Here is a 63,052-nt window from a genome sequence, read left to right as displayed (position 1 = left end):
CACACATGATAATGTTTGTCACTATGTGTTTATTGAGAAATTGTGCAAAACCTCTTCTCACAGTCAGCCATTCTGTTTTGCAGGACTACTCCCAGTGTCGTTTTGATGCCTACTTCAAGCAAAAAAAGCTCTTCTCCTGATTTCCCACCATCTTAATCAGAATGTAGTGTCTCATTTATCTGTCCTCATCATTCTTCAGGCTCAACTCCAGTCCTATGCAGCTCCGCTTATGACGAGCAATGTAGGGTGGAAGGTAGACATTTACGTTTGAACACAGTGCACAAGCACAATCTAAGCCTGCTGGCAGTCCATTTTATTGAAGCACCTATCCTCATAGTGTGTGTGTTGTTAGAGCAGGTGCAGCTCTATAGTACTTAATGTTGTTTAAGGCTCTCTGGCAACCATCATTTGTTATACCCTGTGCTGGTTGCCAGAGAATTACAGGCTTTTCATTTCAGACAGTAAATCTTACTGTAATAATCATTTTGGTTACTAAACCAATAGTATTATTAGTTAATGGAAGACTTTTAAGAAACCTCTTTGTTTTAGTGTTTTTGGTCATTCTACCTCACTTCTTTCCTCTGATGTTCATTCTGCATCATGGTGTATAGATTCCATAAGGTCTGATTGTGACAGCATGTGAAAATATTCCCCCCTGGTTGTTCTTTAAAGGTCCAAAAAAGTTACGTTTAAAACGTACCTACATTCAGCAAACTACACGAGGGCTATTTTATACAGGATTTCTGTAGTTAACAAATGTGTTCATTTAACACAGTTCCAAAGCATGAGGCGTGTAAGTTGGTAATGTTGGATTTTGTGACCGCTTTTGATATCAGTTACTAACTGTACATTTCTGCTGCACCTTGAACTGCCTGCCTTTATTTAAGTCATCTTATACTACCTTTTGTCATCCACATGTCAGTCAGATTTTTCAGTTTTTTCTTTTTTCGTTTTGTCCAAGAATCTTTCCAAGTTGGGAAGCTTGGAATATCTTAACGTCTGTCATTCTTCATTCATAGCTAAAATGTCCATTTGGCACGTACTTTATGCAACCACATCAACTTGAAATGCCTAGATTAGATCCAAAAATAATTGAAATCTGCGTTAGAATAAAGTCACATGTTGTCTTTCCCTTAAGCTTTTGTGAATATCAAGTTGACTTTTGACATTTTCTGGAAGCTTTTTTATTGCCTTTCTTTAAATTCCTTCTTTTATTTATTTGGATTGACTCCTTGATTGGACACAATGCACTGCCATCAGTTAACATTTAATGCATCAGTTTACTCATATGAAGAAACTAGACACTTAACTGTGCCTCATTCACTACCTATAGCTGTTTTTTAGAGCATCGTTGTCCCAGCACAGTTTTTTATGGTAAAACTTCCCCATATCATGTTGGTCCTATTTGCACTGAATATATAATTCAAAAGCTAATAAACATATGTGCTTACAACACGTGTCAGTGAGCCTGATTTTCTGATCTGTCTAAAGGATATTATAACAAATACGTGGATACATTTTGTGAAACAAAAGCTACTCTCATGTAACTGCTAAGTAACTTGAGTGTGCCATGATGACGTCTAGAGAGGGTGGAAGGAGACCCATATTTCATTGCAGAGGGTTGACTGCTGTCCCACCTCCATGTGCCAAGAATAGACCAACCAGAAACAAGTACCCTGCCAAAGATCAAGGGACGCTTCTGAACTGAACTGGATCTGCTGTAGAACAAAGAGGAATTCTGAAGTTGAAGATGAAGCCGAAGCCTTGTAGTGAACTGCACTGTTTTCTTTAACATGCCGCTTCTGCTGGTGTGTGGTCTTAAGTCTCTGTTTTCAGCTGTTTGGCTGTTTGTTCTGTCAAAGGGCACGTGACTGTGAGAGCTGCAGCAGGGAAAAGGAGACGAGCCGGTGGTACGTGGACTAAACTGACTGTTCTGTCTTCTGTTTTTCCATTGCAGTGGCTGCTTGGAATTCTTTAGGGGGCTTGTCTTCCCATTTTGGAGGACTTACAGTGCAATTCTGAACTTGTGATTGGAGCATTGGTTGTGTGAGAGGTGCATATCATCTTTAGACCTTTAGAGTTGTAACAATAGTTTATGGCACAGACAGTTTTAATGTTATAGTGGGCTCAAGAAACAACAATGTCAGTGAGATGAATCCCCTCAGGCAGTGTTTTATGACCCTCGTTGAGTGGATGAGCCTCTGGTTGAAATATGGTCTGAGAAGACTTTGTGGAGCTCTTCCAATAGTCAACTGGATAGCATCCCCAGGTGTCACAGATAGAGGATCATGCAAAGCAGACTCACAGGAGTGGAAAACCAATGAGGCACTGCGCACATATCACCTTGGAGATGGAGATGAAACCATGGTTACGGTCCAAACCGGCACACATGCATTCCATGTAAGTAAAAAACAAAACGCAGCTCTCCCAACCAATTCTCCCGAAACTAGGGGCCGCAGAAGTTTTGGTTTAATAATTAATTTTTAAGGTGGACCTCAGGAGGCTCTCCGAGTGCAGCGAGTACTTCCGAGCCTTGTCCCAGTCCAGAATGAGAGAGACTTCAGAGAGCCTCATCCATCTGGACCACGTGCCCTCCACCATCTTCTACAATCTTCTTGAGTTCTCCTTCTATAATACGTTTAAAGTACCTTGGGAGGAGTTGGACACACATATCCAGGTATGCAGGCTTCGTGTAACCATGTTGCAAACCCAACGCTGCCATTTACCCCAAAAACAACCTACCATCTCTTCCTTCCTCTCTCTCTGACTCGGAGGTCAGTAGCTATCTCCTGACTGAGGCCTTCCTCGTAAAGTGCCTGTCAGTCCTGGCAGATAAACTCAGCCCAGGTAACTGTTTGTCCTACCTGAGACTGGCTCAGGAGATCTGCTGTGTGGAGCTAAGGATGACAGTGTTCACCTACCTGAGCAGAAACCTGCTGGAAATGTCTCATCTCATCAAGTACGTAACGGTATAATTATATGACATGCAGGATTTGCCACAAGGACTGAGTTTGCTACATGAGTCTTTCCTGTCCCCAAAACTGATTCATGCCTCAGGCGTCTGAATGATGAAGAGAGGGACGAAGTTGTCCACCTGAGGACACAAGGAGAACGACGTCTCTGCAGCCTCAGGAAAGAGAACCTGACTTCTTGGAAAGACCCAGAAACAGAACGAGCACGACATGTCTTCACTCTGAAAGGTTCAGAGGACAGCGGAGATTGGTATCCAGTGACAGAGCTTCCTTTCATGGCTGATAAGTGGTGTTTCACGACAGTGGTCCTGTATAACTACCTGTACATTATAGGAGGTTACCGACAGCGTGTGAAGAGAGGCTGGGAGTTCAAGATGGCTTCCTTTAGGTATAATCCCTTCACTCATACATGGGTCGCCACGGCTCCTCTGATTAAGGTGAGACTAGCTTGTGAATTAAGCTCATGACCACTCTGTCATTCATATAACATTATTATGAAAACTGTCACCATCTGCTGTGTCCACAGCACAGACGGCACTTCAGTGCTGTGGCCTGCGGAGGCTGCATTTACGCCGTGGGAGGCTGGTACTTGGACTCGCTGGTGACTCCGGACTCCAGCACGGCTCTCTATACAGCTGTGGAATGCTATGACCCCTGGGAAGACGCATGGAGGTTCGTGTCCTCTTTGTCTTTCAGCTGGTAGGTTTTGGGAATGATGCTGAGAAATTGTGCTGTTCTCTTCTAATTGTTTCCCTTCAGAAAATCACCCTTCAGTTATTTGTTGGTGTATTAGTAACTGAATATAATCTCTGCTTTAGGTTTGTCTCCCCGCTGCCGCTCACTGACTTCCAGTTCACCATGTCCTTGTCCCATGACGTGCCCCTTGTCACTAGTCTTGGATACTCACTGTATGTGTTGGGGAGCATCCAGAGGACCGGAGAGAAACTGCTGCTACACTACGACACAAGACAAGGTAAGATATAGCTCTGTTTGGCAAGAGGAATGTGTTTCTTTTACAGCCCAGAAAGTATGTACTAACACGCTAATCTGAACGTATGAAAAACGGTGCTTGTCTTCTCTCTGTCTGTTAGACTCCTGGTCTGAGCTGCTTCCCACTCTTACCAGAGCAGATGCAGACCTCCCTGCGCTTTACTTCCTGGGTGCCACTGACAGGCTGCTTGTGATTGGTGGGAACAACTCAGAGAATGTGGTGACATCATTCTGCTTGCAGTCCCAAAGATGGGGACTGGTACGTATCCAACTAGAATCTGAGGCTGAGAAACATTGTGTATCCATACAACAGTTTCCCTACGTTCAAATCTAACGTTCCTATTTTTTATTTGTATGTCGTGACAGTGTTGTGGTTAAAGTCTGCTTAGGTACAAATTCCACTTGCTTTGAGTTAGGAAAAGATGGGGCAGGGTTAGGCATAGCGTCTCATTTTGGTTTTGTTGGCACAATACGACTGGAAAATGTCCTGAAGTTTTGTTGCAAGAAACATGGCGCGAACAGTGGTGAGCTGCTTGCCAGTCATATTTGCCGTTGTCTTGCCACCACCACCACCCCTCCTCCTCCTTGTCCTGATGAGAAATTTAGCTCACATGCATGTACCAGTAACGTCACTTTGATAACTATTGTAGAAACATTGATATATGTATGAAACTTAGGAATTTAACATATCCGTGGTTTGCAGAACTGTATAATGCCAACACTTTATTCTAGTGATTGGGCTGATTTGAAGCACAAAGAAATCTTTCACGTCTAATATTTAAAAAAAAAGTCAAAATCTGTCCATCATTTTTTCTTTTTAGGTGCACAGGGCTGAGAAAGTGGCATTTGCAGGACAGGGGACAGTTATTGGTGACCAGGTCCTGATGCCAAGTATAGAGCACAACACTGTTGCAAGGATGGATCTGCAAACTCTATCCCTCAGTGCTCTTCCTCCTCTGCCCATCTCCACCCGCTATGAAGCTATCTTTTATCTTCACTTTTAATGTCGTAGTCAGCTTCTTTGCCTTTCTGTTCATGTTTTGAGTTTGTTTCTGCAGCTGAATGTAATAGTGCTAAAGTCTTTCTCAAACATAAGGAGATAAACTCCCCAGGTGGATTAGCAATGGTGGATTATCACTGTCTCTGTTTACAATCCTCAGTCCTTCATTTTGAAGTTTGTTTTGAAGGGCAGACTACAATTAGACTTAAACCTAAAGCACTGAGTAACTCTGGGAGAAAAAGAAGAAGAATTTGGAGAACTTCAGAACTTGACTTAACTATAAATTATAACTGTGGTTCTGTTCAGACTTTGGTACTTACAGTATTGTATATTACAGTATTGCATATAGTTACTGCTGCTCACCTTTGGATGTGAGATTTAACTTCTCAGTGGGATTTTTCTTGGTTATTTACCAATAAAGGTTATATCTAAAAAAGTTGGGATGGTGTGTGAATTGAAAATAAAATAGAATTCAGTCATTTGCAAAATGGTTTTATGAAGTGTTCCTGAGTCCATGTAGTAACATCCTTTATACAATCATGTGTTCACAAAGTGATAAACCTCGCTCCATCCTCGCTTGTGAGCGATTGAGCCTTTCAAGGCTGCTCCTTTCATACCCAATCATGATCACCTGTTACCAATCAACCTGTTTACCTGTGGAATGTTCCAAACAGGTGTTTTTGGAGCGTTCCACAACTTTCCCAGCCCAGCTTTTCTGGAAAATGGGTTGTACATAGGATAAGTATGATGCAGACTCCTAGCTGGAGTATTATGTCCCCCTTTGTTAATTTTCTTGCTTGTTGTTTTTTTAAATGTCTGACAATATGACCTAAACTCTCTGAGTCCAAAAATGTCACACAATTAAGACGACATATTTGTTTTCTACCCTCTCTTGATAAACACCCATTTTCTAACCCTGTAGTCGAGACAAAGTCACGATGCTTGAATCTGCTGATAATGATTTGAGAGTTGCATGCTGTTATCCTTATTGCACTGTTATTTTCTTATGATCGCAGTTAAACACTGCTTGCACTCTCAGCACTGCAGCAGATTCAGTTACAGAGCAGAGCCCTCAAGGCTCACGAGGTTAGGCTCTGTCTATGTTTGGTGTCTTGTTACAAAATGAAGCATGTCATGGGAGAGAGAGGGAGAGAGAAGGAGGGAGGGAGGGTTAGAAAGCACAGGAGAGGGCAGCTCTGATCTCACTACCTGAGGAAAGCCACATCAAGGGCACTGGAGTCACACAGAGCATACAAGCCTGACTACTCAGGAATTTCACTGCTGCACTGACACAAACCAAAGTCACAGCTTTGCTCTGCCTGAGTGGATTATCCTAATTCTGGTCTGACAAAAGGTAAAGTGTGGGTCTGCCTTCTTTTTGTTTATTCAGCTCTGCAGGCTGTTGTGTTAGCTGCAGAGGTTGGTAGTTGTAGAGTAAACTCCATGTTTAATTACACAGGCGTATATAGTAACAGGGTAGAATGGAAATGCTGAATGATTGAACCCTTTAAGTGTGCTGTTTTCTTTGTGTTAAGCCACTAATGTGCAAAATCAGGCTAAAATCCTGATGGGGAAGTTCAATGTCACGGAGGAGTGCTAATTAATCTTTACTTGTTGTTTATTTGTTCAGTAAAAAGGAATTCTAACCTTTGTCTTGTCTGCTGGGTTCTCACAGTGCTCTGTAACACCAAAGGATTTTGGCTTTCATCCGTTGGTTGTACTCTGTGTTTATATTTTCATGCCCATCTGAGGTCTGTGCACATGCTCAGCCGGTGCACCGCTATATCTGGCCATTGAACTTTGTCCCACTTGGTGACTGTTCAGTCATATGACATGGAAAAAGAAATCCTAGACCTGTCACCCTGCCCATTACATGGAGTGGCTTGTGAACTCTGCATATTTGTGTGTAGGATTTCACAAATGCAAACTGCCATTAAGAGACAATGACTGAACCCTTTAAATTTACCATACTGTGTAAATACATACATTTTGATGCCGACATCTGTAAATCCCATATCAGTGGCCTTCCCTATCACATTATGAAAAAAACGCCACACACAAACAGTGCAACTTTCCACCAAATAATATCCCAACTGTGAGTCAGATCTGTGAGAGTCGACCTGTTTTTTGTTATTCTTTCTGAAAATTATATAATTAGTAAAATGAAAAGAAAGAAAGAAAAAATAGACTTCAGGTCGTTGGTATAATAATAGTGAATAAAATACCAAATGATTCTAAAACTGTGCATCACTCAGTGGAAACACACTCTTTCCCATGGGGACTTGATGGGAATAAGAGTGTGCTGTCTGATCTTTTAATACTACAAAATATGGCATATGCACATTACGAACTAGCATTCAAAGCTAACACAAAAGCAAGATTATTTTTGTATTATGATATTAATAGCACAGAAGACCTTAAAATGACCTTATAGTTGATGGAGCTGAAAAATTTGGAAATACTTATCGATGATGCAAACTTTACATTGAAACATATGGAGAAGGTAAACAGTCAGTAACAGTCTATAGTATGCTTTGAGCAAGACTTACATCTTCCACTGAACTCTGCTCTTTCTCATAGCCATTAATTCCAGCCACAAACCTGAAAATGCTTCCCTTTGATTTCCATGTCAGTGCTCCTCAGAGATGGCTGAGGCGCATCAGGCGGTGGGCTTCCAGTTCACCGTGCGCCCGGATGGTGTGGACCTTAAACTGAGTGAAGAGGTCATCAAAAACATCTACCTGTCAGGAGTGACGGCATGGAAGAAGCGAGCCATTCAATTCAAGGTACAGCGGTACAAGTACACGTTGGATCTATCTCAGGTTATCATTCAAAAATGTGGAGCCACTCAGTAAGATTGCAAACAAGCTTTCTGATTGAGCATTTAAGATCTATAAAGGTATTTTCAGTAGCTGTGCATTTTCCTTCACATTGTCTCAACAGAACATTGACAATGAATATTCATCTTGTGTTAATTTTGAATCTTGTTGCTTCTCACTCACAGAATGGCGTGTTGGCCGGTGTCTATCCCGCCAGTCCGTCCAGTTGGCTGATAGTTGTGATTGCCATGATGAGTTCCTTGTATACCCGCATTGACCCCTCTCTGGGAATGATTGACGCAATCAAGGAAAACCTACCACACAGGTCAGAAACCTGCTGCCGCCAGTGTTTTCTCCTTTGTTGTGGTTCAGTTTCAGGTAGCCTGCTGGACATTTAGGTTTGTTTAGACGAGCCATGCAGTAAGTCACCTATCTACAAATAAAGTTGTCCTGCCTTTTTCTCATTTCATGTGTTACCCTGTTGTTGACGAAAGCAGTGTTGTGCCTTTTCTGAGCAGAGACTATGTGTCAGTGCAGACCCGAGCTGTGCTGAGCGCCGTCCTGTTTGCCACTGGACTTTGGCTGTTCCTCATCTACCTCTTGAGATATACTCTTAAAGCTCTGCTCTCCTACCATGGATGGATTTTCGAATCCCACGGAAAAATGAGCACATCAACCAAAGTGTGGCTGGTAGGACTGTCCTTCTGTCTGCCATTGCAACCGTCTGTTTAACCTTTGTGTCCCTCACTCAGTGCAGAGGATGAGGTTGTTAAGGGTCATGTAGTATAATGCACGATGTCCTGGGTGTTGTGTGTTTGTTACCAGAGCCTGGTGAAGATGTTCTCTGGCCGCAGGCCACTGCTCTACAGTTTCCAGGCCTCCTTACCCAGGCTCCCTGTGCCCAGTGTGGATGATACAATTCACAGGGTGAGTACAATGACTACATAGTGGTAGTTTCTTGAAATTAATGAGATGGAAATACACCAGATACATCCTTTTGAAACTATATGTGGGATTTTAAGAAATTGTTTTGCTCTTTTGCTTAAGTTTGTTTATTGCAATGAAATCCATCAATCATTTGAAGCTGGACTTTGACAAGCCAGACTGGTAGATGATAATCAAGCATTGTCTAACTATGTCTAACACTGCTAGGTACCAACTGTGATCAAAAACCAAAACTATAATAGTGTAACCTGATGTCTAAACATTAATGTTTGTCACACTAACCCATGATCATTTCAAAGCTAAAACCAAATTTCTAAATTTTACACCTACATTTAAACCTATCCAGCACATTAACTAAACCAACACCATGAATGTAGCTTGTTAGACCACACAGACATAGTTTAGCTGTACCACCATCTACTGTTCCAGCTGCCTTCCTGCACCTTGTGAAGTACAGCCATCATGTAATCATGTCCTGTTAGCTGCACGTGTGCTCCATGCTGTCCAGGTTTTCTGTTTTTGTGCATCTCGGCTTCTCCGTTGCCCGGACGACACATGCCGTGTTTTTTATTTTCCCACAGTACCTTGAGTCAGTCCGTCCTCTGCTGGACAGCGAACAGTACAACCAAATGGAGATTTTGGCCAATGACTTTAAAGATTCCAAAGCAGCCCAGTTGCAGAGATACCTCATCCTAAAATCCTGGTGGGCAACAAATTATGTGAGTAGTGTTTGCGAGTGATACGACAACTCAAACTCAAATAAAAAATACATTCATGCAATGATAATAATATGTTGTCTTCTCTAGGTAAGTGACTGGTGGGAGGAGTACATCTACCTCAGGGGCAGGAGTCCTATCATGGTGAACAGTAACTTCTATACAATGGTAAGATGGCTTGTTGTACCTTGTTGGAGTGCATTAGAAATTTTGTTATTTAAATGATAGCAATACTGGAATTTTACAGTAAAAGGTGGGAAGGGGGTATATAAAAAGACATTTTTTTTACCAAATACATTCAGGCAACATTCTTTTAAAAACCAAAAAACAAAATAATATTTGGAATAACTGTTTTTTTTTTTTTTTTGGTCTGCTTTCTGTGTGTTTGTGCTGACTTGTCTGCGTGGTGAACGTATGTATGCGAAGGACCTCTTGTACGTGATCCCGACACACCGACAGGCTGCGCGGGCAGGGAACGTGGTCCACGCCATGCTGCAGTACAGGCGCAAACTGGAACGTGGTGAACATGCACCGGTAATGCTTGCCATGACTTAACCCACTCTTCTCAACCCTACCCACTGTGAAACCACACATCCTTTATTCCCCACTTCATCTCCCTCTCTCTTCTCATTTTCTAACATCTATCTTCTATCCTGAATAAATAAATCGATTCATTTTCTTTCCCAGCTAGATTAAACTTTCTGATGATTTCTTTTTCTTTCTTCATCTTAGCTGAGGGCTTTGGGGACCGTTCCTATGTGTTCCACTCAGATGGAGAGAATGTTTAACACCACCCGCATCCCTGGGATTGAAACAGGTAAGCAGCTGCATAGGTCTGTGCAGCTTAAAGGGTAAATCAACACTCAAACGCACTGGGCAAACAGCACCTGCTGTCCTGGACTGAAACTATATGTCATAGCACATCTTTTCCATCAGCTGTCAAAAGAAAATTCCTGCTTTGACATCACTAACTAAGGTATGCCCAGAAGTGCAACTAGCTTGAAGGTTTTAGCACGCGGTCCACTGTGTTCCAGTGCTGATTAGCCCTCTAACAGCTGCACTGCAGGCACTCAGGAGTAGTTATGTGGGCTAAAAAGGAGCGTTCATTGTACAAAAGGGCTCTACTGGTCCCTAATCATACTTTTAACAATATTGTAATATTATCTCTGAAATTAGCTGCCTGCACCTTTCCTCTTGTCCTTTGTCCACACATCCTTCCTTTTCTTGTCGGCCCCTGCAGATATTGTGCAGCACCTGACTGATCGTAAGCACCTGCTTGTCTACCACAAGGGCCGTTTCTTCCAAGTGTGGCTGTACACTGGAGGGCGTCACCTCCTACCCAGTGAACTTGAGACACAGTTTCAAAGGATCCTCAATGACACATCAGAACCCCAGCCAGGGGAACTCAAATTAGCTGCCCTGACTGCAGGAAACAGGTATACAACCACACACACATGCACAGGACACATATGCACATGCACATAAAAAGGAAGATGCAAAATTGTCTCACTCTGACGTCCTCCCTTGTAGAGTTCCATGGGCTCGGGCTCGGATTAAATATTTCGGCCAGGGAGTGAACAAAGTGTCCCTGGATGCCATTGAGTCAGCTGCCTTCTTCCTGACACTAGATGATGAGGCGCAGGGTTATGACCCTGCAAAGACCGGCTCACTTGACAGTTATGCCAAGTCTTTGCTTCATGGAAAATGTTATGACAGGTGGGCGGAGAAGTCAAGTAAAGGTCTCTGCTAATGGCTGCAGCATCGGTTTGACTTTTTCTGGTTTTCTTCCCTGAAAAAAGTTTCCTTTCTTTTTTTCACAGGTGGTTTGACAAGTCTTTCACCTTGATCTCTTATCCAAATGGAAAAATGGGTATAAATGCTGAACATTCTTGGGCTGATGCACCAATCATAGGACATATGTGGGAGGTATGAAATGTGTTCTGCTACTGTACGTCAAAACAATGCGAGTTTGTGGATACCGTCACCTGTCATGTTCAGAGTTTGTGGATATCTTCAGCTGTCGTGTTTTCTGTGTAGTATGTCCTTGCAACAGACTGCTTCCATCTTGGCTACACGGAGGAGGGGCACTGTAAAGGGGATGTGAACAAAGGCTTGCCTTATCCCACTCGACTGCAGTGGCAGATTCCAAAGGAGGTGCAGTTGAGCCTCACATCATTTGCTGCCATTGACCTAAAGGTATTTTAGCTGTGTTTCCATCACAAAATGAATCAGGATATCTTTCTGTTTTCCCCTCTCTTAGTGCCAAGACGTCATTGAGACCTCATACCTATCAGCCAAGCAGATCGCTGATGACGTGGACTTCCATGGCTGTCTGTTCACTGAGTTTGGCAAAGGTCTGATCAAGAAGTGCAGGACCAGCCCCGATGCCTTTATTCAGCTCGCCCTGCAGCTGGCCCAGTTCAGGGTATGCCTGCCTCCATTCACCATCCTGTCTCTGAAATGACATTACTTGCATTATTGCTCACTGTTGTCTTTTAAATGTTTAATTGCGCCATCTACCATCACTAAATGACTTCAGTCCATCTGCTTTTTAGGACCAGGGAGTGTTCTGTCTGACTTACGAGTCATCGATGACTCGTATGTTCAGAGACGGTCGGACAGAGACGGTACGCTCCTGCACGTCTGAGGCTGTTGCATTCGTCAGAGCCATGGAGGATGCAGGTGCAACAGTAAGTAGACCACACAAGCACACATACGCTTCACATAAATCAGGAAACGGTGAAACCACAGAGGTCTGTTAATTTAAGCATGGGTGGGTTTGAACTATGGTTAACTGCTAACTTTGCATTTGTAGCTGTGTTGAAGACTTTAAAACTCTTTCCTGGAGTAAAATATATATTTTTTGCAGAATAATTAGACTTTAAACATATCTGGTGTCAGATTTGTGTGTTGCCAGGCTCACAAATTCACAACCAGTGGACATGGTGTGTATGCACACACTTGCTGTATGTATAAAAGGTCACATTTGCAGTGGTCACATTGTGCCGCTTAGGTCTTGGTCACCAAGACCCAGAGGCAATGTGTCTCTGTGTGCCACTGCCCTGGACTCTGGACTGATGTTCTGACAGGGTTATATTGACACTGACATTACCAGAAATAATGTCATTTTGATATGACATTGATGTCATATGTACGTGCCTGGAAGCTATTCTACTTTGCTGTTTGTTTTTGTCCTCAGAATGCCCAGAGACTTGCGCTTTTTCGGAAGGCAGCGGATAAGCATCAAAACATGTATCGTCTGGCCATGACTGGTTCTGGTATCGACCGTCACCTATTCTGTCTCTACATTGTGTCTAAATACCTTGGTGTCGACTCGCCATTTCTTAAGAAGGTTGGAACTATAATCTCCTATCACGTTGCTATTGTTTGATTAGTTTCTGATCCACAATTTTTTCTCTTCACCAACTGCACAAGCCTTCTCCTCTCTTATCTGCCTCTTTCCATTCAATATGCAATGTGTTTGCTTCTAGGTGCTTTCCGAGCCCTGGAAGTTGTCTACCAGCCAGACTCCGCAGCAGCAGCTCAATTTAGTTGACATCAACAAGTTCCCTAAATATGTGGGCGCTGGTGGTGGATTTGGCCCAGTGAGTTAAATTTAGTTATAGAGAGGTGCAGAAGTTTTAAGTCTCAACGTGTCACCCTGTTGTCCTGATGTGGGAGGGTTTGAATAGTAATAGAGCACCATGTGTTGTCTCCTGCCAGGTTGCTGATGATGGTTATGGTGTGTCTTATATAATTGTTGGAGAAAACCTCATCACATTCCACATCTCCAGCAAGTTCTCCAGCCCTGACACAGTAAGAATACAAAATGAGAGCTGTGCATATTGTGGATCCATCTGTATTCATGTGTGTCTTTGAAAAGCCAACACTCTCTCCGTTTCTGTCTCTGTTATTGCCTCTCTGTGTGACCTGCAGGACTCGTATCGGTTTGGTCAGCACATATGGAAGGCCATGCTCGATATCCAAACACTTTTCAAATCAGAAAATGATAAGAAGACGAAGGAGAATGCAAAGCATGTACAGCTGGAAAATGGGAAAAAGCACATATAACAGACATTGTTGAATGGCATGCTGCATGTGACTCACATACAACCTCCTGTGAGTCTCTCATGCTTCATTCATAAAAACCAAATAATGTTCTGGTGATCGGTTGCACTTATGATCTTTTTGCTTTTCTGGTGGGTCACATTATAGGAGCTGGTCATTCCACTTTAGCTAACAAAAGGAATAGTTGTTACTCCTCTAATTTATTTCTATTTATATTATACTTTTCAGAGCTGTGTTGTTTGGTGCTGAGGGAAAAATGTAATCTGCAGTAATGGGAAAATTTGTTTTTGCAATGGTTGTTTCTCATATGTTGAAACTTACTGTCAGTTTATAGCATAGACTGTATATAAATCTGTTGTAATGTAGTAAATCTAAATATAAACTTTATATATGGTCTATGGTTTGTGCAGATGAAACTTGTAAATATATCTACTTAAAGAATGCTATGTTTGAAAATATAAATCCTTTGTTACTTGCCATTATTTATGAATGTGTTATTCATTTTAAGGTGCTTGTCAATTTTTATTGAAACATTAAAGGTCATTATAGGCCAATGGTATACAGCACATCGACAGCAGCTTTTCTGCAATTAGTAAAATGCAGACATACGAATGATTAGAAATGAATTAATCATACTGGTAACATTTAAACAATTGTACAAACACCTTAAACACATCAAAAACAGACACAGAAAAACAATCTATTATTAAGAGCAGTTTATTTTAAGAGGTGGGGTGGAGGTCTTGTTCCTGATATCCGTTTGCAGGGCTCGTATAGCTTTTTAAGGGTAAACTTCAAGCACTTTTAAGGTACCTAAGCAAAACATTTCCAGACTCTCAAAGCCTTTATCATCACATCTAAGTCGTTACTATGAATGCGTTTGTAAAAAATTAATTTTCCAGAATTCCTTTGTCACCACAGCAATCAGTGTATATTATCATTTTTTACCAGCTGTAATAATAAGCTTTGTGTGTTTTGGTCATGATTATTCAATGACGGCAAATTACAACAGTAGAAGACAGCAAATATGATGACAGAATTGTTTCATTTCAAATATTAAAAATGTTTTGGTTTCACATGAGTGATCATGTAGATGAAACACCACACGGTGCTGAAAAGGAGTATATTCAAATTCAAACATATGCTTAACCTTCAAAACATAATGGTCACAATGAAGCATTTTCCAAATGTTCAAGACTTTCATTCAGGATATTAGGATAAACGATGATCTGGACTCAGTTCAGCTGTAAACTTTATAACTGAGTCAGGCTGCTCTCGGCACATCTTCTGGCAACATTAAGACAGCAAAAATAAATGCACCAGATCAAGGCAACCAGCTCGCTGATTAGAGTGCTTGCTGTTAGCAACCCAGACTGCTTTTTATTGATGGACAATTCCAGGATCATACAGTGCAAACTCTATACACTGAATTTCCCTAAACATGATCACATGTGGGGAATGCAGAAGGTAGAAGGTTCATCTCCGGAGGGGTATGCAGATTTCTTTACATCTATGACTTAATCCACAATGGAGTGGCATCAGTTGATATTGTAAATGTCTACCTGCAAGTAGATCACATTTGATTTAGTCCATTCACATGTGTGCAACTCCCAGATAGCGGGCAAAAACAATCCATCTTCTATTTGAATATTTATTAGTTTGGGTGGGGACGATACAAAAAGTCAAAGTAATAAAAAACAAACCTTTCTGGTCACACTCTTTCAAGGCATCAGTTACAGCAATGAACTAAAACTAGGCTTTATAACTGTACAAAGTGAACGGACAAACAAAAGCACCATCACGCGGTCCACTTGCTTGATGAGAGCAACTTTAAAAGACCCAAGTAGGCAACAGACACCAGACTTTCAAAGATTCAAAATGAATCAACAGTATCTGATTATTGTCATCATCACCACCATCATCCTCTTATCAGAAGCTGCCTGCCAATCATGCACATTTAACATAAAGGAATACAACAGACACGAAAGGCAAATGGATTTTAAGTATGCTCTATTTCTTTACCATTTTTATCATGGGGATACTGCAGGTTGAGTCCACTGGGTGATGACATGCCCCCTTGGGCCACTGAGTGGGGCTGTTTTTCATGTAGATACACGCCAACCCAGTCTTTTCTGTGTACATACTATTTTGTGTATATATTTCAACACTCTAGGATGGTTTTGTAGTTTATGTGTCTAAAATCACTCAGCAGAGCTCTTGGGTTCCGGTCGATGATGCAGCAAAGGAGGATTAAGAAGTTGCACCAGGAGTTGGGTTGACATTCTGCGTGGCCGCTTGTGGCGCCACCTCTATGATCCGCGGTTTGTCAATGATGCGAGCCGTGCGGTTTCCTTTCTCTACAATCCCGATGATCCACGCTTGGTGGCCCTCGCCGTATTTTGGGGATTTGATCTCGGCACAGAAGCGGGCGGCCTGCTCCCGGGGCAGACAGATAAGCAGGCCTCCTGTAAAGAAGAGGGGATTTGGTCAGTCTCAGATGATGTTTTCAGTGTTGCTGGTGAGTGCTCAGCTCTCTTACTGCTCACCAGCACTGATTTAAGTGTTTGTTCTGATTCTGATGCTGATCACAGTATAGTTGTCCTAAGGGCTCGGGTGGCATTAGATGGGGCTGCATGCATTGGGTCTCATCCTGTCTTTCTGACTGGATAAATCAATACAGAATTAAAGGACCAGTGTGTAAGATCTAGGGGGTCTACTGGCAGAAATTGGCAGAAACTGAATATGATATACATAAGCATGTTTTCATAAGTGCACAATAATTAGAATGAGCTCTTTATATCTACAGAGGGAGCGAGTGCTCTTCCATGGAGTCTGCCATGGTGCACTGCCATGTTTCTACAGTAGCCCAGAATGAACAAACCAAACACTGGCTCTAGAGAGTACCTTTGGTCTTTTTCTCAACTTTCACAACCACCGTATGTTTGCCTACATGCTTGGAAAGAGAGGGGTGAGGCGAGAGGCATTCAGTGGGCTGCAATCTGCAACCTCACCGCTAGATGCCACTATATCCTGCACACTTGGCCTTAAATAACACCAGGCTTTTTCCACTTTCTCTTGTTCCACTTATATGTATCACTAGTAGCTTAAATTTTTTTTCTTGGCAATGTTACACAGACGACACAACAGGGCCATGTATACACACACACACACACACACACACACACACACACACACACACACACACACACACACACACACACACACACACACACACACACCTGATGTTTCAGGGCAGGTGCCATGCATGAGCCCAAACATGTTCCCACAGGCCTTGGACACCGAGGCCATCTTGCCGAGCACTGGGAGGTTGTGGATGACAAATGACACCTCGCTTCGCTGTTGCCGTGCCAACGTCTGAGCGTGGCCGAGGATGCCGAACCCTGTGATGTCGGTGGCTGCGTGAGCATTGAAGGTGTGCATGAGACCAGCCGCTACAAAACAAGACAGAGAAAGAAAGACTTAGAAGGACATCTGAATGACTAACTGGTTCATTACAGATGTGCATGATTCTGTTTTAATAGAGTGGGACAAACAGTGATTTACAAAGACTGTGATGGTGAACCATTATGTGCAATCTTGAATGTAGGATTGCGCACACATTTGTCAGCAAACGTTGTTACCCTCGCCAGTCGGCACCACAAACACTAGTCAGTTAAACTTATTAACATAGACATTTAGATAACAGGATGGTGTGGACACATTTAAGTAGCAAGCAGCCGACTGGTCTAAATTCAAGCATCTGTTTAAACGTCGGTGAAATTAGCCATTAGGAACATTCCTGCTCTGAAGCAACAAGTAACTATTATAATGACAGATACTGTAATTCAAGAATTAATCCTCATTACGTTCTTTATCAATGAATCAAGAGAGAAATCTAATGCAAGAAGTGGAGACAAAAGCACTTACTCGAATCATGTGTACCCTGTGAAATACTTGAAATCTATTACTGGGCATCTGTGTCCCAGTTTTCTATTTGAGAAGACCGGGTGTGTTGTAAACATGAAGCTATACTATGCAACTTCTAACTCGGTAGGAAACATTATCTTTGAGTATTTAAAAATTATCCCAGCCTGTTTTTTTACATTATTATCAGAAGCTACTAAACCATAGGAGGCCAAGTTGCTGCAGAGGCTTCTCCCATTCAGTGTTTCTCTGGCCAAGAGCTGATGTAGTTATACTCAACCTAACATGCTTATTTATTTGAAAAATGTAGTGTAAGCCAGTTATGTCTGCAAATCAATTATATAGACACATTCATAGTCTTACCTGTCCTGTTGAGCCGAGCCATGTTCATCATGGCTTCATGGTATGCCAGCTCTACATCTTCCCGGGTAACCACCAACTTGATCTTGTTCCACTTCTCAGGCTGACAGGTAAAAGAACAAAACATATAAAACCAATGGCACAACACATCCCAAAAAACAATGTGTCCACACAAAATTATTCACGAGTGAGTAGGCGGACTTACAATATCTAGCCACTGGTGTACTGCAACGGCCACTTGTGTTCCAAGTGGCTTGGTCAGCACCAACACATCTCCTGGCACTGCATTATCTGGCCTGGGAAATGTCAAACATGGCATCATCATGATTTTTTGCATTACAATAAAATTATGCATTTTTGAAGGCGTGAGTAGCAGAAACAGCAGAAACAAAGAAATATGTAGTAGGAAGTGATTCCCACATGATAAATTCGTTGGGCTGGCAGACTGTTGTAGCAACTCCTCCCATCACCACCCAGGGGTTGAGTACCGTCTGTCCGCCTGTTACAGATGTGCCTGCCTCCTCCGATGCATCCTTGAATCCCTGGATGATCAGTGGCATGACTTTGTCTCTCTCCTGTTAAGACCCAGGGAATTCAGAGCAGACACAGGAAGCACAGCATAATAATAAGTAAAACAACTGGTTCCTCGCAATTATTTTCCAGACACAAGATCCAAAAGTGAACGCATCAACAGACATGCCTCTTACCTTCTCTGACATTTTGTTGCTGACTCCCAGAAGCATCAACATATTGTCACACTCTGTCACTCCCATGGCGTACAGGTCACTTAGAACATTGGCACAAGCAATTCTTCCCTACAAAACAGAAATACTGAAAATTAAGCATATAAAGGGTTTGTGTGTAAAGTAGGCCTATGTCACACCCAACAGTGACATCCTTCCATTTGTTACATGGATGTACAATTATTAGAACCATAATGGGGCAAAAAGTAGTCCCCATAAAACAGGAGATCCATACCATCATGTAGGGGTCATCCACGATGGGGTAGATGTAATCTGTCGTCTGGACCAGAGAAAGGCCTCCATGTCTGAGAGGGATCACACAGGTGTCCATGCCTATGCCTTCAACAATAAAAGAGCTCTGTATGTGATGGTTTGAAGAGGCTAATGTTCTGTTGATGTATATGTGATAAGGTAGTGTACACAAAAAACCTTTAAGGACCAGTGTGAATGATTTAGTTGCATCTAGGGGTGATGCTTCTCACTTCACCACTCCCTTTCTGAGTATGTAGGAGAACCTACGGTGGCCATGAAACTGGCAAAAAATGTGAAAGGTGCTCTGTAGAGCCAGTGTTTGGTTTGTCCATTCTGGGCTGACATAGAAACATGGCGGACTTCGTGGAAGAGGACCTGCTCCCTCTGTAGATAAAAAGAGCTCAATCTAAGATAACGAAAACTCAATGATTCTTATTTTCTGGTGATTTCACATGAATGAAAACGTAATACTAAATATCAGATTCAAATAGATCCTCCTAAATCTTACACACTGGTCCTTAAATCAAAAAGAAGTCAGAGGGCTTCAGGGCAAGCAGAATGTGACTGCCGGGCTTTTATGGAGAAACAAAAACAACAACATAAAAGTAGTCTTGTTGTCGTGTGTCTGCACTGGTAGTCTGTTCACTTCAGAACTGAGGCTCAAGTGTCATTTAATACTTTTAAAGTAAATACATTTATAGCTTGTCATCTGGGGTTTACATGCAATACAGCAGGTAACTAGTGTAGGAGGGGCCACAGAGTTCAAGGTGTCCAACCACAGAGGAGATTTATTGTCACACCTTGGTGAGTGTCACTCATCTTCAATCACTTCATTTACTATATATCTAGCATTTTATCAGTTCTTCCTGTTGTGGTTAGAAAAGCTTCTGCAGACTGTTTTGGCCTTATTACTGTTTAGCAACTTGTTTGTTATTTTACTGCTACATGAAGATCATAATTACCTAATCGAGGCATAACTGCCCCCAGGAACTGCTCATCTTCTTGATAGTGGTTCTCCTGTAGGGTTTCTAGCAGCTTCTGTAACACATCTTGGGGCACCTGTGATTGAAGACAGCAGCCACCATTTTCAAGCATTATTTTTATATCATATCATATATCATATTGTGTCTTATCTGGTGGAACTCAAATTTGCGTAGCTATACAAAGACAATGATACATCCAAGGCAGCTTTTGACAGGGAGAGCCAACCTTGCAGCCTGTGCCCTTGAGCTCAGCGAAGCGTGTGAGCCGGAAGTTCTTGTCCAGCTCATAGCTTTCAGGGTTAAAGGACTCCCTCACGGACATGTCTGAAAAAAGTCTGGGTCTTCACCACTAGAATCATGTTGATGACCAGGACAGAGCAATGAAATTGGTGATTAGAAACATTGTTTGGGTGTCACAAAAGGCAAGAAGAAAATCTTGATAACTGCATAGACTTTAAATGATAAAGCATCTGTACAACCTAAAGCAACAGCACTGCAGTGAATCTGCCTTCATGCAGCTTATAATGTTAATTCTGTAAGACTGTGTCAGAGAGCTGCAACTAACAATTATTTTAATTGTCAATAATCTGTCAGTTCAATCTTGATTAATTGTTTAGTTTATAAAATATGAGGAAATAGTGAAAAATACCAGTTAATTTTCATTAAAAGTGCCTGTTAATGCATTCAAATGTTTGTTTTGTCTCACCAACAATCCAAAACCTAGAAGATATTCAGTTTATCACTCAGTGTACAATTATGTTAACAGAAAAAAAGCAGCAAATCATCACAACTGAGAAACTGGAAACAGGAAAATTACAATTAATTAAATAGCTGCAGATCAATTTTCTATGGATAAAATAATTAATTGACTAACCGTTTCAGCTCTTGTCATCTTTTGTCCCTGTGACAGAAATAACTACAGAGTTGAATCAACATTTATTAATAGTAAGTATCAATGATTTGCAAACAAAATATTACAGGTAATTACAGGTACCAAAGCCAGCTAACATTAAAAGTTAGCTGACTTTGGTACAAACATTTACATCACTTACATCAGCACCCCTCTGACACTGCCTCAACATTAAATTAACAATTCACAGGTGTAGTGTTTTTGTAGCTCTATTGGATTGGACTGTGTTACATTATCCAGATGTATGGCCGAGTTAAAATTACATTGATATTGCATAAATAAATTGAGAACAAAACAATAAACCCAGGTGTGATTTCGTTGTCATGCATAAAATTTAATACATTGTCAATTTCATTAAGAATTGCATCGCATCAAGGACTCAAAAACATCTGTCTGTGCCACTCACATCCCCGCTGGCAACATTACATTTTAAAATATGCTGGTAGACTCTTATATTTGTAATTTCAACAAAAGTAACAAATGAATGACCCACGATAACATGAACTTCTGGCCACCTGTTACAGAAGTCAGCCCAGTTATTGGCTGCGTATGACCCCAATCTGTTGTTTGAACTACTGCAACTTGCTAAAGGGGCCTCGGTCAGTGCGCTGTGGGAGTGTTCAAGACACAAAACGCTGCTAAGTTCATTCAACCCTCAGGCACTGGCTAACAATATTAGTGCTTACTAAGGGGAAACTCGTCTACTCGGTGTAATACACACCCCATTATGAACAACTGGGCGCTCAACTCTTACACAAATGTGGTGCTAGTGATAGCTACAACTTTCACGATAGGATTTATTTTTCTGGAAATGCAGTTTTTGTTCCCGTGCTAACGTTAGCCCCTGCTTGCAAACGCTGATCCATGCATGGAGTGATGAGCATGAGCACCTCTGTGCAACAAAGAGTGTCCGAGTTTGCAAGCTGTGATACATTTAGAAACACGGGCCATGCAGGACACAGCCTAAATGTGATACATAGTTATTAAAGTTAGCGCCAGCTCGTTGCACATGTAAGTTGAAAAGTTGCCGTAGAGCGCCGAACAAAAATGTCGGCGGCGGAAAAAATTAACCCTTTCCTGTCCCACGCCATGCGATGTGTGCAACATCAGACTTCGTATCAATAAAACAGCACTAAACACGCTACTTGTGTAAAGTTTATGATGATATGGTACAAAAGAAGTGTTTACAATTGCCAAAGATGCGATTTTAGGACCAAAGCGGAGTTATATTCTTGCAACATTTCCCCTTTAATTGCTCTGACCAGTTTATCCTTACCAGCTTCACGTTAGCGGTGGATCCCAACAGAAGAGCGGGGACGGCACCAGAATGCATTGGGGCCAGAATTGGGCGCCCTCCGACAAAGCCTGACGAAAAGTGGGACATGTCTGTCTTCTAACTCGGACTTGAAGACAAAAAAAAATCGAACGACTGCGTATAATTAAATATATTTAAATTAGTATATGTATCCGACCAGGCTTAATCTTCATAAAATACTATACGGTTTACAATACAAAGAGGAAAGCCACGAGATCTCAAAGGGTCCTCTGACTGCACAGTGGCGGCTTCAACATCCCCTTTAATGAGCTGTGAAGTCTGGCAACAAAATCTCTACAATGGAGTGTACCTTTAATTTACTGTTTTCCCTCCAATTGCACCTACAACAACATAATATGGCCTAAATAGTACTTAACAAAGGCTGAGGTTAATAAACTTGCATTCGTGAACTTATCTTTTGATAGAATTATATTAATTTTGCAGCAAATATGTTATTGCAGTGCTGTGTTACATTAGAACATTTATATGTTCATAATTATTAAGGCGTTTGTTTCAGGAATAAATTCAGCAACGTGAAGCCTGTTACTCATTTCCTCTGTCGTTAATTTTAATGTCTAGCATATGAAAATAAATACAAAAGCAAAAATGTCAAGAAACCATATTTAATGGTGGAAACAACTATTCATTTCATATGCACACAGAGCAGAAATGAAAGAAAAATGCTTTAATTCCATCACAGTATTAACAACAATAGCACTGATATGCATAGCCTAGAGATTCTAATGATGATAAGAAACAACTATTCATAGAATACTGTATATTTTTTATATTTTCAACCTATTTTTAGATAGCAAAATTGGCCAAAAATATTTCATTTATTTACTTTTGGATGTAATGTTTGTAATTGAGGCGGATGCTGCACTGCACATTACACCCATTGAAGTACTGGTCACTTAAAGGCACAATCCACAATGGACAACTTCTGGTAAAAAGTAACTTGTGCAAAATATATGAATGTTATACTGTTACAGTACTTCGTCTCATTATAGACTTGGGACTCTTCCTGCATGAGAACTAGGCAAGTATGCTTTTAAAGCCGGAACCTATAATGTAAACAATATGTCACCTCTAAACATGAAAATGGCCTGACATTGTTTAACAACTGTATAGTTCAATGTCTGTTAGCACAAAATCCCAGATGTGTCCAATGAAAAGTCTTAAGAATCACAAAAGGTTGAGTGAGTGTGTGTGAGAAAGAGAGCGAGAGAGAGAAAGCGAGTGTATCAGTATCATTAAGCAGGCTTCTCCTTCATTTGGTCCTATTGTTTTTTTTCCCTTTACATCCATAACACAGAGCTAAAGTGGCAAAATGCATCAAGTAAGAGAAGTAATGACGACAATCAACGAATGTGCAGTAAGGCCATTGTGGCAGCCCTTGAATCAACCACTCATGTTCACCTCTGCCCCTTTCACATTTGCAGGCTTGTTAGAGTCACAGCCTAAAAAGGAAGGAAGAAACGAAATGTTCAAATTCAAACTATCATGACCAGAAAAGCCAAAAACACAACTGTGTTCACACATTTGGTGGCTTTTTTTCCAGGTCTTGTAGCCTTCCTTGAAAAACAAAGTTAGAGTGCAGAAAGAGAATTACTATTGAGACAGTGTGAATGAAATAGGTGAAAGAGGGGGTATGGTGCATGGTGTGAAGATAATTAGCTGACATTTTGGGAAGCTGCGTGAGAATGTCAAATGTCACAGCAACAGCGTGACAAAGACATATGAGCCAATCAGCAACACCAGCTTGTGTGTGTGTTGTGACAGTGGTGAGAGGCAGAGACAATGTGGGTTCAGGGGGGTGGTTGACGGAAAGATGTTGTAAGATGGAGTTCTGATATAAAGGGAAGGGGGCAGACACAAAGATAAATGCAGACAGCTGAATAAATTGGTAGGATAGTGTGTGTGTGTGTGTGAGAGAGAGAGAGAGAGCTGCTTATGTGTGTGAACATTTGAATATGAGGTTCTTACTTGTGGAAGGTCCATTTAAGGCTTCTTCTGCTTCTGCAGCATCTGAGGAGCCAAAGGTAGAACAGGGTTTACCACAGAGCATCTTGTCTTTGCTAGACTTTGTAGCTGACTTATACTAGTAAACTTACTACTAAATAATAAATTAAATATAATAAAATAAATTCTTTTGAGCATGCACACGAAACCTTTTGCGTAATAAAACAGTATTGAATGGTCAAAGAATAATATTAGATAAAACATAAGTATACGTGTAAGCTACTTCAATAAAACAAGGCAAATAGGGTAAACACTTGGTAGCAGACTATATATCAGTACCTCTTTTCAGCCTCCTTCTGGCAAGTTTGATCTGATCTTGAAGGATCTGAACCCAATCACGTGGCCCCGGCAACTTATCTATTCTGTGTTCAGTGCAGTATTTCTCTGTAAACACTGGACAGAGTTCACACGACTATGTTAGTGTTTCCTCTGTGTCATTATTGTTGTACCTGGCACAAAGAGAGTGATTAAGTATTTTGTATCTGTCTCTTGCATACCTTTAATGGCACCCACAATGTTCTGGTCCAAGCCCTTACGGTTATCATTGAGCCCTCTCTTCCTTTTACCATTTGGCAGGGAGTTAGCCAGGGTAGCATCGTCGAAGAAGGCACACACCTTGCAACATATGCTTAGCCTTTAGTGAATGTAGCTTATTATTGATGTAAATTATTACATGTATGTGTTTTTAATAAAATGCAAATAACCAGTGATGCCACATGAGTGCACATTCAGAGGAGCGATGAATTGGCTCTTATAAATGTATAGATGCTCACCAGTTTCCTGAACAGCAGGCTGCCAGAGCGTGTATAGTTGACCAGAATGGAGTCTAGCTGAGCCTTTGAGATAAACACATCATAATCCTCTGCAAGACGCACCTCCGACTGAAAAAGAATCAAATAACACAATGTGTGAACCGGGACATATTACAGGAAAATGGCGCATTGAGAAATAAAAAGATAAAGTCAGTTTTTAGAAGGAAAAAGAGAAAACACTAACTCTAACCCTCAACAGAGTGCATCGTCGTGAGTTTAGTTTTGACTCACAATGTTTTTTAGATGTCATTGTAAAATGAAGCATGAGGATGACTGCAGAACTTAACATCTCATACTTTCTAAAAAAACACGATTTGAGACCCCAAGAGTTCAAGGGACATGATGGTCTTGCTGCAACAAAGCGCGTCACTTGGCAACAGCTTTTAATATATGTGCATCAAACCTGTTAAAGAGGGTTGGTAAAGGTTCATAATATCAATGGACACTATTTCCTTACTTCTGTTCTATATAAAGAAATCTGCAATGGAATAAAGACAGCATTACTTATTTGCATAAATTCAACACATGTATTTCCACCTGCAAGTTCTAGGATTTTTCAGATTAGGTGGATAATCTGAATTTTAAGTACTTTAGCTACTAATAATAATGTAATTACAGCAACAAATTAAGCATAGAAAAAAGACATATGGGAGCATGTATATTACCTCTAACAACTGAGGTTCCCTTAGTTGGCTCAGGAGAGGCTTGTGTGTGTTGTTGACAGTTGCTGGATTGTTCTGCGGTGGCAGTACTGAAACCCCAGAGGAGGCTGGATGGCTGTTGGGTGGAGATGAGTCTTGCTCTTTCTCACATTCTTCCCTCTTTCCAGATTCTGCAGGTGCGGGTTTGAGTGGCGATGCCTCGAGAGGGGCAAGAGCAGCTCTTCTACTACTGGTCACAGCAAGTGGTGCCACCTTATAGATTGGCCTCCTCTTGCGGGGCCTACAGCGAGGAGCGGGGCCTGGAACAAAACGAGGTTGGCATGGTGATGCTGCCTGTTCCTGTCTTTCCAAGGATGCTAGAAAAAGACAGTAACACATTATACTAGAAAATTCCCTATGGGAAATTTTGAAAGGGACACGGGGGGCTACTGCTGGGGGAACCATCTCTGTCAACATAGGAATTAAAACCATGACCAGAGTTAGTTTTGACAACTTGAGGTGGTTGTCAATGACGACAGAGCCACCCTGGGCAGAAACAGGCAGTATGGGCTATCAAAGTGTACTATATAGATCATCGGACTCAAAAGACCTTCCTAAGTAGCCATGTGTGAGAAATTTTTTCCTCGGGAAACAACTTTTCTTTTCATCGGGATGTAAAGACAGGTGGCATTTCTGCTTTCCCATTCATTCCGATGGAAAATTTTTCGCAGTTTTTTGCGTCTTACATCGCGAAAAATGAGTATTTTGTAGAGAAAAGTAATAGCACACCGATCCCAATCACACCGCACGTTTTGATATATAATTTGTCCTACAACTCTTCAAGCTGTAGGAGAAGTTAGGGGACAAAATTTTGGAGGATGATGAAAAATAAGAAGAAGTAACGCGCAGTATAACAATACTGGCCCCTGCAGCTATATCATAGCTGTAGGGGCAAGTGTCTCAGTGCGTTGCCCTGTGTCCCTAATTATCTCTCTCTTTCTCACTTTCTCTCAGTGTGTGAATGTTTGTGCCCATCCACTGACCTTTTTGAGTCTGCATCAGCCTCCTCATGGCACGCATTTCCTGCAAAATAGCCTGCAAGGTGCCCTTACAGTTACACATACAGCAGGGGGGGTCTGGCACAGCAGGAGGGACTACATCTGCTGGAAAGTCAGTGGTGCATTGGTTAGCGACTGTCTACCAAAACATGCAAACACAGACAGGTCCAATATGCTGTCTTGCCATGTCTGACAACCAAGTGTGTCTACTGTATGTGTGCATGAGTGTTTGACTGTCTTGTGTGGATAAACTTGCCAATCTCTGTGTAGTGTTTGTCCCTCAACAACAGAGCACTTGTCTGGTGTTCAGTTGTGCACACTATCTCCTCTCTATCCTATCAGCATCACTCTTCTTTAGGAAAACAAAGCTGTGTCTGTTGCTTTTCTCCCCTTCTAACATGCTTTGGTACCCTACCGTTGGCTTCGTTCACTTTGATCAGATCCTTGCTGTTGGTGAGGATCCTCACGGCTTTAGAGCGGGTGCTGTACTGGCCACAGACTGGACCGTTTGGGATGCTGGCGGATATGGACGAAGGTGAAGGCCCTGGGTCCCCTGCACAGTTCCAGCTGTTGCTGTGGTGGTCATCTGACACAAGAGATAAAGGTGCAGGCTGATGTGCCCAGGTCAGATGCCCATCCTGGGGCTCCTTTGTTAAGCTGTCCTGCTCTGTTCCCACACGCTGATATACCCTGCCAGTCTTATCGCTCAGAAGCCTCATCATTCCTGTGATTTGCCTCTTGATCTTGATGCCCTCCTCCTCCACCCAAACTACATTAAGAAAGAAGGGTGTTGGCGTAATTAGTGAGATCTGCTGTGATATATCATAGAAATTAAGCCTTACTATGGCACATACCATCAGGCACAGCAGGGCCCTTCGGCTCTCCGTTGGCATCTTTGCAGCTGGGATTCATCATATATGAAGGGTCAGAATCTGCAGGGAAAGCAGCAGGGCTTTGTTATGAAGTACTTTCAATACTGCTGTAATGAAATGAATTATTATTCACAATAAGACCTGTGTGACAGATAGTTGCAGAATGCTGCTGAGGCCTTTTGCATTGTAACGATGAAGCTTGTGTAGTCTGATAGGGACTGTGATGTCAACCGAAGCAGACCCCCCCTCCCATCCCATGCAGAAACCACCACCTGTAGGTGGTATGAAGTAGTGTAGTCAGCAGAGGTGGCCTAGAGCGCATAGCTTCAGCAAAAAGTGAACAATTCAAGCTGCGTGTTGTATGTTCAGAATGCGCATCATGATTTTGGACAACTGGTTTACTTGATTCTTGAATCTATGTGACCAGGAGGGTTTTTTTTCACATGTAGGACTTGAACCATCAGAGAGTTAGCTGCTGGTTAAAACCGAGGCGCAGACTGTGGGCATTGTGGTGGCCACCGCTTTTGTTTACAGAGTCGTCTCTGCTGGCACACAGCGCCAGACAAACACCCAGACACAGACGCGCGTCTTGCAAGGTCTTGCATTCATTCAGCAGCCTACCTTCATCCGTGACCAGTTTAAAGCTCTGTGACTTCCTTCGCCTCTTCCGTTCCCCAAACTCCATCTTCGGGGGGGAATGTAGTCTACAGTAAGTCGTGCAGTCGAAAATCGCTCCTCAGAAAGACGAAATCAGTGACCAGGATACACTCAGCGGAATCACTGTCCGCCTGCCTTATTAATCAGTTAAATTTCTCCTCAGGCTGCGCTACAGATCCTGTCATCGGCAGATTTCTACCGCGTTAATTGACTTGATTAATTCTATGCAGGCTGTGGTCTGTTCTCGTCCCCAGCATGATGCCGTTCTTCCCTCCCGCCATGTAAATAAATTAATGACTTTAATATTAAAAATTCGTCACATATCCCTTTGCGCCACCTGATGGTAAGTTCTCATCTAAGAGGTCGAGTCACACATTTACCACTGTAGCGTCCTGACAATGGACTTGGATTTGAACAAAATCAGTAAACGAGACCAGACTGCAAACATTCTGCAACTTTTTTATTCTGGATTCTTAGAAATATTTATCTCTTACTATTAATGCTTTCATTATTGTTGGAGGGGCTCATTTTCTTGATTAGAAAAACTTAAATGACCACCTCTAATGTTTGACCGGAGCCAGTATCCTGCTGAAACTCTCAGTTTAAATATTACAGAGAACAAAATATAATCTCTTATGACAAGCAGGACTCAGATTGTATTCTGAATATATTTTCTTAGATAGTGGATATTCATATCTGCTGTATCTGAAGCTGATGTAGTGCACCAGGGGGTGAATTCTTCCTCTCTCCACTCAAGACCTTGCTTCAGACAACTGTATAGGGAGCACTGAGTCATTTGTGACAGGAGCAGGTCATTTAAGTTGGTGGCACTTTTCCCATCATTTCCTTCATTTCCATTTTCCGCTCTTGGTAAAATAGGCTGATACCCACATTGTGAATAGTCATCTGCCAAACCTAAAACCTCCCAGCTCGTAAATAGCTTTGCTATTGAAAGAAATGAAGCATTGGCTGTCTGCTTTGAATTTCATTTAGTTATTTATATTTTTGGAAATGCAGCGAAATATAGCAACATAAAGAGGTCAGATCAGACAGAATAAACTTAAAAATATTAATAGTATACAGATATTCAAACAGTGCTTTGGAGGAAACTGTATGGGCATGCCAATAAAGCCATACTGATTTTAATAAATCAAGGCTGTTTGTTCGAAAATTCTTGGCAGACATTGGCAGAGAAATAGATGGCTTCAGCTGAGAGAGAATGGAGCTTGGATCAACAGCCAACACTGACATATATGACTTTTTCCACATATCCTTAAACAGCAGTAGTAAAAGTTGCAACTACACACCCATATCCACACAACAACACATACAGCAATATCCTTGTTGTTTTATTGTGCCCAAAGGAGAGTTCTTGGTCTTGGAATTGCAAGCTTTGATGTTGGTATCGATGCAAAACACTCTAAGAAACTAAGTCTTAAATAGTCTGCTAAACCAAGTTACATTTAATTTTATATTTTATTTTGAAGCAAAATCATCAAAAAAGGACTAAGGACTCTTATACTGAAAGACTGTAATCGGGCTTTTAGGCTAACTTCCGGTTTGAACTTCCAGCAGTGAAATTCGTCCTGCTAAATGTGTGGTTATTTGTTTATATAAACGACTAAAACGGCCACAATTACCTTATTGAAATGGATATACTGAAAGCTGAGATCGCAAGGAAAAGGAAACTCCTCGAAGAAAAGCAGCTTGTCAACGTGAGTAGTCGATGACGCCGCTTGTTTTTGTTAGCACTGTAACTTAACGTTAGCCCTTTTGCTAAAATGTTGACTAGCATTTGCGGTCAACGCTGTCTTTTCTGTCCAGAAACTTCGATGTTTTTACATGTACTGATCGATTGTTCATACAGTATTGTAGTCCACACACAGTGCAACATATAGCTAACGTTAGTGTCTTGAACATTGTGGGACTGACAGTAACAGTTAAGGTAATAGTAATTGTGCCATGTCAAGGTAATCAAAATAGCCAGGTAGCTAGCAAATAACGTAACGTAGGCGTAACGTTAGATTATCATCATCATGTAGACTGATACTCACTCTGATATTCGGCTTAAAATAGTAAATTAGCTGGGCTTGCCCTCGGCTGCAGGAAACCATTTAAACTCAAAACTGTAACTATTGACTTAAAACGTTGTTCCACACCAAGAAGAAAACCCATTCAGTTAACTACTAATGATACTAATGATATTAATAATAATGTGTTGGAAAGAATGGAATAAGCTCATGGATAGATGAACAGCACAGCAGGAGTCTTGACAGCCTCATATTGTGGCTATACAGTGTCTCTCTTGAAATTAGACTGGTACCTGAAAAATGTCATAATACCATGTTAACTTTCTTTAATATGACACCTCCAAATCGTGCCCACATTCAGCAAAACTTCAAGCCTACGAATTTGGAGACATTGCTTGGTTGCTTTGTTGGCCTTATTGTGTGAAATTACTAACGAGACGCTTACATACAGCAGCACGATATCTTGTCACATTTAGTCCAGCATAGAGGGGAAAAAAAAATAGTTGTGTTGCATGAATTGTGAGCTATTTTGTATTATAATGTACTCACTACAGTGTCATAGGGAAAGAGAGTAAAATAAATTAGCACATGGCATTTTTGCTGTGAGAGCACTGCCATATCATCCCACACTTGTCATTGCGTTGCACATGGAGTGTATTTAAAAATGTTAAACAAGTTGGTTATCTTTCTTTTCAGGACTCCAAAAAATTCTTCAAAAGGGCTGATCTTGCACGCAAGGAACAAGAAGATTACTTCAGAAGATGTGGATATAAGGTTAATGTCAAGATCTCTCTCTCTCTCACACACACACACACACATCTAAACCATTGCCTTTCTTCAGTTCAGTTTTAGCTTATGATTAGTGTGACACTGAAATAGTGTAATTAAACAATGTGCCAGGAAAGAAAATAAAGGTAGGCTTTGGTGCTCAGGTGTATATTAGTGTTTGTATGTGTGTTTACTGTGCTGTTTCTCCCCAACCTGCCTCTGCTGCCTGAATCTGTAGGTTCAGAGAGAGACTCCTGACAGCCAGGTATGGGACTGCACAGTGAAAGTAGCTGACAGGATGCATGATAAAAGGACAATACACGCTGTGTCCCAAAGGCTTCGACTTCCTTGGCTCCCTTTCTGAAAGTTCAGTCTTTAAAGCCAGTGAGGATAAAAGCAGAAATAACATGGTGGAGATGTCTTTACTTTCAAGTGTGGGTTGATAGAAATAACCCCTCGAGGGCTGAGTGTTTTCGTGCAAGAAAATTAGATAAATTCAACATCAGACAACTCAGTTAATCAGTAAATGTATACTAATGTGAAATCAGACCTGTAGAAAGTGAATTTTTCACCAGCTCTCCAGCTAATTTTGATTCATGAATTTAGCATTTGACAATCAGGGCTGTACTGAATGTCATTTTGTTACATTCAAGCCTCTATTGCGGTTTTCGAATGAAGGTTCCAATGTCTCTCTTCAAATTTTGAGATATCATCACCCTAAAAAATTAAACAAATAAAAAGTTGTTGAACAAAATCCTCAATTTGAACCCAATCCAACCGAACATTAGCCAAGCTGAGATAATTCAGAGAAAGTACACTTTTCAAATGATATGATTTCGACTGTCTTATTAATACAGATGTGTGGTTCCTTTGTGTGTGGCAAGCAGGGGAGAAAACAGTTTTTTGACCACAGTGAAATTGTTGTTTTTGAAAGGCTGAACACCAACAAACAAGAACTGAAGCAGAATATTTCATTAGATAAAAACATGTTCTGGAATTGTTAAAAATTAGACCTCATGTGTCAGAAACAATCCTACCAAGCCACTGCTGGAATCTAATTATACAAACGGTGTAGTACTAATCATATTAGATTTGCATAATCTTTTTTCTGTGACTGTGCAGAAATACAAGGTTTAAACAGAATGAATAGACAGACAAAAACAAACCCCCAAAAAAAAACTATCTGGGCAGAATTCAAATGTCAATGTTATTAATGAAGCTTGGAACTATTCAGTACAGCCCCATTGAAAATTCATTCAAATTCACCCGCATTATATGAATTTGCTGCTACTTGTGACTATCTTGTACTTCTAATACTCCACCATTGCTGATATTTATGCTTTTAGCAATTCATTTATATGTGCAGCAACCACAATGACAACTGGACTATATGCTGGACTAGTTATGTGTTACAAACTATTTACAAACTCAGCAACAATCACGTCACAGAGCAAGGGAACAAGGAAAGGAGTCTCCGAAGCCAAAGTGGGACACAGATATGGTTTGGATTTCAGCATGGGATACTGAACTGAACAAAAAATAAATAAAGAAAAATTCTGTTATCCGGCTGCATTTCTTATTTTGCACATAATCATTGACAGCATCTTTAATATTTAGGCCAACTTTACGTTTTCCCTGATTTTGTGTCACTAGTTTGCTAGTTGCTCTATGGAAAACATTTATGTTCTACTTTGTGCAAGGCTTAAAATGCCAATCTTACAGAGCTAAGCTCTTTGCATACATGTAGTACACTGTGTTTATTTGGGCTAGGGCTTTTGTTTGTTTGACAGCTTTGCATAATTAGTTTATGTTTGTTCTTTTAGATTGTGCTCCTTAAACCACAATCTAAGAGTGCCGGCAAGCATGTGCCCATGAAAGCATGATCTGATAGCACACTTTAAGTTTCCGTGTTGCAAAGAATATGTTTTGCCTGTGATTAGGCTTTCAGTGATGCAGCCAGCATTCAAGTTCCACTAAAGGAAAGTTATTGGATTAATTTGATATTCAATATGCTTGCTTTATTTGTTAAGTTATTAGGTGACTTGTCTTAATCAAAGCACTACAGGTAAGATAAGGGTGCGAATGTGTGCAATCCCATTTATCACAGTGACACACACTCTGCAATCTGGAGGTCTTGCAGACATTGCAGATGCTTTGCACATATCCCAGTTATGAATTCTGGACCTTCATGTTACCTCTACAGTCCTCCAATAACCTCAGCGTATTTCCTTTCCCTCCACATCTTCTTGAAGATTGATAAGAAGGAAGACGATGAGCCATCCACCTCAGCTAATCCAGTGTTAGAACTGGAACTAACAGAAGAGAAGCTGCCAATGACACTGTCACGACAGGAAGTGAGTCAATATAAAATATTAACACATCCCTCACAGTAATTTTTCTGTCCATATTACAAGTTAAATGTGTCTGTTGCATTGCTGTGTTTGTGTAGGTAATTCGAAGGCTGAGAGAACGAGGGGAACCAATCCGGCTGTTTGGAGAGTCTGACTACGATGCCTTCCAGAGACTCAGAAAGATTGAGATTTTGACCCCAGAAGTAAACAAGGTAGGGCTGAGTGGGTCTTGGAGTGAGACACACCATGCACTGAAGATATGCTGATTCAAGTCTGTCCTATGCAGAGAGAAAAAAATTCATAGAAACCTCTTCAATGAAGAAAATGTCAGTACCGTCTTGATGCCCGGCCTTCTGTACACTTGTAGTGTACCAGTTATTCACATATTCTTGAGTGAATAAAGATGGATGTGCTTTTTCTTATGTGATAGTTTTAAGCACACTACGCTAATTGACATTGTTTAATGCTGCCTCTGTGTTTAGGGCTTGAGGAATGACCTGAAAGCAGCCATGGACAAGATTGACCAGCAGTATCTGAATGAAATAGTTGGAGGAACAGAGTCAGGAGAAGTGGACACACAGCACGACCTGAAAGTGCATGAAGAAAACACCACTATTGAAGAACTGGAGGTACGTGGCCTACGAACAGGGTCAAGATTTTGTTTCAGTTAGATTAAATTATGGGCAATCTTTTGATAACTTTTCAGTGATTTTGTAGTGCTGGAACATTGTTTTAAGGTTCACTGGAATCATGAACATTTCTGTCAGTTATACATGTCCTTGTCATCTTTAGTAAGTTATGACTGTGATTTTGTTGGTTCTGATGACTAAAATGCTCTTGTAGGCTCTTGGTAAAACCCTGGGCACTGGAGATGATGATGGAGACCAGGATGTAATCCACAAGTTTTTGAGGGTAAGGCAAGACAATAATGCTCTGCCTCTGTTCTAGAGGGAGCTGTTGGATAATAAATGTTTACACCACTACTGTGGCTGCTGCTCATGCTGCTGGTCTTCATTCATTTACAGAATTGCTTTGCAGTGTTGTTAAGTAGATGAAGAGAAGCTATTTTGATGGTGGGATGTTTTTTTGTGATCTATTCTAACGCTACCAGTCAAGAATGAATAATCATGATTCAACTGGTGTTCGTCACTATTTCAGTTCTTTGTAATATTTTGTTAACATTTTACTTTGTTGATTTCCAGTTTCTTCTCGGTGTTTGGGCCAAAGATCTCAACAGTCGAGAGGACCACGTGAAGCGAGGTGTTCAGGGCAAGCTGGCCAGTGCAACCCACTCACAGACTGAGTCTTATCTCAAACCTCTCTTCAGGAAGCTCAGGAAGAAGGTACCATGTGTGGAGACAGTCAAACAAGCTGCAGAAATGTTGTATATAGGGTGTTGATATAAGTGTTTCTAATCATTCGAATGTATTTTTGTTATCTCTTTCAGAATTTACCAGCTGATATCAAAGAGTCAATCACAGACATCATTAAGTTCATGCTGGAGAGAGAATATGTCAAGGTATGTTATCTGTATAACACTGCTTTTTAACCATGTTAGTCCCTTTATTAATTTACAGCTTTATTATCTTCGTTCACATGTGTCCAGGCAAATGATGCTTATCTGCAGATGGCCATTGGTAATGCTCCCTGGCCTATCGGTGTGACAATGGTAGGTATCCACGCCCGTACAGGGCGAGAGAAGATCTTCTCCAAGCATGTGGCCCACGTTCTCAATGATGAGACCCAGAGAAAATACATCCAGGTGAGAATGTGAGATTATCCCTGCAGATACTCACCAAAGCTCTGTTGGTTTAGGTTTTGTTTCCCACACAGTGACCCTCAAGATCAAACACAGGCTAATAATGATTACTGGGTCATTAGCCTGACAGAGGAGGAATTTAACACTTTCACCTTTGCTGTATCCTCTATATTAAACCCATGACAGCTTAGACACCATGTGCCCACTTTTCAAAGTTAAATGTTGACATTGTGAACGGAAAGCATTGGAATTACAAAATATTTCTAAAAAATGCCTGATGCCCAGTAACAAAGCATCAGGCATATATTTTTTTTCAACGTATGAAATGCCATTTTCAGGCTATTGTGAAATTTGCACTTCAAATTAGAATGATTTTTATTCCCATTGTTACTTTGATTGCCTAAGTAGAGGTGCAATGTTTATTATCTTGATAACATTTTTGTGTAGAAATGTTCTATTTCTAAAATCAGAAAGACACATATTGACATATTCTTACACTGTAGCCACATACACGAACATAACTGTATGACTGGTATTCATAAGGGACCATTCCTGTGCTGAAACCTGCAAACACAGTAGATATTTTGCAGGATTTGCAAATTTTGCTGCATTGTTCTGTTCAGTGTACAGTCACCACACCTGCCTAAATTGGCATAGAGAGGAGGTCAGGGTTGATCATGTGATCATATAGTAGTCACTAGAAGTCAGCAGATGATGTTATACATCAATTTGCACATAACACCCCATATAATATTAAGGTCTAAACACAAATAGCTGCGTATGTTGCGAGGCATTTTGAGAAACAGTTTCACCAGGTGTGATACAGTTGTCCCATTTTTCTACATTTCATTGCAACCTTAATTTCCTTTCTGTGTTTTTTTTTTCTTTGTACAGGGACTGAAGAGGCTAATGACTATCTGCCAAAAACACTTCACGACTGATCCGTCAAAGTGTGTGGAGTACAACGCTCTTTAACCTCTACCTTTCGCTTAACTTGTGTCAAGGTTGTCAGGTCAATTGTATCACATTTCTAAATGGGTTTTTTTTTTTCACAGCATGGCATGACTGAATTGTGATTGTGACAGGAATCTCGCAAAATCTTGTTTTTCAATTGCCTTAGAGTGCATTTTGAAGAGGAACTGTCTGGGAAAATACGTAACTCAAACCAAGTTTGAGTGTGCAAGAGCTGTTCTGTACAGTCAGAAGTGAGTAATGAAAACCTCAGATTTAGCAGTACACACACTCAACAACCCTCTGAGTCTTATTAGGCGTCTCTTGTGAACTACTGGGATAATCGATGCACCTGTCGTGCCCTGATAGTCAAAAGTCTTCAGTCCTTTTTGAGAACATGTCTTTTTATGAATGCTGATGAATGCAGGACGTTGTTCTGTAAATGTTGACACCGTAATTTTTGCGAAGATTATTTTCATGATGTGGCAAGCAAAGTGTCATTTGCCAAGGAAGATCCAGTAGTGTAAGTTTTATTACACCTGAGATATTATAGATATTTCTTAACTCTTTATTGACATGCTAAAATCAATGCAGATTCAGTTCAATGTGGATGTTTTTATGTTTAAACCAGTCAACGTGTCCCTGTGCTATCTTAATAAGGAAATAAAAAAGTGTTTTTTCGCACCAGCTGTTGTGATTGTTAGTTTTTATGCAGTTTGAAGTTAATTTCCTTCTTCAAGATACATTTTGCCCTGTAATTGTCGAGATTTGCTCTTTTGTCTCCTGCAGCTGGACTGCTGAATGGGACTATTTTTTGCTGCCATCCTCTATTTTGTCAATAGAAAATGCATCTGCAGGAAACAGTTTCTTATAAATGGCTCTCTGCGAATGTGCCATGACATGCTTCAGTAAAATTTTGTATTGCCTGTTGTGTGACTCGAGCTCATTAAGAAAGTACTAGTAAGATGAAAGTAGCTAATTAAGGAATCAGTGTGCTATTATGTGCTCTGCTGAACAGCAGTCCAAGAAACAAGATTTGCAACAACCGACTGCTGATGGAGACCTTCCAGTAGTTTGCTAAGATGGGAATGTCCAGCGTCACACACTGACCTTATTACACTGAGTAACCATGGTGATCTGATCTGCTCCTTGTGGTCATAGTGTGTTCTCGGCTGCCTGAACCCACGTCACCACTGTTTCAGTCCGTCGGCTCTGACCACGTCACTACTTGACGCTCAGCTGGACAGGTTGACAGTTGTTGGCAGTACAAATACTGTGAAGTGGTGCTGGGTTTTCCTCTGAAATTTCACACTTCACAGCACCAACATCTAAAGCACTACAAAGAAGATGATTGTTTTATTTACCATCAACAGTGCAGGAACATTTGAACTCAATAGTTTGAAATAATCTCAGCAGTGATTTTACATTTATTCACCCGGGGAGTCGTTTATCTGCTTGTCCTTGACATAAAGTATGTTAAATATTTTGGCCTTTGTCCAGTCTAATCTGTTGTGTCACTGTTAGCTGCAACGTTTGTTTAGCCAAAGCCTTGACTGTCCAGTGGAAAGTATTTGCAGTTTAATGTAAATTAACAAGGAACCCTGTGTGTTAATGTATCTGGGAGTTTGTGTGAGTTCTGTTATCTCCCACTCCAGAGAGCAAATATTTCATTTTAGGTGGACATCCGAGAGATCGAAAGGGAACTAAATTAAATTCCTAAACATAAAAAAAACTAAAAGGCTTACTTTGAGTGCACAGTTGACCAATTTGAAAGAAGAATGGCATGGATGAATGAAACCGTCAGCACAACGTGGCACGGTGTTAGGTGAGACGGGGCATGAGAAACGCATTGTGAGCTCAGGCAGACGTCAGACTCGTCAGTCCAGAACACATGCTGATACAGTGGGCAGTGTGGACGTCATGTCTGGCTTAGAGCAAGCGCAGTGGGGGAGAAATGGTGCATGAAAGGCTGTTTAGCCCGAGCAAAGGAAAAAATGACTCCCTGAGAAGAAAGAATGACTAAAATACCATTGCATTTTGGATACACTGCAGGTTGGGGTGTGTATGGTCGGAGCCAGTTTGCAGCTATGTGTACCGCTACATGTTGGACATCTTGTTCCTGACATGATAGATTTTGCATCAGAGTTGCTGATGTGTTCCTGTGACACTCTGTGCTCTCTGTGAATTCCTCTGTGCACGTTTGATGCCCTGATTCATATTAAGTCATTGTCTCTGACCCTTGATTATCCTCATTTAATTTGTCCGATCTATTCAAAGAGTTTGTAAAGACTGCAAACTAATTGGTGGCCTCATCCCATTCACAAGGCAGTGACCCTGTATATAATATGCTGTTTTAATACCGCCTGAACTCCCTGACAACAATAAGGGTTTGTATTCATTATGTGAGGGCCTAATTAGTTTTTTCTCTAATGGCCTCAGGTCTATGCATAGCCCCATTACTGCCTGTAAGATGTGGGCAAACTTACAAAAACCTGCTCTCTGTGCTCCTTTTGTTCAGGCGTAGGATTGTGTCAGAGTCGGACGTGTGAGGGATCCACTCAGTGTCATTAACACATTCAAATCCTCAGGCTTCGTGGAAGGATTATCTCCAACAGCCCTGTGTAACTGCATATATTAGCATGCCAATGTGGAAAATCAAAGCAAAGGCGTAGCTTAATTGTTTTCTAGTGTATTCTTTCATGGTACATTATGTGAGGAGGTACAGTTGGTAGGTGAGATACTGCTTGTCTAACCTCATTTTAAGTACACAATCTATCCACAAACACTAGAAGCATTATTTAGTCAGGGTATAAATGCTTCCTGCATGCTGTTTGTCCTCAGAAACATGCTTCTACTTTGTCTTAACCGAGCTGTCCTTTCAACTAAGTCTGCATTACGATGAAGACAACAGTTTAGTTCTAGAGAGTGATCATGAGTGCATCAGTATGGACTGTTTCAGCTCACCTTTTTGTTTCCAGGTGACCACTCTCCTTTCATTTCCCGGGAAATGCCTTGTCTGTGGTTGCCTGCCAGCTTGCAGGTCTTAACTGTAATTAGAGCTTCATTTCTCTTTTCATCTGGACTGGCTGGACAGTATGATTGTTGCCAGGCACCTGCAGAGGTAGAAACCAATTACCGGTGGAGGCATGGCGTATCACACCAACATGTCTTCTTCTTTCTGATTGTGTATGTGTATATTTGCCTGTATCCCCTCGCTTTCTCTTTAAATCCCTGGCAATTTAAATGGATTTACGCACCTGTCTGTCATAGTCATAGATGCTGAGACAAAATGTTCCATATGAACCTCTCCGTCAGTCTCCTGTGTCAGTCACTTGGGTAAACTGATGTCATCACCACCTTCACAGTGCTCATTTTATTAGCGGGGCTTAAAGGTCAGAGTGTTAGTTAAAATGCTAAACCTTCTGATGAATGTGATGCATTAGGGTCGTTCAAGTGTGGCAGCAGAGAGGAGGAAAATGATTTACTATGGCTGTTCATTGCTAGCACAATACGCATCCATTCATTGAGCTTCTTTATTTGTTATTTCTTTGAGAGGTGTTCAAATATATACGATTCAAGGATTTATTGTCATGTACAATAGGATGCAGGGGGATGAAACAATGGTCCTTGGGTACTACAGTGTACACAATACAAGAACAGATCCAGTAAAAAGGACAAAAATGAGTGCCTTGTTTCATTACAAGCAGTAAATTGTACATTAAAAAAACAAGAATGCCCTGGATAGGAGGGGTCTGGACAGATCACTTGTCCATCACAGTGCAGACGTAAGTCGAATAAAAATGAAAAGACGTCAGTGCATCATCGTCTCTGTTCTGCCACTCTCAATGTGCCATTACAATCAATTTTCAGCAGCAGTGCCACATAAACACATCTTTTCATATAAATTGGCCTTGTCCTCTGAGAAGCCATCACCATGGTGAAGTGTGCTCACAGCCGCCGCTTCTTTTAGCTCAGAAAGGACAGGGGGGGAAAAGAAAAGGAGAGGAAGCAAAAGTCAGAATGGAGGTTGCATACTGTAACATTATACAGAGACTGTGATTAACATGGTAAGGCATAGTGAAAAGAAGTGGGAATGCATGCCTCACAGATCTTAGGGAGGAAGTTAAACTTCCTACATGCATATGATTTGTTGTAACAATCACCAGCATCTCCTCACTTTTGGCTTTTTTTCTTTTCCTAATATTTCACCAGCAACTTCAAGCTGACTCTGCTGAGGGTCATCGCCCAACCACATTTGTCAGCTTCTGCTTTTACAGCACTGGTCTTCTTGTTCCTCGGGGAACATTATTGTTGGAAAATAACACTAGATGTCTCATCACTCATCACTATACAGTAGGCTTGTGTGTGTGTGTTTGTGTGTGTGTGTGTGGGGGGGAGAGAGAATCGACCTGTCTTGTTTTAGCAACAGTAAATCAATAGTTTCTCAGAGTAAAACCGAAGCTCATTGTGCAGCCCTGCAGTTTGCTGTTGAGCATCTATTGGATTTTAGGAGGGGGAGTCACGTGACATTCCTCTGTAGTTTCCATGGACTTCATGATGTTCCGGCACTTTCTGAAATATGAGTGATTTAAACCTTTACGCGCAGACTGCTGATGCATTGAACTGCTCGTTTTGTGCTGACGCTCTTCAGACACTCAGACCTCTTCAGGGGCAGGAGAGAGAGAGAGAGAGAGAGAGAGAGAGAGAGAGAGAGAGAGAGAGAGAGTCAAGGGTGCTGCAACAACTCAACTTGCAGCCGAGGGAGCGCAGAGGACGCATGTGGCAAGTCGCTGCTGGTTCGGTTTGTGTGCATGGATGCAAGAGCCTGCTCCTCTCCTTCTTTCAGCTTCTTTCAGCGAAAGCACAGATGATGAGAGGTCGTTCGGCTGATTTCTAAGGGGGCATAGAGCTGCTGCAGGAGAACCAGCGCCTGGCACACATTACGGTGCAGTTTCTGGCGGTATGGACGGGCTGCAGGCAGAAAACGCTGGAGTTGGCGACATCGGGGAGAACGCGGAGGAGAGGTACCGCGCTCTCGCCTATGACACTGCCCTGAGCACTTTGGTGGCGGTGGTCGTGTACTCGGTGGTGAAAGTGAGCCTGGACGGCATCAGGCAGTGGCGGGCCAGGATCTCGGTGCTCATCGTGGGTTCGGGACCCGTGGGGCTGACGGCCGCGCTGGTCGCTGTCCGCTCCGGTAAGGTGCTGAAGCTGACCGTGCTGGATGAGAGGTACCGGACCGCCCTGCTCTGCCGGCCACAGCAGATCGCTCTGGACCCCCGCAGCGTGAAGTTTCTGCTGGGACTCGGGGTGGACTTCGATAACATGGAGGGCTGCTGGCACAACGAGCATTTCTTCACTAGGATAGGCGTGTTTCAGGAGTACCTGCTGAGCATCCTGGAGCAGAAGAAACAGAAGGTGGACGTCAAGGTGCAGCTGGGGACCAAGGTAAAGCCTCCAGTCATCATATGGTCTGTATGAAGCATGCTGCAACAAGGCTATAAATCCTGTTATACAACTTTAATTTCCTCTTTCAGTGTCTCTCATGCAACTCAATAATACATAGAGCACTGCTCGGGAAGTAATGTGTGGTGACTCGGTGGAGAGGAGAGAGAGAGAGTCCACGTCTCACACTACCTCATCTTGTAAGGACTGTGCCTTTATAGTCTGTCAAAACCTGATCCCCCCTAAGTGGCAGCATGCAAAGAGAAGAGGCTGCTGTGTGCCTCCTCTTCAGCAGGGGTCTGATAGCTATCAGCAGTGATGGTGACAGAGATGTGTGTTCCCACGACCAATAAGAAGCCCCAGTCCTGGGCTCTGGAGTGAACCCTAACAAGGCAGCTTTCTGACACTGTAGCTCTCTCCTTCCTCTTCTGACATTTAAAGAGCCTTTTTGCTGCTCTCGACATGAGCCTCATTGGCCTCTCTGAAACACACAGAGCACTTTTTTTTCTCACCAACCAGAATTTGATTTATTCGTCCATATTATTAGTAAATTCATCCTGCAGCAACAATCATCCTCACATTTGGCTTTCTGTGGATTCATTTGCTCATTTACAACAGACATACTGCACATATAATGTGCAATATATATTCAGCTTGTATGCAGTATATACATGTATATATTCTACAATTCTCCCAAGGCTTCTCCTCCTCACACAACATTGTATGTCAGACTGAAAGGCTCATCAGTTGAAATAACCTGTTATGTAAGCTGACCTCAAACCTGAGGAGAATCCTCGCTGCAGTTTTTAGGCCAATGGAAAGTAAAGCACAGAATTATAGTGCACAAATTCCAATCCAAACATATTATGGCATCAACACAAAATGGATTTTAAATTGTAATCCTATTAAATTCAAAAGGATTTAATTACAGATTTCTACAAGGGATGTTTTGAGGGTAACCCAAAGACATATGCTTATTAAATGAATACGTACCAGCGCTCTGGTACCTGATTTAATAAGACCACATCAAATTTACCACAAATTGTGATTGAGGCATCATGATAAAATCACAGATATGTTTTTATTAAAAAAAAGTTTATTTGTATAGCGCTCACTGTGGGCTTCATAACACAGAGAGAACAATAACAAGAGGAAAACACCCCCAGCCAGAGTTCAACTTAGACACAAAGAAATAACCCACTAACATGAAAGCCTCAGAAGGGTTTCTCAGAGAGAAGTGCTCAGTGTGGGCAAACAGTGATTAAATGTTCAGTGAATATTTGTGTCATGGCTGGAAGCCAGAGACAAGACTTTATTACTGCTCTATTAAGGTTGAGTTAGAGCGTCACTGTGGATGTTGTGACTTTGCTTTTATTACACTCGATGTTTGTTTTTTTCCCTGGCACTCGTCAGACAGTAGAAAACCATCGCAGCTGTACACTCGTGTGTGGCCACTCCTCCCTGACTCTGGCCAGCAGCTTCTTTCCTCCTCAGCTCCAATGTCACTCCTGTTAGCCGCTGCCGTCCTCGCTGCTATCCAGTGACTCACCAACCTTTGGAAGACGGAAGACAAGGTCGAGAGGGTCTTCGATCACAACAAACTTCAGTTTCGTTTCGAGTCACTGCCAACTTTGCCATTTCCTCTTGATTAGACAGGACATTGTGTTTGATGGATTATTTTTTTCACCCTCCTTGCCTGTCAGAGCTTTAAAGGCCTGAGGATGCAAAAGGAGTCTTTTGAAAAACCTGTTCTCTGCAGTCTAAGTGGATTAAACATAGATCTGAGGTTCTGAGCCATTATAGCTCCTGTAAGGCCCTTTTATTCTCCCTTTCAGCCTGTCAGTCTTTCCCCAGCTCACTTGGTCCTGCTCTGTCGCCTCCTCTGCACAGGCAAGTGTTTTACTGAGAGGCAGCGATGCATACACAGGTATAATAATAAATCTCTATGAGAGATTCACTGTTGCCAACCTCTGGAGCCCATTTTAATGGTCTGTATGGGTTTATTACAATACAACTGTCAAGAGCCATGAAAATACCATTATTAATAATTAGTAGTTGTTGTAAGTATGTAGAAGATGACGATTGGGAAGCGGAGCAGACAGCCAGGGATTGGGGCTTGATCAGGGCAAAGCAAGACTGAGGAGGTCCCAGGGGGCATGAGTGTGGATCCAAGACAGGGTGGCTGGGATTGTGGCAGAGCAGCAGACTCTGACAGGCGAGGGAGTGGAGGCGGGGACGAGTCATGAGCAGCAGGACTGTGAAGACATGGAGAACAAAGTTAGTCACTGTGGAGAACAGGACAGAAGCAAATCTCAAAGAGCAGAATATAAGACTGGAGGGTAACGACACTAACTGGTAGACAAGACTACGACCTGGTGGGGTGGAGATGGCGGAGCTGAGTGTATGTAGAGGTCTTGATTGCTGTGATAAGGCGTAGCTGGTGATGCCGCCCTGACTCCAGCACACCTGCAGACAATCACAAAGAAACACACACACAAAGAGAAGCTCAGAGGGAGACTTGAGGTTACTGTAGTTCAGACGATGTTTCAGGGGCAGATTTAACAACAACCCACCTGTTTAGATTAATAGGCAGTGATAGCAAAATAAATGAAATCCTTTTGTTTAAAGGTTGCAACTTATAGAAATTTTGGAAGTTTTAACAGTAATGTAAAATAAAATGAAAAGTAAAGGAAGTTGTTATTATATTATATATCATATGTGTGCTTCAACTAGAACTGAAACAATTAATCAACTTGTTGATTGACAGTATCTTAACCGGTAAAAATAAAATTGAGATTTGACTTTACTTACTTGTGAAGATTTGCTGTTTGTCTTACATAATAGGAAAGTGAATATCTTTGGGTTTTGGACTGTTAATTGGTAAACAAGTCATTCAAAGATGCTGCCTATTGCTTAAGGGAGTTGAGGCAGGCCTTCTTCTGTATTTTTTGACATATCACAGACCAAATGTTGACTTGATTGGGAAATAATCTGCAGGTTAATTAATAAAGAAAACAATCATTAGTTGCTGTAACCTGAAAGAAGAAGAAGGTCTAACTAGCCTAACTACAACCACAACTTTAGTGAAGTGAAAATGTCAGTATTTATGCTTTAGCACAGTAAATGTGTTTTGCTGTATGAAGCTATGAAAATGTGAATGAAACGAAATGAAATCCTAACATCCGGTTAACGTCGTTCCTTGTGTTTGATCATGTCTTGTTGTTTCAGTTTACGGAGGAGTACCTGCGGCGGATCCCACGCAATGACTGGCCACGTGTGATCGTCGTGGCTGATGGGTCGTGTGGCGACTCCTGCTCCGTGCTGGGCATCAGCTCTGACTACACTGTGGAGTCCTGCCACGCCTATGGAGCTAATGCAGCTATAGAGAGACTAGAACAGAGACAGGTCAGGACACACACGCACACAGACACACAGACAGACACACACACACACACACACGCACACAATCTGTATACGCATACATGAACATACGCATTCACTACAGGATGCATTCACTCATGTGCACACACTGAGGCAATAACCAACAGGTTGCTGTTTGCGTAGAGGCTGAAGGCAGCAGAAACAGGATATTGCAGGATATTACAGTAAAGGCGACTTTATTTGGCCTCATAAAGCTGATTTGAGCAAACAGTGAAGTAGACCTGCCAATCGCAGCGGAACACAATATCTGACTCTCATATAAACAGCCATATTTCAGCAGACTGTTGGATCTCGTCAGCATCGACACTGGCCATGTTTTGATTTACATATTGAATTTGATAAGAGCAGCTGATGGAGCTGCTGATGGAGGCAGGTGATGGCGATGATGAAGCTCGTGATTCATCGTGGCCCCCCGGCCAGACTCATAGTCTGTCCCCTGCCAGGTGAATATGATTCAAAACATCAAAACATCAGCTGCAATGTTTTTCACGTAGTGTGCCAAAGGTCACTCGACATTATATAAGCAGATGGTTCCTTGAATGATGACTCAGTGGTGGTTCACAAAATACTGAATAGATAAATACGCGTCTAGAAATGCACCCACAATTGATTTAATGAATTCTTTCTTTGACTGTGTGGTATTATCTAAGCTGCACATTAACAAATGCAGACAGAAAACTAAAGAAATTTGCAGTATGTGTAATATGGTGCAGCACAGACAGCTGACCAGCCTCAATCAGGCAAAAGTATTATTCAGACAGACTTTACAAACAAACATCACATCCCTGCTGGTTCACAGAGGTGGAGAAAATGCAGACAAATGATATTTACAGCAGCGGTCTGCTTCTCGTCTTCCACAGATCACCAGACATTAGCCATTGCTGATAACTGCATTGTTCACGGAGATCGACTCGTGTAGACAAAAGGCCGCTCTTATACACGCTGACAATCTGTGCAAAAGAGCGGATCCATCTGGAGAAACAAATAAACAGGTCGAGGAGAAAAGCTTCCAGGCTAATTCTGACTAATATCTGAAAACAAGCGCAGTCTCCCTTGCTGTTTTATGCTGCCATAACCATTCACATCACGTTCTCTTTAGTGGCTGTATGGCTGCCTTTTATTGGCCCCTTTTCTCCCTGGCTGTTTCCTGTAGTGATTGAATTTACCTCCCAGGATATGACCTGGCCAGCCCTACCGTCCCTTCCATCCTCACCCAGTCGACGCTCTCTTCCCGCGCAATCTCCCTCGGCTGCACTAACTGCCGTTTGATTCCACTCTGCTGGTTTATGTCATTGAAAAGAAAATTGATCAGTTCTGGCTCAAGGGAAAATGGGGAGTCACTGCCAGGATGAACCACTGAATAAAAATCAAGCTCTTCTCAATCTCCACTCATGTGACAACAGCCCTCCCGGGCAGAGATGCGATGGTAATATGGTTTTTCACCACATACACATCATAGGGTGCACGTATGTTAGGAATTAGACCCACTGAGCAATTACATTGTTAATGACGAAATGATGACATCAAATGTGGCACTAATCTCATTGATTTATTGTATCTGAAATTATTTGATCCAGTGTCTTTTCTTAACTTCAGGTACCCACTCCTGAGATCCGCGCCCACAGCCTCTACTTCGACCTGTCCGCTTACGGAGTGGAGGCCCTCCGAGAGCACCGAAATCCCACCACCAAGCCCGGCTTCCACCTGAAGATCTATGGCACCTTCAGAAACCGCTACGTGGCCCTTGTCTGTCCCGCCTCTGACACCAAGATGGTCCGCTTCCTCAGGCACACCGCCAACTCCTCTGTGAGCTTCTTGTCCCCTTTTGCTAAAAGCTTTTCCAGAGCTTTGTGTAACCCTTGCTGTTGTTGAGAAGGACGGTAGGTGTGAACACTCAAGGCAGCTGTATTTCCATGTTAATGCAAATGAAAGACAGATGATAATAACGCTGCCTTGCCTACCTACCTACTTATTCCTCTCCTTTCATTCAACAAATGGCCTCTAACTGCGCCATTGTGGATGTCCATTAGTGTCTGTATGTGAGTGTATACGTTTGCGTGAGTGCATGTGTGTGTGTGTTTAAGTCTGTTGACATACTTGAAAAATGGCTGTGTCTGAGTTAAAGAGAGCATGGGGAAGAGGGGGAGGAGAGAGCAGACCTCACACACATGTGTGTGTCTGTGTAAATGTGGATGTGTGTTATTCACACTGTGCGGCGACAAATTGTATAGGCACATTGTGGGGACTCGTCTTCCTTATGGGGACAAAACTGAAGTCCCAATAAATCAAATCATTCAGTTTAGAGTGAAGACTTAGGTTTAGGTTATTGTTAGGGTACGTCTCCAGAAAATGAATGTCTATGGAATGTCCCCCAAAGTTTTGAAAACACTGTGTGGGTGTGTGGGTGTGTGCGTGCTTGTGTGCGCGTCTGTGTGTGTGTGTGTGTGTGTGTGTGTGTGTGTGTGTGCGTGTCTGCGTGTGTGTAGAGGCCATCTGTACCCTGCTGTTACACATCAGTGAATAAATGCTGGGAAGGATTTTTTTTCTTCCTGTGCTCAACAACAGGCCGCGGGTGCAGCTACAGCTGCCGGGCTGTTGGTGTTTTATTTAAACTCTTTTTTATGTTTTCATGTCAAGCACCACTCTGATCATGCATAGCATGTAGCCACAGCACGTAGCGTAGCACACACAGGTATGTGAGACCGTCCTTGGAGCGCTTGTTGCTATGTGGGTGGCCATTCAGACGCACTGTTACTTGGTAACAGATGACTGAGCAAGTATGGGTCGAAGAAGAGCAGACTTGAGCAGAGAGACGCAGCAAGCGAGGCTTGTCACTCAATACCTGCAATTACAGTAGCATCGACGAGCAGGCACACAAAAAGCGGGGGAAACAATTTCTTCTTCTCTTCTGCATCAAAATAAAGTGATGACGTTCTTTTATGAGTCACTTCATATGGTAAATTTGCACAACAGTAAGGTAAGTAAGGGCACAACAAAAGCTGTTACTTTAGAAGTCTGACTCTGCCTTGACAAAGTTTGAATAAGGGCTACAACTAATATTTTCATTATTAATCAATCTGCTGATTGTTTTCTTGATTTTTCAATTCATCATTTCACCTATGAAGACCCAAAATGATGTCTTTTGTCCAACAAACAGTTCAAAGTCAAAGGATATGTAATTTAATATCACATATGACAAAGAAAAACAGGAGACTGTCATGTTTGAGGAGCTGGAACCAGAGAACTGTTGGCAATTTGCTGGTAAAACAACTAACTCGATTATCCTGATAGCTGCAGATCCATTTTCTGTCGATCAACAAATTGAGTAATTAAGTAACTGTTTCATCTTCGGTTTGAATCAGTTGTATCAATCTTCCCATGCATTTTATTCCCGTGTTAATGCAAAACATCATATATAAAGTGGCCAATTACTTAATGTCACCAAGGCTCATTAAGCTTACTTCCAGTGATGAGCTGCAAAAGAATTATTGATGGATTTTGACCATTGAAATATTACAGTCAATATGAATTTCATTGGAGGACTTCACCGCCCAAGAAGCTTGCAAGAAAAACCCATTTCAGCTAACGGTCCTTTCCTCTTTTACTCTGAGGAAACCAACGAGATACACAGTAACCAGGAAAACAATGTGAGGTTAAAAACCTGATGAAGTGGACCTTTATTGATGCCATAAATGATGAGAAATATCTTATTTTTGTCTCGGTTTTGCTTCCCAGATCATGAAGAACATTTTCCACCAGTCCTTTAATGCCTATAAGACAGACATAGAGCCTCGTCTCAACGACGTGACGCTGCACCACATGCAGTTCAGCCGCCGTCTCTTTGAGATTCAGTTATCACACAGACGCATCAGTGCAGCCTACATAGAGGGGGACAATGTGGCGGTCACTGTGGAGGGGGAGGCAGCGCGTGTCCTCAACTTCGACACAGGTACATCCACAAAGCAGCACATAATGCACTGCTGAGACCAGGAGGGGATATTTGCCCTAAAACACTGTATGAGAAAATAGAAATCATCTTTCCTGTGCTCAAAGGTGAGACGTAACATCAAAGATCCCCATTAGCAGAACAGAGAGCCCTTTGAATAAATGAGACAGAGTGAGATGCAAGGAGAGGATGAATTGTTTTTTATGCATGTGTTCATGGCTGTGTGACTCATTATTGCACTCAGTGTCCTTTCAGCCGATGCTTATCTGGTTTGGTTGTTTATTAATGTGCCGTGTGTTCTTTTTCATAACTACGACTTCAAGTCTACAGTTTAGTATATGTCTGTAAAATTCATAAATACATAAATATGTGTTGCTCTTTGCCGAGATGGAGTTTATTTGAATGATGACGACATGTATGACGTCTGTGATCTATGGTTTCCCTCTCCTCTCCACTTCCATCCTCCAGGCTGTGGGGTGAATCTGGGTATGCGGGGTCTGGAGTCAATGGGGACATTCATTTACCGGACTGCGACTGCCGTGGACCAGAATGATATTCTAGAGGCGCTGTCGGCTAAGATGCGGCACTCCAGACAGGTGGCTGAGACCTTCAAGCAGACAGGCCTGGCTGAATCAATGTATGAATGAAACAGGAGGACGACCCGGTGAATGCATAATGCCACCTAGCGGAAAGTGGCGGTGGATTATTCGTGCTGACGGTGAATGCTTACAATGAATCATGAGTCTGATGCTGAAATGGAACACTAATGGTTACGCACTGAATGGAGCTGAATGAGAGGTAGCTGTGAACAGATGGATAATGGATGTAAACATGTGATCGTAAGTCTTTGTGACATACTGTGAGTGGATGGAGGGAGGGAGAGTAACCGAGGCTATATTCAGTACAACGCACCTGAAGCTGGTCTGATTTTCAGGATGCAAAACCTGTTAATGCTGCAAATTGTGGCAGAAAGAGAAAATAATCTCTTACAGTTGCAATGAAACAATTTAATGCATTTAGGATTTCTCTGTAAAGTGTGAGAATGTATAGGAAAGAAATTGAGCCTTAAGGGCCGAGGAGTAGAGGAGTTAAATGAAAGCTCTGTAATCTTTATCACTGTCGTCTTCTCCTTTTTTAAGGAAAGAATTGACTTGATTTCCAAAATTTAGCCGATTGTGCACTCTGGACATCACATCAATGCTGCTCGGGGAAACAAGTCTGTCATCAGCTAGAACTGAGAAATGTATAAAACTGTTTGTGTCTGTGAGGAGGCAGCTGCTCCAAAGTGTTATTACAAAGCCTTTTGTCTTTGTGTTTGTTTGACAATGTGGTGATAATTGTGCTGATGACGTTCTGAAGTATTCGCTAGAGTGGCCTATTTTTTGTGCTCTGCCTTCTAAATTTGGATTTTTTAGCAGATTTTAATAATGAATTTGTTTTGCGGATTTGTCATAGTTTCACTTTTCTTTTTATATTTGGCTCCAGGTAATCTGAGAGGAACGGTCTCAAGTTATTTACCCTGAAAGTGGTTTATTTCAGATGAAGGAGAGCGTGCTCATAATAATGTTCTGCTCCTGTTGAAGTGCCAATAAAGTTGGTGATTTGGTGTCAGTGATATGGATCGTCCTTACATGAAACCCTTTCATGTTTTTTATATTAAAGATTAAATGCAATTTAATAAAGAGTTAAAACAACCTTAGTTCAGAGGCTTGTCGGGCCTCCAACACAAAAGGAGGATTTAAAATATTAAATCCATATAATGTGCATCGAAGCTGCCTTGATAATATAATTTTACAACTCAGCAAAATGTATTAATTTATCAAATGTCTCTGTATAAAATAAGACAAAATAATGACAACCTCTAAAAAAGACTCATCTGTTCTATCAGTTTCTAGATGCTCTGAAAGAATTAATATTTTTACTATTATAACTGTTGTACAAGCTTCTGTCTGAAATAATGGATCAATATCTGTGAGCTGCACCCAATGCAGAGAGCACAGTACAGTGCTGGTTCCCTAATGGCTGATATGAGGCAGTACTGCCCTCTAGTGGTGAAACTGGTCTGTTGCAACTGCTCAGCCTCAGAGTTTAACACCTCTCAGTCATGTTTTTATAAGTAGGATGATTAATTTGGTACTGAATGATAAGTGATCACAGGGACACAGCATCTCCCTCTGGGACACAAGTATTTTGAGGTTTTATTAAGAGGATTATCAGGAAACACCAATTTTGTTTGTGGAACCCGTATTTCTTTTCATTTCTTTTCAGCATCATATCTCTACTCTTTCACGACTGTTCTACCAGTATGATGCCTGCTAGTTGCATTGCTTCATTATAGCTGCTTGAAAACTTCCACTCTCACAAAACTGTGAACACAAAACAAAATCTCCAAACTAAATATACAAAACCTCTGACTCATCCACCAAATTCAAACAATTGCCTAAAAATGTTTTATCTGTGCTAAAAAAAAAACCCATGTAATCTCTGTTAATTATGCATTCTATAGTACTGAAAGTACTCAAGATATAAATAAAACAAAGCAAATTATTCAACCACTGTACTATGTCCACAAGTGAAGCAACATTAGAGAAGGAGAGAATTATTACTAAAAGCAATAATAAAAATATACAGAACATACAGGCCTACAGAGGAAACATTTAAGAATGGGAATAATCATCTTAATAACCATTAACATCATTACAAATGTGTTGGTATGTGTTCAGTAACTTTCTTTGTGTCAGCCCTGTGTGCAGGTTGAAAAAACAAAGACAAAAATGATCCTCTTGTGTGCCAATGACTTTTTTTTAATCAAACAAAATGTTTTAAATATTATTATTACATCAAAGTTTAAAATTCTGGTATTGTGACAGCTTTATTCACAATTTACTCCAGAACATGTTGTATGCTGTATGTACTGTAGATAATCCAGTGATACAGACGAGGGATTCATTCTTCCCAGCATCACGTCTTTTTGCTGGTCAGGCCAGAGGACTTTGTCTATATCACAGCCAACATTCTGCCTTGCCAGGCAACGGGGGAAAAACCCTCTGCTGTGCCAGATCCAGCCCTCACAGGCCTCCACACCTATAACAATACAGGCCAAGATTTTCCCTGGTTTAGGGTTTTGGGTAATAGAACTTGAGGAACGGGGAGTATGTTTGAAAACAAACATTTATGAATCACTGGTTGATATTGCACCACTCCCATATGCACACCACAGTGACAACTGACACTGTCCCAAACCATGACATAGACAGTATGATCTGCATAGTCACGAGGCTCCCGCTTACTCTCAAACAAAACGCCACCCGGACCAAGACCACCCAGAAATGTAAGAAGATGTCCGATGTTATCGGTGGCATGATGGTGGAAAAACCCACCATTACTTATGGCTGGACAAAGGGTCCTATTGCCACCACGCTGACCAGGCTGACCACGATGACAGACTGGCCAGTGACGTTCCTGCCTCTCTATCCCCTCTTCATCAGATTGAACCGAGCTTCATCAACAAAATTGTATGCATGGGGCCTTTCTATGCAATCCTTTTCAAAAACTCTGTGCAAAAAATAGATTAAAAAGTAGTTTTTTAAGTGATGGATTTACACACAATTCAACATAGAACAGTTTGAATGCATTTGTAGTACAGTATTGTACTGTAAGCATCAGCACTGAGAGTGTCTGTTGTGTCTGACTCTACGCTTACTTGCACGTGCTGAGATCATTGACCTTTGACCATTTCTGAGTTACACTCAAAGCCCTCCCTGTGCACTTGCTTTATACTTACCCTGTTGTGTTTGAGGACACATTGGAATAGCATTGTTTTGAAGGACTATATCAACAGTGCCTCTTGCACTCTTCCTCCTGTTGTTGTTTCCATCCATTGATAGTATGAGCATTCAACTCACCTGTGCCACCTGTGCACTCTGAACGGGCTTATGTTTCATTCAGCGGGTTGACAGTTTTTCTCATTAACTTGAACACTTTTGTCCATTCAGAAGCAACATTTTCAAAACAGGTCACACACAGGCAGAAACTGAATTAGAAGAAGTCGACGGCCAAAATGACACATTTTGCTTTCAAAATTCTCCAACACTCACAAAATAAACAGAAAGTGCAACAAAAGCCAACCTCTCCATTACATTTTGTGAACAAGTTAATATATTCTGCAGTGGATCATTACACAATAGACAACAAAATGCCAGTATGAACGGTTTAACCCTAATTTGTGCTATAAGTCTGTGCTATTTGTTCATAATTGACATTGTCAGTGTATGTGCCAAAAAGGGAAGCAAGCACATCACAGCATGAATTGCATTCTTGTCTCCAAAGATGATTTTACTTGAAATAAGAAACCCTGCTGCACTCTAAGACAGAGTTCTGCATCGTTGTACAACTGTGTTGTAGTTGTGTTTAATTTCTGCCATCCGTGTTTTGCGTTTCCCAACGCAAGTGCATCACAGTGCAAAATGTGTTTTAGTGAGTGAATGTGTTTCAAGTTTTGCAAAAAGAGTGAATGAGTTCTGCAAATTGTGTCTATGGGAACATTGTTTAACGGTTTGTCAAAAGTGATTGATTGGGTAAATGGATTTAGGTCGCTGGACATTTGGTTTGGTGTAAAACTGAGTGAGACGCTACAATATACAGTAACTGGGAACATATATGTGCCCTGAACCTACATGATTCTTGAGAATAATGTCTCCATCAAATTTAGCGGACTAAGAACTTTTTTATTGCATGATGTCAAACTTTGTAAGAACCAGCTCAAAGTGCCTGTCTGCAAATATAATATTTTGCTTATTTTCATTTATTTCTCAGGAAAAAGCAGATACCAGCTGTGCAGTGAACTGTCTGTCTGCTTTCCTTAATGTAGTCTTTCTATAAATCCAAAAACATACAAACAGATGGATGAGTAACAAGACTTGATAAGGCTGATAAATTGAAAACAAATGTGATGCAGTGTGCTAAACAGGGATAAGTCTCGAGCCACAGACAATATAGGTGAGAGACAGTGACCTGCTGAGATCTATTAAACAGCTCCGTGCCAACCTGTCCCACCCTCTGGCCTAACAGACAACTTAAGGCTCGCCCTCCCAAAGCCGTTTGCTCTGTCTAATTAAAAACATTCATCCTCGAGCTGTGCCCTCCAAGGTCAATAGTCTGGACCTCTGAACCGGCCCCTGCTGTAGCACAAGGCCTTTCATTAGATTAAACACAATAATGAGAAAATCTTTTATCTTTGCATATAATTAAAGCTGGGATGAAGGACAACTTAATCAATGATGTGGAATGACAAGTTCGTAAATGAATTAGACCTGCCAGTGGGGGCTTGGCTACGATCAATGACAAATGTTAAGCAGAGAGTGGACGGGTCGTAGTCACAGCAACGGGCATCTATCAGCCCAAACAAGAATATTTGATGCTGCGGGCATAGACTGAGATTTAGCTGGATTACTGATCAACCTCTGTGTTTGTGTGTGTGTGTGTGTGTGTGTGTGTGTGTGTGTGTATAATGTCCATGCAAACGAAACTCTCACTTTTCATTGTCCGTTAATTAAAAGACACTTGTAAAGAATATTTGCACCTATACCACTGATCATGAGATGCATTTCACACATTTTTATGGATGATTTCAGTAATGCCAACATATGCAATTCGAGAGTAAAGCCAGCTTGAACGTCTTATTTTAATAGCATCATCCAGCCATACGAGGGCAGTGTTGCCCTTTGCAATCGCCTCCAGGGTCTCTCTGAGTTCATCGGGCTGCGAAGCCAAAAGGCAAAACTGGAAGAGGAACTTAAGGGATTGTAGATGGGATGGCCGCATGGCCGATGTGTTCTGTTACGCAGCCGCAAAATAGATAAATTTAATAAGTTTTAATAAAATCAGATATAAAACAGATTTTTGCAGTGGGATAATCTGTCACATTGAATGCAGCTAGTCTGATGTAAAAAACAAACTCACCCTCTGACCTTCCTCTGATTTTCATATGGCATCAACTGAACAACTGCAGTTTCTATGTGTAAAAATAACAGTTGTCATAGTCTGAAGCATTCATTCCTTCCCGCAGGAGCAGCTTGACACAATGTGCAGCCAATAGAAGAAAGCGGTTTCCACAGTTCTCTACCGGCCGTCTGAGTTTGTGTTTGAGGAGATGGGAAAGGATGTGAGCACGAGCCTGTATTGACAAGCCTTCAGTTGTTGCCTGACATACAGACAGGAAGTCACTGTCACATGACTGAGATATCGGCACCTTGTCCGATTGCACAGAGGGCCTCTTATGCATGCTGCCAGCACAAATACAGGCCAAGTCATTCATACACACACACACGCACACACACAAAGACGGAGAGAAAGAGGGTGAGAGGATGGGAACAAAGCCAGAACAAAGGACTTTTTTGGGGGTGTTTCACTTAATGTCTTATTGGTCAATATGAAATCTTCTTTGCATTTGTGTGCATGAAACGGGCCGAGGTGAATCCTGCAGCTGGATTTCAACCTGACTTGGACGTCTGTCGAACAATTATCAGTTCCTCTATCTGTTCGGCTCCTATCTGTCCCATCACACTCACACCCAATTTCCCTAAACTGCCACAGCTAATAATTGGGCCTCTCTGTCAGGAGGGAAATCAGGCCCGCTGTTCTAACTAAAACACACATCCCCCCTCCCCCCCTTTCCCTCTCCCTCTCATCTTCCCGTCTCCATCACCATGCTCCCCTGATACAGTGGAAATCAACTCTCCAGATAGAACACGGCCGCCTCCTCCTCCATCTCCTCCTCTTCCTCCTTCGAGTTGGTGTGTGTGTGTGTGTGTGTGTGTGTGTGCGTGTGTGTGTTCGAAGGGGTGTACGCTGTGTGACAGTGGTAGCCTCAGGGCCAGGTTGCTGTTGACAGGGACGAGGGTCTCTGATTTGAGGAGAGCAGTCACACCAGCGACTGCTGCTGCCTCCTCGAGTGACACCTCCCTGTTAGTGGGGGAGATGTGGACACGTGTATCAGTGTGTGTGTGTGTGTGTGTGTGTGTGTGTGTGTGTGTGTGTGTGTGTGTGTGTGTGTGTGTGTTGGCAGTGTTGATGGCGGGGTTGATGGACTGACTGGCTGCCTGCAGTGCTCAGGACAAACAGGGAAACTTTCCCTGATGAGCTGACAGGCCCTCATGATGAACACCTAACTGGGCTCCGGTTGGTGCTCGGACAAAGTGCAGAAGAGGCCAAAGCAAGAAAGAAGAAAATGAAGCCAAGCAAGTCAGGAAAATAAGAATAGGTGGAAAGAGGGAACTAAACAGCATCCGGTCCTAATGTGCCGAGCCTGCGTGCAGCATGCATACATGTCTGTGTGGCTTTGTGTGTCTGCGTGTGTCTCCAGAGTCCAGGCTGTGTAGATCACCATTCCACCTTATCTAATTTCATTAATGTGATCCCCTGTCCATCCCCTGACGGCTTAATAGCCATTATTTGTGGGTCCCTTCAAATAAAGGCTCGGCAGTAAATTGCAGTCTGTGGAAATCGAGATATAAACGCCACCCTGCATTACTGTATAATATCTTTGCCTTTAATTAACTGAAAGCCATGCTGACATTTATTGGATTGCAAGTTACTTGTTAATGGCAATAAATTGCGAAACAAAAAAAAAAGAATCATTGCTTATTTTACATCAATAATTTGTGGACCTTTTGCTAATGATTATTCATTACTCGCCTATGGGGACTGTCGTGTTTGGTGAGCTAAAGTGAATGAAGAATGTAAAGATTTAAGTGGGCAGCATCTACTTAGTGTTATGGCTTTGGTGCCGTGCATTAAATGCCTCGCTCTGTTGCTGTCCCTTTACGCTGTCTTCTGCATCTGGCTTTTGGTGAAGAATGTGCTCGCGGAAATTTATGTGAGTTCATTCCATCAGACTGAACTGCTTTGACTCTTCTGTTAGCATTCTGCTTGCATGAAGATATTCTCACGTTAACCGTGATGATGAAGTAGAAATCTGAAAGCACTCGAGGTGCCGCTCAATAAGAACGTTTGCTGTGTTTTCCGTTTTCAATCCTCTTTATGAGGCTTTAGTGGTGGGTCACCTTTTGCAGCAGCAGCGTGCCATGCATTAGTCAAATCCATCATTCAGCAGACTTCCAGGCCTGGAGTTTACTCCTCTTCATCACAGTATGCCTCATGTAAAAAGTGTTTTATTACGGACAATGAATCAGAACAGTATTTTCTAAATCATTTTTAAAATAATACACTGTATAATCTAAACACCAGCATATTTGGAAGCAACATATTAATTGTAACTGAAGTACAGCAATAAATTGAAGCAAAAAATTGTGGCTGTGATTTGTGGAAAACACAAATTATTCAGCTGATTCTCGTTTTAAGTGATTATATTTTTTTAATTTTACTGAAAATATTAAAGAGGAAAAACATTCCTCAAAAATGAAGGCATAATTTGTTTTGATAAATTTGAATTGTCTGTAGAATCAGCTTTTTAAGATTAAAAAAAAAATGATTAATGCACAGACACAGATTTAAGAAGGTGTTTAATAATTAACTCCCGCAAACCACACTGTGCATACAAGCTAGACAATCCACAAGTCTTTGTGTTGACGTGGCAACATACATGCTCAAGGCCCTTGTACCTGCCGTCTTTCATTTGCCACTACTTTCAACAAAAAAAAGCCTTCCTGTGCAGCGAGGGAACCAGTTTCCCTCTGTAGTGCCACTCTGTGTGTGCGTCACTCAGTTGCTACCAGCTTGCTATTTGGAAGAACATATTCCCTGTTGTAGCGGGCACCCGTCAGAGGGACGGGTGGCTCTCATCAGGCGCTGCCACTTGCTTGATGCTGGCATTGATCTGGCGTGGAGGGAACGGAGATCTGACAGCCCTGCCACAAAAATCAGAGCCTTCAGACGCCAGGAAAAGAGACTTACTCCCCCGCCCCTCTTTGCTCACACACAAACACAAAGTCAAAAAGAGCAGTCGGTCAGGGTGCACGCATGCAGCTACAGCCTGTCAGTGCGGATCTGGTTGACGAGGCTCTACATGTAGAGGATGATTGGGGAGGAAGAGAATGGCAAGTGGTGGGAGGGGAGGTGGGGGCTGGGGAGCATCAGGCAGACAAAAACACAGTTTAAACGATGGGACATGAGCAGGAGAGCCAGCTCACACTCGACCCTATGACCCCTCCGCCCCCTGTGTACTCTCCCTCTCTGGTAACCTCTCCACGCCGCCATCCTGCCCCTGGGTGATCGCCCGGGTTATCCTTTCTTCTGCGTCATCTGTTGTCTCCCAGTTGTGGATATGACCAGAGACAGGCTCTGAGAGAGACGTCCCTCTCCACCGATATCGCGCTGTGTCTCTCACACACTTGTCTCAAATGCCTCCTACTCATCCCTTCTGATGCCTCCCATCAACCTGCGAATGAGCAACTGTGACAGGGGGAAGAGAGAGACAGAGGGAGACAGAAAGGCAAGAGGGGAGGGGGTGAAAGAAGGGGGCATTAGAGAGAGCTGTTTGTTTTGCAAGGCTGACAGAAAACTCTCCGAAATGCTGAGTTGGGATCATGTTGAGTAACATGGACTGTGACTTTTTAGGGGAGAAACAACCTGCTTTGGTAAACTTGGGATGACTTTGGAATAATCTGGACCCTCCGCCTCCTCATATTGTGGAATGTCAGAAGAGAAATGCACTTCAGCAGTTCATAGCACAGAGCCACACACAAAGCATCTGAAATGACAGGCCAATCACAAAATTTCCACGGTTCAAAATGCCATCTCTCTTCCTCTTCCTCTTCCTCTTCATCTCTGTCTCACTGGATCAGTTTTCTGTAACGTTGTGTCTCCTGCATGTGCCGATGCTGGAGCAACATTAACCAGAACCAGCCCTCAGATGGTTTATCAAAGACTAATCGTGAGGTGATTTTTAGCCCCTGCTAAAAGTACCTCTGCTGCTTCAACAGTGTTTGTCTGGTGTTTCCTTTGTCTTAGTTGTAAGTTAAAGATTAGCTGTCATTTCCGTGCATGTGTGTGTGCGCAGTCTAGGAAGTAATTGTTACAAATTGCCTGAAGAAATGCAGCTAGGCCAAGTTCTCGACTTCATATGCAGTAAATCCAGGGAACCTTAAAATGAGGTGTTCTTCAAGATGGAAAACCTGGTCAAACCTGGTCAGCAAAGCAGATTCTTCAGGCGCTCTCAGGCAGACCAAGGAGGAAAACTATAAAAAAATAGTCTGTTCAGTTGGGTCACAGGGACTACTGTACTTGGTGAGCTAAACGCTCAGTCAACAGCTCCTCAAGCTTCTGTCTATGTTCTCTGTCTTCTCCCCTCTACCACTGATTACACATCAGTTCCAGTGTGAGTGAAGAAGGAATAAATCTCTCCAAGCTAACGAGACAATGAGTTCAAAGATAAGTCATTCAAAAGACATATGCCACTGACTCCTTTTTAATACCAGTCTGCGAAGCAAGCCTCTTCTTTGAAGCAGTTCATACAACAGAGAACGGTGCACCTAACACGATACGATGGCTTTGAAATCTCTGGCTTTCCTGTCCCCTGAAACTCGACACTGTCAGGACTGCTACTGATCCACTCTGCAAGTTTGACTGTCGCGAAAGTTGTACTTGATGCAAATAGATAAATAAATGATTTGCAGATTTACTTTGGCCTCGCAAGAGAATCCACTGATTGCACAGATTCAGTGAATTAGTGAAAAGAAGGATCTTCAGTTAGATAATACACAGTTGAGATAGAGGTTGCTCGTAATTTCTAAGTAAAAAACAGGCTTAAATAAAAGCATGATGGCTTTAAGTGGAATCACCGGCTTGTGGCAGATAGAGCGTTAAAACCAGCTTTCTTCACGTGGATCTTTAGTTAATCCAGAGTTATCCGCACTTCTTTACATAATATTAGCTCAACCTCCCCCAACACAAAGGGAATAAATCTTATCAGCCATCTGGACCGTGCATTTAGAAAATGATCAATTTCAATCAAAAGAAATTAGAGGAGAGCTTGATGTATTTGACAAATAGATCATTGGCCTGCTTTACCTCTGACCCGAGTGTGACGCCTTGTCGGACTATAATCTCTTTAGAATTATTGGAGCATTCAATTAGCCAGATTAAACGACACGGCCAAGAAACATGTTGCTAATTCAGAGCTGCACAGGCTGCTGTCTCTGGCTCGCTGTCTCACTGCCAATACTCTGCTTTCAGTGTCTTTACCCTCAATCTTCTGCCTGACTCTCCGGCTTACTGCTCACCTTCCACCCTGTTTGTAAACTGTCTATAAGCTTTTCTGCTTATTTGTGCGTGTGTGTGTGAACATGTATGTGAGTGTGTGTGTGTGTGTGTAGGCTCAGGACAGAAGACAAGTGCCACTGAAAACAGGATATTACATCCCATTGACCCACTACAGCTTGACACACACACACACTTACAATCTAAATATTTTCTTTGGTCACAGTTGAAATAAAAGTTCACAGCCCCTGGAATGGTGAAGCCCTCAGTTGTCAGCCCCTTACAAGTCCTTAGTTGTCTGAGTAGTGTGCTGTCTGCAGTAGGACCATTATTCAGTGTGTGTTGAGTGGCTGTGTGTGTGTGTGTGTGTGTGTGTGTGTGCAGCCTCAGCCAGCAACATCACAGAGCCTGTATAAGCTCGAGTCCCAGGGGCTGTGTTACTGTGTCACTGGACTGGCGCCTCTGTGCTTCCTCCTTCACCAAATATTCTGAGCACTATGGTCACTGGCTCATAATCAGACCTCAGGGGCCCTCTCCCCATGTCCAGTGCACACACACGCATGCACGCACGCACGCACACACACACACACACACACACAGACAAAACATGCTATAAAATAAGTGCCATGTAACATCTGGATGGAGACCGCTCTTTTGCCGTTCACTGCCCTAAGCTCTGAAACTCTTCCACCACAGTTGCAGACTATCTCTGATCTTAATGCTTTTAAATGTCATCTTAAAACGCACTTGTACCGCCTGGCATTTAATGCTTAGTCTGTTTCTGACTGTGTGTTTTTTAAAATTCTTTTTACTTGTTTTAATTTGTCCTATTAATTAAGACACATTTACGACATATTTGGTCAACACAGCACTACATATTATTCTGTTTGAACTGAAGTGTGACTGTAAACCACTTAGAATAATAAAGGAAATCGTCTGTGAATCCTATGTCCTCTTGAAGCTTCCTTCTAGCTGATTGGTGGATTTCTATAATTGTTTAATCCACTTTAATAAGTGTGATGTAGAGTGAGGTGAATTTTTCTATTTGTTGAGCTTAGTTGTTGTTGAACTGAGTGACAGATTTTTTTTGTTTACATTTACATTATTACATTTCATGTTTCTACTTTTTATGCATATTTTATATCCTGTAAATCTTTGTACAACTGTGCAATAATGTTTCAATACTTTCTCATACTGAATCTAGTACATTTTAAGGGCAAATCATCAGACAATGCAGGATTACACTATACAGGTGAAAAAAAAACACAAAAAAAAATCAGAGTTTAACATTCAGACCCCTTGTTTGTCTTGAAGTCACCCACCAGCCCTACACGGTTGATTTCCTGCAAGATCTCCATTAACAATGGACTGAAACAGGTGCTAAACTTCCCACCTCCCATTAATTATTGGTCTTTAATTTCACAGGCCTAGATGTGGCTGTTACAAACGAACACACACACACACACAGTTTGAGCCATAAACCCCTTTCTGCCAGTGGCTGATGCACGGCACCCTGTTGACACACAGTAACAGTGATATATACCGGTGGATGAATCTCTAATTAAGCTTTGGCAGGGACTCCACAGTTACTTAGTGCCACACTTCATTATCTGCACATACTCCCGCTCCAATGCTACGGGCCCATCGTTGATTTAAAGGTAAGGTAGAAAATCTCCACACTGGATTGCATCTGTTTCTTCTCTTGAAACATTTTCCTGCCTGAGGTTTATGTAACATTTGTTTTCAGTGAGTTTAAATTTAAAGATACAATCTGGGGATTTATTTGACCATCTAAACCTGTGGATATAATCTCATATGTTACCAAAAACCATATGACACAACATCTGATGAAACATAAAGTAGTTTTGTTTGTTCTGTCAACAAGCGGAGGCATGCTGAAATTGTAGACCAGGGCTCTAAAAACTTGAGTGTCAGACTTTGGCTTTCCTCTTGAAGAAAAACACACCAGGAAATTTGCAGCAACTGAAAAAGCCCTTACTGTCCAACACATGGACAGCATTATGAAACAGCTTTTGCTCCTGGGCTCCAATCAGTGAGTTGCGTAGCCTGATCGCTACATGCACCGTGACAGGGAGAGGTCAAGAGTCCTGACCTGTGATGATGGCTGGGGTGACAGATGTCATGTCAACTTTGTAATGGCTTTGTTTTAATGACGGAGTGAGTCACCGCTCATGTATACGTGGGGGTCACTGTTGAACACATACTGGATCACTGTCACACAATCTTCATTCTTCTCTGACGCAATGCACTGTAACAACTTCTGATCTGTCCGTCATTCAACATAACAATGTCCTGTCGGCCTGCTGCAGAGCTAATTCTCACATGAACTAGTGAAAACACAAACACAGTGAAAAAGAAAAACAAAGTGTGTAACTGCTGCACATTGTGATCATTAATGGAGAGTGAATGGAGAGAGGTTTCCTGTCAAACCCCATTCTGAAAAAAAAGACAAATCTACTGAGTGATGCAACATTTCACTAATTAGCAATGTCAAAATTCTGCAGCCTATCTAATATATCTCAGTTTCTAACACAACCTATCATAATTTAATTTCCATTATCTGTGTGTCCATGCCAGCATGCTGAATTCTCCCTCTTTTTCTCTCTTGCTCCAGGCCCATTTCTCTCTCAACCATGGCCTTTTTTTACATCATTGTTTGACCAGCGCGGAGGCCTACATGTGTCTACAGCATATAACAAACGAAACGAGGACTACAAATGAATCACAGGGGGTGTGAAATTCTTTAAGAAGTGTTAAATGCTGAGTCGTGTTAAATTACAACCAAAGAAAGAGACTCTCTAAAGAATTAGCACTTAATTAGGTCTTAATTAGCATAATTATGCATGCTAACAGTGTCTCGACAGAATAGCAGTTGTCAGGAGGGTTGAACCATCTGTAACGGCGGAGGATTAATACATCATCTTTTATATCCAACAACGCTTTACCTCTTCTATCTCAAAGTGCTTTTCATTAATCAATTTTGCTTTTATTGGAGAGGAAATTTGTCATTTTTCATTATGTGCCATTATACCACTCCCTTTGCAGCTATAACGGGTCTAATTAG

General features: G+C 41.9%; 7 protein-coding genes across 11 annotated transcripts in view; 5 read left to right on the top strand and 2 right to left on the bottom strand.

Annotated features, from left to right (window-relative positions):
• chkb (choline kinase beta) overlaps nucleotides 1-1,443 on the top strand; it is an 8,472-nt gene extending 7,029 nt beyond the window's left edge. The window contains exon 11 of the mRNA XM_041938851.1: nucleotides 84-1,443. Coding sequence (XP_041794785.1) covers nucleotides 84-140 — 57 coding nt within the window. The 3' untranslated portion in view covers nucleotides 141-1,443. The remainder of the gene's footprint in view (nucleotides 1-83) is intronic.
• Nucleotides 1,444-2,364: 921 nt separating this feature from the next.
• Nucleotides 2,365-5,191, top strand: LOC121608524 (actin-binding protein IPP). Its single transcript, XM_041939832.1, has 8 exons — nucleotides 2,365-2,400; nucleotides 2,489-2,677; nucleotides 2,775-2,959; nucleotides 3,058-3,409; nucleotides 3,499-3,644; nucleotides 3,791-3,945; nucleotides 4,064-4,221; nucleotides 4,784-5,191. The coding sequence occupies exons 1-8, from the start codon at nucleotides 2,365-2,367 to the stop codon at nucleotides 4,964-4,966; spliced, it is 1,404 nt and encodes a 467-aa protein (XP_041795766.1). The 3' UTR covers nucleotides 4,967-5,191.
• A 988-nt stretch (nucleotides 5,192-6,179) lies between these two features.
• On the top strand, nucleotides 6,180-14,059 carry cpt1b (carnitine palmitoyltransferase 1B (muscle)). 2 transcript variants are annotated; one of them, XM_041939421.1, is made up of 19 exons: nucleotides 6,180-6,316; nucleotides 7,596-7,748; nucleotides 7,967-8,106; nucleotides 8,300-8,471; nucleotides 8,607-8,708; nucleotides 9,308-9,445; nucleotides 9,533-9,610; nucleotides 9,869-9,976; nucleotides 10,175-10,259; nucleotides 10,683-10,878; nucleotides 10,973-11,158; nucleotides 11,263-11,368; nucleotides 11,480-11,596; nucleotides 11,703-11,867; nucleotides 11,998-12,132; nucleotides 12,642-12,794; nucleotides 12,934-13,047; nucleotides 13,166-13,258; nucleotides 13,379-14,059. In XM_041939421.1, the coding sequence occupies exons 2-19, from the start codon at nucleotides 7,608-7,610 to the stop codon at nucleotides 13,511-13,513; spliced, it is 2,364 nt and encodes a 787-aa protein (XP_041795355.1). In that variant the 5' UTR covers nucleotides 6,180-6,316; nucleotides 7,596-7,607; the 3' UTR covers nucleotides 13,514-14,059. The 2 variants fall into 2 exon arrangements, with proteins under 2 accessions (XP_041795355.1, XP_041795356.1); XM_041939422.1 differs by lacking the exons at nucleotides 6,180-6,316; nucleotides 7,596-7,748 and having other exon boundaries at nucleotides 8,008-8,106; nucleotides 8,319-8,471; nucleotides 13,379-14,058.
• Nucleotides 14,060-14,213: 154 nt separating this feature from the next.
• sephs1 (selenophosphate synthetase 1) lies at nucleotides 14,214-21,981 on the bottom strand. Of its 4 annotated transcripts, none has more exons than XM_041939423.1 (11): nucleotides 21,959-21,981; nucleotides 20,647-20,673; nucleotides 19,999-20,121; nucleotides 19,752-19,848; nucleotides 18,773-18,876; nucleotides 18,502-18,609; nucleotides 18,215-18,369; nucleotides 18,000-18,090; nucleotides 17,798-17,897; nucleotides 16,750-16,962; nucleotides 14,214-15,975 (listed from the first exon to the last, which is right to left on the bottom strand). In XM_041939423.1, the coding sequence occupies exons 3-11, from the start codon at nucleotides 20,092-20,094 to the stop codon at nucleotides 15,761-15,763; spliced, it is 1,179 nt and encodes a 392-aa protein (XP_041795357.1). In that variant the 5' UTR covers nucleotides 20,095-20,121; nucleotides 20,647-20,673; nucleotides 21,959-21,981; the 3' UTR covers nucleotides 14,214-15,760. The 4 variants fall into 4 exon arrangements, with proteins under 4 accessions (XP_041795357.1, XP_041795359.1, XP_041795360.1 ...); XM_041939425.1 differs by having other exon boundaries at nucleotides 20,647-20,688; nucleotides 21,959-21,975; XM_041939426.1 differs by lacking the exon at nucleotides 20,647-20,673 and having other exon boundaries at nucleotides 21,959-21,975.
• Nucleotides 21,982-23,398: 1,417 nt separating this feature from the next.
• Nucleotides 23,399-28,087, bottom strand: bend7 (BEN domain containing 7). The gene is made up of 10 exons (XM_041939739.1): nucleotides 28,024-28,087; nucleotides 27,385-27,462; nucleotides 26,946-27,299; nucleotides 26,516-26,635; nucleotides 25,497-25,849; nucleotides 24,793-24,900; nucleotides 24,517-24,634; nucleotides 24,299-24,412; nucleotides 23,984-24,025; nucleotides 23,399-23,457 (listed from the first exon to the last, which is right to left on the bottom strand). Exons 1-10 carry the CDS (start codon nucleotides 28,085-28,087, stop codon nucleotides 23,399-23,401), a joined length of 1,410 nt encoding a protein of 469 aa, XP_041795673.1.
• A 1,530-nt stretch (nucleotides 28,088-29,617) lies between these two features.
• On the top strand, nucleotides 29,618-36,599 carry prpf18 (PRP18 pre-mRNA processing factor 18 homolog (yeast)). Its single transcript, XM_041939033.1, has 10 exons — nucleotides 29,618-29,774; nucleotides 30,786-30,863; nucleotides 33,110-33,211; nucleotides 33,307-33,420; nucleotides 33,691-33,837; nucleotides 34,052-34,120; nucleotides 34,411-34,551; nucleotides 34,656-34,727; nucleotides 34,815-34,970; nucleotides 35,862-36,599. The coding sequence occupies exons 1-10, from the start codon at nucleotides 29,709-29,711 to the stop codon at nucleotides 35,940-35,942; spliced, it is 1,026 nt and encodes a 341-aa protein (XP_041794967.1). The 5' UTR covers nucleotides 29,618-29,708; the 3' UTR covers nucleotides 35,943-36,599.
• A 4,096-nt stretch (nucleotides 36,600-40,695) lies between these two features.
• On the top strand, nucleotides 40,696-50,356 carry si:dkey-234i14.6. The gene is made up of 5 exons (XM_041939684.1): nucleotides 40,696-41,366; nucleotides 44,592-44,768; nucleotides 46,401-46,610; nucleotides 48,540-48,753; nucleotides 49,219-50,356. Exons 1-5 carry the CDS (start codon nucleotides 40,881-40,883, stop codon nucleotides 49,395-49,397), a joined length of 1,266 nt encoding a protein of 421 aa, XP_041795618.1. The 5' UTR covers nucleotides 40,696-40,880; the 3' UTR covers nucleotides 49,398-50,356.
• Nucleotides 50,357-63,052: the final 12,696 nt, after the last annotated feature.

The sequence above is a fragment of the Chelmon rostratus genome, chromosome 6 (assembly GCF_017976325.1).
Source record: "Chelmon rostratus isolate fCheRos1 chromosome 6, fCheRos1.pri, whole genome shotgun sequence".
Taxonomy (NCBI): domain Eukaryota; kingdom Metazoa; phylum Chordata; class Actinopteri; order Chaetodontiformes; family Chaetodontidae; genus Chelmon; species Chelmon rostratus.
The sequence above is the reverse complement of the archived record's forward strand: the minus strand, read 5'-3'. Positions and strand labels throughout refer to the sequence as shown.

Excerpts from the sequence above, each read along its gene's own strand:
- LOC121608524 (XM_041939832.1), top strand. The coding sequence starts at position 2,365 with ATGGTTACGGTCCAAACCGGCACACATGCATTCCAT. Across the intron at positions 2,960-3,057 it reads GAAATGTCTCATCTCATCAA|GCGTCTGAATGATGAAGAGA; the intron begins GTACGTAACGGT and ends TTCATGCCTCAG. Across the intron at positions 4,222-4,783 it reads AGTCCCAAAGATGGGGACTG|GTGCACAGGGCTGAGAAAGT; the intron begins GTACGTATCCAA and ends TTTTCTTTTTAG.
- cpt1b (XM_041939421.1), top strand. The coding sequence starts at position 7,608 with ATGGCTGAGGCGCATCAGGCGGTGGGCTTCCAGTTCACCGTGCGCCCG. Across the intron at positions 8,107-8,299 it reads AAGGAAAACCTACCACACAG|AGACTATGTGTCAGTGCAGA; the intron begins GTCAGAAACCTG and ends TTTTCTGAGCAG. Across the intron at positions 10,879-10,972 it reads GCCCTGACTGCAGGAAACAG|AGTTCCATGGGCTCGGGCTC; the intron begins GTATACAACCAC and ends CCTCCCTTGTAG.
- sephs1 (XM_041939423.1), bottom strand. The coding sequence starts at position 20,094 with ATGTCCGTGAGGGAGTCCTTTAACCCTGAAAGCTATGAGCTGGACAAG. Across the intron at positions 18,370-18,501 it reads GCAACAAAATGTCAGAGAAG|GAGAGAGACAAAGTCATGCC; the intron begins GTAAGAGGCATG and ends GGGTCTTAACAG. Across the intron at positions 18,091-18,214 it reads CAGCCCAACGAATTTATCAT|GCCAGATAATGCAGTGCCAG; the intron begins GTGGGAATCACT and ends GACATTTCCCAG.
- bend7 (XM_041939739.1), bottom strand. The coding sequence starts at position 28,087 with ATGGAGTTTGGGGAACGGAAGAGGCGAAGGAAGTCACAGAGCTTTAAA. Across the intron at positions 24,413-24,516 it reads CATTGTGGGTGCCATTAAAG|TGTTTACAGAGAAATACTGC; the intron begins GTATGCAAGAGA and ends AACTCTGTCCAG. Across the intron at positions 24,026-24,298 it reads CAGAAGGAGGCTGAAAAGAG|ATGCTGCAGAAGCAGAAGAA; the intron begins GTACTGATATAT and ends TTGGCTCCTCAG.
- prpf18 (XM_041939033.1), top strand. The coding sequence starts at position 29,709 with ATGGATATACTGAAAGCTGAGATCGCAAGGAAAAGGAAACTCCTCGAA. Across the intron at positions 33,421-33,690 it reads TGACCCCAGAAGTAAACAAG|GGCTTGAGGAATGACCTGAA; the intron begins GTAGGGCTGAGT and ends CTCTGTGTTTAG. Across the intron at positions 34,121-34,410 it reads TAATCCACAAGTTTTTGAGG|TTTCTTCTCGGTGTTTGGGC; the intron begins GTAAGGCAAGAC and ends GTTGATTTCCAG.
- si:dkey-234i14.6 (XM_041939684.1), top strand. The coding sequence starts at position 40,881 with ATGGACGGGCTGCAGGCAGAAAACGCTGGAGTTGGCGACATCGGGGAG. Across the intron at positions 41,367-44,591 it reads AGGTGCAGCTGGGGACCAAG|TTTACGGAGGAGTACCTGCG; the intron begins GTAAAGCCTCCA and ends TTGTTGTTTCAG. Across the intron at positions 48,754-49,218 it reads TGTCCTCAACTTCGACACAG|GCTGTGGGGTGAATCTGGGT; the intron begins GTACATCCACAA and ends TCCATCCTCCAG.